The sequence below is a fragment of the Triticum aestivum genome, chromosome 7A (assembly GCF_018294505.1).
Source record: "Triticum aestivum cultivar Chinese Spring chromosome 7A, IWGSC CS RefSeq v2.1, whole genome shotgun sequence".
Classification (NCBI taxonomy): domain Eukaryota; kingdom Viridiplantae; phylum Streptophyta; class Magnoliopsida; order Poales; family Poaceae; genus Triticum; species Triticum aestivum.
In genome coordinates, this window is record NC_057812.1 from 200,098,927 (window position 1) to 200,171,015 (window position 72,089).

Consider the following 72,089-nt stretch of genomic DNA (forward strand, 5'->3'; position numbering starts at 1 on the left):
AGGAACAGGTAGCACAGTTAAGAGCAGCACGATAAGGATATAGCTGATCAACCTAGGAATGGCTTGAAGGATTATTTAAACTCGTAAGCAACGAAAATTATTTAGGGTTATTGAATCGGAGTGCGGACTCGAGTCACTATTCGGTGTTCTCGGTTGACGACAACCCAGAACCTAGGAACAATTGGATCCGCTGAGTAATAATAGTTGATGAAGAACCCATAAGAAGTTATGATGTCCCTTGATATCTCGAGATACCATGGGGTAATACTCGACGACAGACCAAAGTGGAGGTTCGACTGGGGTATTGCTCTGCAGAAGACAAATGCTTAAACTTGCACGAGTAATGGTATTTAAAGGAAAACATGGTCGAAACCACATCCACAGATACAATGTGAACTTATAATAAGGGAATAATTATTTTAAAAGAAGCTTCCATGATAAGGTATACATCGTGTCCATGGGAATGAACACAGGGTTCAAGGTCGACTCCCACTTCTCCAATGCATAACCTTTCATTCACTTCTCTTTTTCGAAGAAGTTGTAGTGTTGAATTACCTGGCAAAATACTAGACGAGTATGACTCGTGAAAACTCTCGAGTTCACACATAATATGGAAGGCATAGGTTCAACCCATCGAGGCATCTTAGGAGCATATACCACAATTTCAGGAATAAATAACACAAGCTCGATAGTAGAGCATGCTGGAGAAAGCATAGGATACAATTTTACCAAAGGCATTATGTATCCGAGGAAAGGCTCACAAGCTTATAGAATATGAAGGACACTATCGGATAAGATCCAACAAAGGATCTGGTGGTCCACAAGGGGTCTGATGTGAGCATCGGTACTCAACCAGAGGAAGAAGGAATGCAAGGACAACAGTTTACGGAAACAACTGACTAACTCAAAGCTCCAATGCAAAGGAATTATGAATTCCAAGACAAGGGATCAGAAGCAATGCTCTAATTAGGGATGGATAAGCTGAATAGCCTTAGGGGTACAATCGATGGCAATTTGATTGGTCGAGATCCAGCTCATGTCCGGAATGACGTCTGAATTGGAAGGATAAATTCCAGGGAACAACTGATGATTGTGTGCATTCACACACATGTTGAATCAAGAGGATCAGAATGACAATCACAAAGGTTTTTTTAAGTAAATAGCTAGACAAATGGAATTAACCGGAATGCAAGTATGCAAGAATTCCAAGAACAACAGGCTGTTGAGGATTTTCGAAAGACTAAATAGTATTTCGAAGTCCTTTGCAGAACACAAGAATAACTGGGGAGAAACAAATCCTCGGTATGTGTGAGGATTAAGTTGTAGGTGTATTTAGGTGACAAGGAACTGCAAGGAAGCATGCACAAGGATTCTCGGAACAACGACGAGTACTTCGGGGTATCTTGTACTAACAAGAGCAACTGGGGACTAGTGTAAGAATGGCAAGTGCATGTAGTTATCTATAGGGGGTGACAGTGGAAGGAAATTGCAAATGCAATGAGCAAAAGTTCTCGGGATAACATCGGAGAGTATCTTCGGAATCCTTCGGTGCACCATGCAATCATCTGGAGTGAGGGGCTCTTCAGGAGGAAGTAATTACGAGAACCTAGAGTCAGAGTTCGTAAAATCATTTAACCCGAATAGAAGAGAGATTAGAGTCCTAGAGCATAGACGAGAAATAAAAGATCCTAATACCACCCAAATGGCGACGTGGGCCCGTAAGGCACACAGCCATGTTAGTAAAAAGTTTTGTAATGTCTAGACTCGACTTCGGCCAAGGAGTTGGAAAGGGGAATTCCTACAGGCAGTCGGCTCTGATACGAACTTGTGATGCCCCCGATTTGACCGTACACAAATCATGCACGCAAATGTGTACGACCAAGATCAGGAACTCACGGGAAGATATCACAACACAACTCTAGACACAAATTAAAATAATACAAGCTTTATATTTACAAGCCAGGGGCCTCGAAGGCTCGAATAAAAATGCTCAAAGGCACAAGAGTCAATGGAAGCAACAATATCTGAGTACAGACATAAGTTAAACAAGTCTGCCTTAAGAAGGCTAGCACAAAAGTAGGAACGATTGAAAAGGCGAGGCCTCCTGCCTGGGACCTCCTAACTACTCCTCGAAGTCGAACTCCATGTAGAATCATCCTCGGGATCCTCTGGCTCCTGGACTCCATCATCTGGTCGCAACAACCGGGTATAGAAAGGGGGAAAAGGGGGAGCAAAGCAACCGCGAGTAGTCATCCAAAGTACTCGCAAGCAAGGAGCTACACTACATATGTATGCATTGGTATCAAATGGAAAAGGGGTATCATATGTGGACTGAACTGCAGAAAGCCGGAGTAAGAGGGGGATAGCTAGTCCTATCGAAGACTACGCTTCTGGTAACCTCCATCTTGCAGCAGGAGAAGAGAGTAGATGGTAAGTTCACCAAGTAGCATCGTGTAGCATAATCCTAACTGATGATCCTCCCTTCGTCGCCCTGTGAGAGAGCGATCACCAGTTGTATCTGGCACTTGGAAGGGTGTGTTTTATTAAGTTTCCGGTTCTAGTTATCATAAGGTCAAGGTACAACTCCGGGTCATCCTTTTACCGAGGGACACGGCTATTCGAATAGATCAACTTCCCTGCAGGGGTGCATCACATAACCCAACACACTCGATCCCATTTGGCCGGACACACTTTCCTGGGTCATGCCCAGCCTCGGAAGATCAACACGCCACAGCCCTACCTAGGCACAACAGAGAGGTCAGCACGCCGGTCTAAATCCTATGGCGCAAGGGTCTGGGCCCATCGCCCTTTGCACACCTGCATGTTGCAAACACGGTCGGAAGCAGACCTAGCCTAGCAGGCGTTCCAGTCCAATCCGGTGCGCGCTGCTCAGTCGCTAACATCACGAAGGCTTCGGCTGATACCATGACATCGAGTGCCCATAATTGTCCCCGAGTAGATGGTTAGTGCCTATAGGCTAGTAGCCAGACTCAGATCAAATACCAAGATCTCGTTAAACGTGTTATCTTGAAATAACCGCGAACACCGACCAGGGCCAGGCCCACCTCTCTCCTAGGTGGTCTCAACCTGCCCTGTCGCTTCGCCACAAAGATCCACTCAGAGGGCTGTCGGGAAAGTATGTCCTTCCAGCCCCCAATTCTGAATCAACCGCGGGTACTCCTCGAGCCAACCCGACTTTAGTCATCACATGTATCATGTATAAAGTATATAGTATATACCCATGATCACCTCCCGAGTGATCATGGCCCGATAGTATAGAAAGGCAGACGGACAAGAATGTATGGCCACTAATGATAAACTAGCATCCTATACTAAGCATTAGGATTGCAGGTAAAGGTAATAACAGTAGTAGCAAGGACATGCTATGCATCAGGATAGGATTAACGGAAAGCAGTAACATGCTACATTACTCTAATGAAAGCAGTATAGAGAAGAGTAGGCGATATCTGGTGATCAAGGGGGGGGGGCTTGCCTGGTTGCTCAGACAAGGAGGGGTCGTCGTTGACGTAGTCGGATGGGGCACCAGCAGCGGCATCGGTCTCGTAGTCTACCGAAGAGAAGAGGGGGAAGAAACAATAAATACAATGCAAACAGATGCATAATGATGCATGGCAAAGCAAACAACGGTGTTGGGTGTGCCCTAACGCGGTACGAGGTGGTACCGGTGAAGGGGGAAAACATCCGGGAAAGTATTCCCGGTGTTTTGCGTTTTCGGACAGATGAACCGGAGGGGGAAAGTTGCATGTTTGCTATGCTAGGGATGCGTGCCGGACGAACGGGCTGCGTATTCGGATTTGTCTCGTCGTTCTGAGAAACTTTCATGTACAAAGTTTTTCCATCCGAGCTACGGTTTATTTTATATTAATTTTAAAAGGATTTTATAATTTTCTAGAATTAACAAAATTAATTTAATCCTAAAGTGCATTTATGACGTCAACATGATGTCAGCAGTCAAACGTGAACTTTGACTAGTCAACAGACCTCTGTGTCCCACATGTCATTTACAGAGGTTAACTAAACCGGGTTAATTAGACTAACTAAGTGATTAGGCTAATTTATTTTAATTAGATTAGTTAAACATGATTAATTAACTTAATTAATTCATTTGTTAATTAATTAATTTTATTAATTCATTTTTATTTTTTATTTAAAATCGTTCTGGGGGTGGGCCCCGTTTGTCATTGGCCCTGGGTGCCAACCGCGGCGGGTGCGGTTTAACGGGCCGCGGGCGCGGCCGTAATGGGCGACGGGCGCCCGTAGCCTGCTCGGGGCGGGGCGCAGCCACCGCGGGGGTTGCCGCAGCGGGGCACGAGGGCCACGGTGGGCGGAGGCGGGGCGAGGGGAGCAGGGCGGTGTGGTGGCCGTGGCCCGGGGAGAGGCGGCCGTGGGCGCGGGAAACGGCGTGCAGCGGCAGGCAACGAGCGCTATGGGAGGAAGCAGGCGCAGCGGCGAGCCTGTGCACGGGAGGCCCGACTGGCGAGTGCGGCAGTAGGAGGCGCGGGCGCGTGCGGCGGACGGGGGGGTGCGGGGCAGGCGACGCAGCGGGGGCAGCGAGCGAAGGCAGCAGGACGGTGCGAGGCGGCGGCGGCCACGAGCGAGCGCTGGAGCGCATGCGGCGAGGAGCGCGGGTGCGCGGGTCGCGGCCACGACGACGCGGTGCGCGGGTGGGGAGGGAGCCGCGGCCACACGACAGTAGGGCAGCGCGGCCGTGGGCGCATGCGGAGGCGCGGCGGGCGAGGCGAGGATGCGGTGAGCGCGGCCAGCGCGCGTACGAGGCGGTGGTCCGAGGCGTGCGCCGGCGCGGTGAGCACGTTCGGGGCCCAGTCGGCGAGTGTGCACGGCGACAGAGGGGAAGAGGAGGAGGGAAGGCGGAGGCCGATGGCCTCACCGGCGTTGCAGGGGCACAGGGCGGCGAGGCTTGGTGATGCGAGTCGGGGAGGAAGACGAGGAAGGCGGCGATGAGGTGGAGGCAATCCAGCGAGGTCCTCCGACGGCGGAGTCATTCCGGGCGGCGAGGGCGCAGTCGGGGATGGCGCCTGCGTCGGGATCGGGCGCGACCCCGATCTAGATCGGGACGAGGGGGAGAGAGACGTGGGGGGAGGAGTGGGGATCGTGCGGGAGCAGTGGGGGTGGACCGGGCTAGGGTTTCCATCGGTGGGGGTTATGGAGGGGGTTAGGTGGGCCGGCCCGGCTAGATGGCCAGCTGGGCTGAGGCCCAGCGTGGGGGGGAGGGGTCTTTCTTCCTTTTCTTTTCTTTTTGTTGTTTTGTTTTTGTTTAGACCTTTTCTTTTTATTTATTTTCTTTTCTGTTTTATTTCTAGTTTCTTTTAATCTTTAGTTTTTACAAAAATCATCACTAGTACCTAAAGTAGTATTTATAAACAAGCTGCTGTCACATCAATTCTTAACCCATAATAAAATATTTTTAATATTTTATAAAATTCAATAGGTATTTGTTTAATTGTTCTCACTACTGTTTTAATTAGTTTAGAGCCCTTAGACGTTTTATCAAGGTTTGGTTTCTCCATCGTATTTACACATGATTTATCGGACCCACCTTGAACATTTTGGTTTCATTGTTTGAAATCTTTTATTTTTTGCCTTTAATTGAATTTGAATTTGAATCGGTTTCGAACTAACACGAGATTAGCGATAGTAATCGAAGTGACGTGGTATCATTAGCAGAGAATTACTGTAGCTTAATTATCCGGGCGTCACAACCATCACTATCTCATCTGGAAGATTAACTCCCACTCGATTCAAGCGATTGTAGTACTCAGACAATCTGAGCACATGCTCAACGATTGAGTTTTTCTCCCTTAGTTTGCAGGCTTAAGAAACTTGTCAGAGCTCTCATACCTCTTGACGTGGGCACTAGTCTAAAATTCCAATTTCAGTCTTTGGAACATCTCATATGTTCTGCGATGTTTCAAAAACGTCTTTGGTGCCACAATTCTAAACCGTTAGTATTACATACTGAACTATCACATAGTCATCAAAACGTGTATGTCAGATGTTTCCCAACATCTACAGACGATGCTCGAGGTTCAACACACTGAGCGGTGCATTAAGGACATAACCCTTCTGTGCAGCAATGAGGACAATCCTCGGTTCACGGACCTAGTCTGCATAATTGCTACTGTCAACTCTCAACTAAATTTTCTCTAGGAACATATCTAAAATAGTAGAACCAAAGCATGAGCTACGACATAATTTGCAAAGACCTTTTGACTATGTTCATGATAATTAAGTTCATCTAATCAAATTATTCAATGAACTCCCACTTAGATAGACATCCCTCTAGTCATCTAAGTGATACATGATCCGAGTCAACTAGGCCGTGTTCGATCATCACGTGAGACAGACTAGTCATCATCGGTGAATATCTTCATGTTGATCGTATCCACTATACGACTCATGTTCGACCTTTCGGTCTTCCGAGGCCATGTCTGTACATGCTAGGCTCGTCAAGTTAACCTAAGCGTATTGCGTGTGTAAATCTGGCTTACACCCGTTGTATGCGAACGTTAGAACCTATCACACCCGATCATCACGTGGTGCTTCGGAACAACGGATCTTAGCAACGGTGCACAGTTAGGGGGAACACTTTCTTGAAATTATTGCGAGGGATCATCGTATTTATGCTACCGTCGTTCTAAGCAAATAAGATGTAAACATGACAAACATTGCATGCAAATCATAAAGTGACATGATATGGCCAATATCATCTTGCGCCTTTGATCTCCATCTTCGAGGCATGGCATGAACACCATAGTCACCGGCATGACACCATGATTTCCATCATCATGATCTCCATCATCGTGTCTTCATGAAGTTGCCTCGCCAACTATTACTTCTACTACTATGGCTAACGGTTAGCAATAAAGTAAAGTAATTACATGGTGTTTTCATTGACACGCAGGTCATAAATAAATTAAGACAACTCCTATGGCTCCTGCAGGTTGTCATACTCATCGACATGCAAGTCATCATTCCTATTATAAGAACATGATCAATCTCATACATCACATATATCATTCATCACATCCTTTTGACCATATCACATCACATAGCATACCCTGCAAAAAACAAGTTAGACGTCCTCTAATTGTTGTTGCATGTTTTACATGGCTGCTATGGATTTCTAGCAAGAACGTTTCTTACCTACGCAAAACCACAACGGTGATATGCCAATTGCTATTTACCCTTCATAAGGACCCTTTTCATCGAATCCGATCTGACTAAAGTGGGAGAGACAGACACCTGCCAGCCACCTTATGCATCAAGTGCATGTCAGTCGGTGGAACCTGTCTCACGTAAGTGTACGTGTAAGGTCGGTCCGGGCCGCTTCATCCCACAATGCCACCGAATCAAGATAATACTAGTAACGGCAAGCAAATTGAACAAATTATCGCCCGCAACTACTTTGTGTTCTACTCGTGCATAGAATCTACGCATAGACCTAGCTCATGATGCCACTGTTGGGGATCGTAGCAGAAATTTAAAATTTTCTACGCATCACCAAGATCAATCTATGGAGTAATCTAGCAACGAGGGGAAGGGGAGTGCATCTACATACCCTTGTAGATCTCTAAGCGGAAGCGCTACTAGAACGCGGATGAGGTAGTCATACTCGTAGCGATTCAGATCGCGGTCGATTCCGATCTAAGTGCCGAACAACGGCGCCTCCGCGTTCAACACACGTGCAGCCCGGTGACGTCTCCCATGCCTTGATCCAGCAAGGAGAGAGGGAGAGGTTGGGGAAGACTCCATCCAGTAGCAGCACGACGGCGTGGTGGTGGTGGAGGAGCGCGGTACTCCAGCAGGGATTCGCCAAGCACTACGAGAGACGAGGAGGGAGAGAGGTAGGGCTGCGCCTTGGGAGAGAGAGACTCGTGCATTGTGCAGCCCCAAAACCTCCACTATATATAGGGGCAAGGGCAAGGGGAGGCGCCCTAGGGTTTCCCCTAGGGGGGGCCAGAGCAGATGGGATCTCCCCCTTGGGTGACTTGGCCCCCAAGCCAGGAGGTGGGAACCCTAGATGGGGCGCCCCAAACCCCCTGGTCATGTGGGAATAGGTGTTGGGGGCGCACAGCCCCTTAGTGGGCTGGTTTGCCCCCTTCCCTTGGCCCATGAAGCCCCCCAACACTTGTCGGGGCTCCCGAAACACCTTTCGGTCATGCTGGTCATCACCCGGTACCTCCGGAACACTTCCGGACTCCAAAACCCTTCGTCCAATATATCAATCTTCACCTTCGGACCATTCCGGAACTCCTCGTGACGTCCGGGATCTCATCCGGGACTCCGAACAACATTCGGTAACCGCGTACATACTTTCCCTATAACCCTAGCGTCATCAAACCTTAAGTGTGTAGACCCTACGGGCTCGGGAATAATGCAGACATGACTGAGACATCTCTCTGATCAATAACCAACAGCGGGATCTGGATACCCATGTTGGCTCCCACATGTTCCACAATGATCTCATCAGATGAACCACGATGTCAAGGATTTAGTCAATCCCATATACCGGCAAGTCTCTTTACTCGTTCCGTAACACATCATCCCATGATCAACTCCTTGGTCACATTGTGCACATTATGATGATGTCCTATCGAGTGGGCCCAGAGATACCTCTCCGTTTATACGGAGTGACAAATCCCAGTCTTGATTCATGCCAACCCAACAGACACTTTCGGAGATACCCGTAGTGCACCTTTATAGCCACCCAGTTACGTTGTGGTGTTTGGTACACCCAAAGCATTCCTACGGTATCCGGGAGTTGCACAATCTCATGGTCTAAGGAAATGATACTTGACATTAGAAAAGCTTTAGCAGACGAACTATACGATCTTGTGCTAGGCTTAGGATTGGGTCTTGTCCATCACATCATTCTCCTAATGATGTGATCCCATTATCAATGACATCCAATGTCCATGGTCAGGAAACCATTACCATCTATTGATCAACGAGCTAGTCAACTAGAGGCTTACTAGGGACATGTTGTGGTCTATGTATTCACACATGTATTACGGTTTCCGGTTAATACAATTATAGCATGAACAATAGACAATTATCATGAACAAGGAAATACAATAATAACCATTCTATTATTGCATCTAGGGCATATTTCCAACAGTCTTGACCATATCACATCACAACATGCCCTGCAAAAACAAGTTAGACGTCCTCTACTTTGTTGTTGCAAGTTTTACGTGGCTGCTACGGGCTTAGCAAGAACCGTTCTTACCTACGCATCAAAACCACAACAATAGTTTGTCAAGTTGGTGTTGTTTTAACCTTCGCAAGGACCGGGCCACACTCGATTCGACTAAAGTTAGAGAAACTGACACCCGCCAGCCACCTGTGTGTAAAGCACGTCAGTAGAACCAGTCTCGCGTAAGCGTACGCGTAATGTCGGTCCGGGCTGCTTCATCCAACAATACCGTTGAACCAAAGTATGACATGCTGGTAAGCAGTATGACTTATATCGCCCACAACTCACTTGGCTCGGATGCCACTGTTAGGGAACATAGTAATTTCAAAAAAAATCCTACGCACACGCAAGATCATGGTGATGCATAGCAACGAGAGGGGAGAGTGTTGTCTACGTACCCTCGTAGACCGGCAACGGAAGCGTTGACACAACGTAGAGGAAGTAGTCGTACGTCTTCCCGATCCGACCGATCCAAGTACCGAACGTACGGCACCTCCGAGTTCTGCACACGTTCAACTCGGTGATGTCCCTCGAGCTCCGATCCAGCCGAGTGTTGAGGGAGAGTTTCGTCAGCATGACGGTGTGATGACGGTGATGATGTTCTACCAACGCAGGGCTTCGCCTAAGCACCGCTACAATATGACTGAGGTGGAATATGGTGGAAGGGGGCACCGCACATGGCAAAGGAACAATCACGAAGATCAACTTGTGTGTCATGGGGTGCCCCCTTGCCCCCGTATATAAAGGAGGGAGGGGGAGGTGCAGCCGGCCCCTAGGGGTGCGCCTGGAGGAGTCCTACTCCCACCGGGAGTAGGACTCCCCCCTCTTGCCTTGTTGGAGAAGGAAAGGGGAAGGGGGGAAGAGGAAAGGGCCCCCCCTTCCTTGTCCTATTCGGACTAGGGGGGAGGGGGCGCGCGGCCTGCCCTGGCCGGCCCTCCTCTTCTCCCTTAGGGCCCATGTAGGCCCATTAACCCCCGGGGGGTTCCGGTAACCCCCCGGTACTCCGGTAAAATCCCAATTTCACCCGGAATGATTCCGATATCCAAATATAGGCTTCCAATATATCAATCTTTATGTCTCAACCATTTCGAGACTCCTCGTCATGTCCGTGATCACATCGGGACTCCGAACAACCTTCGGTACATCAAAACACAAAAACCCTAATTACGATCGTCACTGAACTTGAAGCGTGTGGACCCTACGGGTTCGAGAACTATGTAGACATGACCAAGACACGTCTCCGGTCAATAACCAATAGCGGAACCTGGATGCTCATATTGTCTCCTACATATTCTACGAAGAGCTTTATCGGTCAGACTGCATAACAACATACGTTGTTCCCTTTGTCATCCGTATGTTACTTGCCCGAGATTCGATCGTCGGTATCTCAATACCTAGTTCAATCTCGTTACCGGCAAGTCTCTTTACTCGTTCTGTAATACATCATCTCGCAACTAACTCATTAGTTGCAATGCTTGCAAGTCTTATAGTGATGTGCATTACCGAGTGGGCCCAGAGATACCTCTCCGACAATCGGAGTGACAAATCCTAATCTCAAAATACGCTAACCCAACAAGTACCTTCAGAGACACCTGTAGAGCACCTTTATAATCACCCAGTTACATTGTGATGTTTGGTAGCACACAAAGTGTTCCTCCGGTAAACGGGAGTTGCATAATCTCATAGTCATGGGAACATGTATAAGTTATGAAGAAAGCAATAGCAACAAACTAAATGATCAAGTGCTAAGCTAACGGAATGGGTCAAGTCAGTCACATCAATCTCCTAATGATGTGATCCCATTAATCAAATGACAACTCATGTCTATGGCTAGGAAACATAACCATCTTTGCTCAACGAGCTAGTCAAGTAGAGGCATACTAGTGACACGCTGTTTGTCTATGTATTCACACATGTATTATGTTTCCGGTTAATACAATTCTAGCATGAATAATAAACATTTATCATGATATAAGGAAATAAATAATAACTTTATTATTGCCTCTAGGGCATATTTCCTTCAGTATCGTGCAAGAAAACGGAGTCCGGAGAGCACACGAGGTGCCCACGAGGCAGGGGGCGTGCCCAGGGGAGTAGGGAGCGCCCTCCACCCTCGTGGAAGCCTCGTGTCCTTTCCGGTCTGCTTCTTATTTTCCTATTTTCTTAAACATTCCAAAACGGAGAAAATTTTCCATTAGAACTGTTTTGGAGTCGGTTTACTTACCGTACCACATACCTATTTCTTTTCAGAGTCTGAAACATTCTGGAAAGTGTCCCTTATGTATTCCTCCGGGGTTACGGTTTCAATAACATTAGTTTCAACATTTATAGGATTACCTGAGATATAATGTTTGATTCTTTGACCGTTCACCACCCTCGGATTTGTGCCTTCGAAGTTGTTGATTTTTATGGCACCGGAACGGTAGACCTCCTCAATGACATAAGGACCTTCCCATTTAGAGAGGAGTTTTCCTGCAAAAAATCTTAAACGAGAGTTGTATAACAATACATAATCACCTACATTAAACTCACGTTTTTGTATCCTTTTATCATGCCATATTTTAACTTTTTCTTTCAATAGTTTGGCATTCTCATAAGCCTGGGTTCTCCATTCATCAAGTGAGCTAATGTCAAAAAGCCTCTTCTCACCGGCAAGTTTAAAGTCATAGTTGATCTCTTTAATAGCCCAATATGCCTTATGTTCTAATTCAAGAGGTAAGTGACATGCTTTACCATAAACCATTTTATATGGAGACATACCCATAGGATTTTTATATGCAGTTCTATAAGCCCATAATGCATGATCAAGTTTCTTGGACCAATTCTTTCTAGATCTATTAACAGTCTTTTGCAAAATTAATTTAAGCTCTCTATTGCTAAGTTCTACTTGACCACTAGATTGTGTATGATATGGAGATGCAATTCTATTATTAACATCATACTTAGCAAGCATTTTACGAAAAGCACCATGAATAAAATGTGAACCACCATCAGTCATTAAGTATCTAGGGACTCCAAACCTCGGAAAAATAACTTCTTTAAGCATCTTAATAGAGGTGTTATGGTCAGCACTACTAGTTGGAATAGCTTCTACCCACTTAGTAAAATAATCAACAGCAACTAAAATATGAGTATACCCATTAGAGGAAGGAAAAGGTCCCATATAATAAAAGCCCCAAACATCAAATGGTTCAATAACAAGTGAATAGTTCATAGGCATTTCTTGACGTCTGCTAATATTACCAATTCTTTGACATTCATCACAAGACAAGACAAACTTACGGGCATCCTTGAAGAGAGTAGGCCAATAAAAACCGGATTGCAATACCTTATGTGCAGTTCTATCTCCAGCATGGTGTCCTCCATAAGCCTTGGAGTGGCACTTGCGTAGGATCTGTTCCTATTCATGCTCAGGTACACAACGTCTAATAACACCATCTACTCCTTCTTTATAAAGATGTGGGTCATCCCAGAAGTAGTGTCTTAAATCATAGAAGAAATTTTTGTTTTGCTGGTATGTGAAACTAGGTGGTATAAATTTAGCAACAATATAATTAGCATAATCAGCATACCATGGTGCAGTACGAGAAGCATTTATGACAGCTAATTGTTCATTAGGAAAGCTATCATCAATAGGTAGTGGGTCATCAAGAACATTCTCTAACCTAGACAAGTTGTCTGCAACGGGGTTCTCAGCTCCCTTTCTATCAACAATATGCAAATCAAATTCTTGTAGCAAGAGAACCCATCTAATAAGTCTAGGTTTAGCATCTTTCTTTTCCATAAGATATTTAATAGCAGCATGATTAGTGTGAACAGTTACTTTAGAATCAACAATATAAGGTCTGAACTTATCACAAGCAAATACAACTGCTAAAAATTCTTTTTCAGTAGTAGCATAATTTCTTTGGGCACTGTCTAGAGTTTTACTAGAATATTGAATAGCATTTAATTTCTTATCAACTCTTTGTCTTAGAACAGCCCCTACAACATAATCACTAGCATCACACATAATTTCAAAGGGTAAATTCCAATCAGGAGGTTGAACAATAGGTACAGAAACCAAAGCTTTCTTAAGTATTTCAAATGCTTCTACACAATCATCATCAAAGACAAAAGGAACATCTTTTTGTAAGAGATTAGTCAGAGGCCGAGAAATTTTAGAGAAGTCCTTAATGAACCTCCTATAAAAACCGGCATGACCAAGGAAACTTCTTATACCTTTAATGTCCTTGGGACACGACATCTTTCAATAGCATCAACCTTAGCTTTATCAACTTCAATACCTCTTTCAGAAATTTTATGCCCCTAGACAGTACCTTCATTAACCATAAAGTGGCACTTCTCCCAATTCAAGACAAGATTAGTTTTTCACATCTCTGCAAAACTCGATCAAGGTTGCTTAAGCAATCATCAAAAGAAGTCCCATAAACGGAGAAACCATCCATGAATACCTCAACAATCTTTTCACAAAAGTCAGAGAATATAGCAGTCATACATCTTTGAAAGGTAGCAGGTGCATTACATAAACCAAAAGGCATACGTCTATAAGCAAAGGTACCGAAAGGGCAAGTAAAAGTTGTCTTTTCTTGATCCTCTTTTGACACAGGTATTTGAGAGAAACCAGAATAACCATCTAGAAAGCAAAAATGTGTATGCTTGGATAATCTTTCTAGCATTTGATCAATAAAAGATAAAGGGTAATGCTCCTTTTTAGTATCTTTATTTAATTTGCGGAAATCAATTGCCATTCTATAACCTGTAACAATTCTTTGTGGGATCAATTCATCTTTATCATTAGGAACAACAGTAATACCTTCCTTCTTAGGGACACAATGGACAGGACTTACCTACTGACTATCAGCAACGCGATAAATTATACCTGCCTCCAGAAGCTTTAGTATTTCTTTTCTTACCACTTCTTTCATCTTAGGATTTAACCGTCGTTGGTGATCAACAACTGGTTTAGCGTCTTTCTCCAGTTTTATTTTGTGCTGGCATAGAGTGGGACTAATGCCCTTAAGATCATCAAGAGTATATCCAATAGCAGCGCGGTGCTTCTTCAGAGTTTTCAATAATTTCTTTTCCTCATGCTTTGAAAGGTTAGCACTAATAATAACATGATATATCTCTTTCTCCTCAAGATAAGCGTATTTGAGAGTATCAGGTAAAGGTTTAAGCTCAAACACGGGATCACCCTTGGGTGGAGGAGGATCCCCTAGAATTTCAACAGGCAAGTTGTGTTTCAAAATAGGACCCTGTTTAAAGAATACTTCATCTATTTTCCTTCTTTCATTCATAAACATATCATTTTCATGGTCTAGCAAATATTGTTCTAAAGGATGAGTAGGAGGCACGACAATAGAACCAAGACCAATAATTTCATCTTTACTAGGCAATTCTTTATCATGGGGTTTTCTATGAAATTTAGCAAAATTAAACTCATGAGACATATCCCCTAAACCAACAGAAACAATATCCTTATTGCAGTCTATCTTAGCATTAACAGTATTCAAGAAGGGTCTACCAAATATAATGGGACAAAAGTCATCTTGTGGGGAACCAAGAACAAGAAAATCAGCAGGATATTTAACTTTTCCACACAAGACTTCAACATCTCTAACAATCCCAACTGGTGAAATAGTATCTCTATTGGCAAGCTTAATTGTAACATATATCTCTTCTATCTCAGCAGGTGCAATATCATGCATAATTTCTTTGTATAAGGAATGAGGTATTGCACTAGCACTAGCACCCATATCACATAAGCCATGATAGCAATGATCTCCTATTTTAACAAAAATAACAGGCATGCCTACAATATGTCTATGTTTATTTTTAGTATCAGGTCTAGCAATTCTAGTAGATTCATTGCAGAAGTAAACAACATGCCCATCAATATTATCGGCCAAGAGATCTTTAACCATAGCAACACTAGGTTCAACTTTAATTTGCTCAGGGGGTTTGGGTGTCTTAATATTACTTTTGTTAACCACAGTTGAAGCTTTAGCATGATTGTTTATTCTAACAGGGAAAGGTGGTTTCTCAATATAAGAAGTAGGAACAACATGATCATTATAAGTGATAGTCTTTTCTTCAACTTTAATATGTGCAACTACTTTTACTTCAATGGGAGTATTATATTTAAACCACTTCTCCTTAGGGAGATCAACATGAGTAGCAAAGGATTCACAGAAAGAAGCTACTATATTAGAGTCAAGTCCATATTTAGTGCTAAATTCACGTAAAGCATCGGTATCCATAAAAGATTTAACACAATCAAACTTAGGTGTTATACCTGACTCCTTACCTTCGTCGAGGTCCCAATCTTCAGAGTTGCGTTTAATTCTTTCCAATAATGCCCATTTGAATTCAATAGTCTTCATCATAAAAGATCCAGTACAAGAAGTATCGAGCATGGAGCGATTACTGAGAGAATGCCGAGCATAAAATTTTTGAATAATCATTTCTTTTGAGAGCTCATGATTGGGGCATGAATATAACATTGACTTAAGCCTGCAGACTAAGGCGTAGCCTAGTGGTGGGAAGGGGCTGATGCCTTCCCACCCACCCAGGTTCAAGGCATGGTACTTGTAATATGGGTTTGTTGCACCAATTATACTGTAGGGGGTTCCCTTATAGTCTTTCTATCAAAAAAACATTGACTTAAGCCTCCCCCAAGCTTGAGCGATGCTTTCTCCTTCGCGAGGCCAAAAATTATATATATAATTACGATCACGATGAACAAGATGCATAGGATAAAACTTCTGATGAAATTCCAATTTCAGTCGCTTGTAGTTCCATGATTCCATATCATCACATAGCCTAAACCATGTCAATGCCTACCCCTTCAATGATAAAGGGGAGACCTTCTTATTGATAACATCCTCGGGCATACCTGCAAGCTTAAATAATCCACAAACTTCATCCACATAGATTAGGTGCAAATCGGGATGTAATGTTCCATCACCTGTGAAAGGATTAGCTAGCAGTTTCTCTATCATACCCGAAGGAATTTCAAAGTAAACATTTTCAGTAGGTTCAGTAGGTTGAGGAGCAACTCTTTGATCTACTAGTCAGGGTGAAGATACCCCGAACAAGCCCCTCAAAGGATTATGTTCCATAGTAACAAGTGATAGTAAATTTTAGCACACTATATAAATCTTTCCTTACCAAATTCCACCTACCAAAGGCGCTTCACTCCCCGGCAATGGCACCAGAAGAGAGTCTTGATGACCCAAAAGTGTAGGGGATTTATCATAGCTTTTCGATAAGTAAGAGTGTCGAACCCAAGGAGGAGCAGAAGGAAATGATAAGCGGTTTTCAGCAAGGTATTTTCTGCAAGCACTGAAATTATCGGTAACAGATAGTTTTGTGACAAGGTAATTGGTAACGGGTAACAAATAGTAAAAGTAAATAAGGTGCATCAATATGGCCCAATCCTTTTTGTAGCAAAGGACAAGCCTGGACAAACTCTTATATAAAGTAAAGCACTCCCGAGGACACATGGGATTTATCGTCAAGCTAGTTTTCATCATGTTCATATGATTCGCGTTCGATACTTTGATAATTTGATATGTGGGTGGACTGGTGCTTGGGTACTGTCCTTACTTGGACAAGCATCCCACTTATGAATAACCCCTATTGCAAGCATCCGCAACTACAACAGAAGTATTAAGATAAACCTAACCATAGCATGAAACATATGGATCCAAATCAACCCCTTACGAAGCAACACATAAACTAGGGTTTAAGCTTCTGTCACTCTAGCAACCCATCATCTACTTATTACTTCCCAATGCCTTCCTCTAGGCCCAAACAATGGTGAAGTGTCATGTAGTCGACGTTCACATGACACCACAAGAGGAAAGACAACATACATCTCATCAAAATATCGAACGAATACCAAATTCACAAGACTACTTATAGCAAGACTTCTCCCATGTCCTCAGGAACAAACGTAACTACTCACAAATCATATTCATGTTCATAATCAGAGGGGTATTAATATGCATAATGGATCTGAACATATGATCTTCCACCAAGTAAACCAACTAGCATCAACTACAAGGAGTAATCAACACTACTAGCAACCCACAGGTACCAATCTGAGGTTTGGATACAAGAGATGAACTAGGGTTTGAGATGAGATCGTGCTGGTGAAGATGTTGATGGAGATTGACCCCCTCCCGATGAGAGGATCGTTGGTGATGACGATGGTGATGATTTCCCCCTCCCGGAGGGAAGTTTCCCCGGCAGAACAGCTCCACCGGAGCCCTAGATTGGTTCCGCCAAGGTTCCACCTCGTGGCGGCGGAGTTTCATCCCGTGAGCTTTCTTATGATTTTTTCCTCGAGAAAGACTCCATATAGCCAAAGATGGGCATCAGAGGGCCACCAGGGGGCCCACGAGGCAGGGGGCGCGCCCAGGGGTAGGGCGCGCCCCCACCCTCGTGGACGATGGGTGGCCCCCCTCTGGTACTTCTTTCTCCCAATATTTTTTATATATTCTGAAAATAATTCCCGTGGAGTTTCAGGACTTCTGGAGATGTGTAGAATAGGTCTCTAATATTTGCTCCTTTTCCAGCCCAGAATTCCAGCTGCCGGCATTCCCCCTTTTCATGTAAACCTTGTTAAATAAGAGAGAATAGGCATAAGTATTGTGACATAATGTGTAATGACAACCCATCATGTAATAAATATCGATATAAAAGCATGATGCAAAATGGACGTACTAGGGAGTCATGAAAATATATTTGTGGAATTCTTTCATGAATATTCAGAATAGTTCCGAGAGGACCCGGAAGCGTTTCGGGGTCACTAGAAGGGTTTCAGAGACTATCGGGTAATACTAATACCGGATATTACCAATAAATTATATATAGGTGGAAAATATTTCTGGAGATGTTAAAAAATATATATAATGGTCTAGAGGCATTTAGAATATTTTATATTTAATTTAAATATCAATTGGCCTAAAAAGGCCAAGAGGTGGAAGGCAACTTGGGCCACAAAGGCCCAAGTAGGGAAGGCGCCCCCCCTTTCCTTATGTGGGGCCGATTGGACTTTCCCCCCTTGGTGACTGCCCTCTCCTCCTCCTCCAACCTATATATATTAGGGATTTTTGCTCTTTTGAACACACAGTTTTGGGAGCCTCCTCTAGTTCTTCTAATTAATGTTTTAGTTGGTCCTAATTGACTAACTAGAGCTTAGCTAATCCTCTTGTCCTCATAATTAGAAGCCCAGTGTGGTTCTAATCTCCTCTCTCTAATTTCTCCGGCGATGATTAGCTCTGGACGGCAAAGCGCTGCCGGATCCTGAAGGCTGCATGATTGCAACCAAGTAGAGAGGTTGTGCTTTCGGTCTTCGGTTCGAGGGACTGTTCGTGGGTGGTACGAGGGATCGTTCATCGGCTATTTGAGGGACCCCAAGTACGATCTACACCGACATGTTTTTCTTCAGGTGCAACTCGGTGACGGTAACGATCGTGATCTCAAGCCGTTATGGATCTTCATATTGATCTTGGGTGATTGTAGGTACGATTTTGTTGTTTTTCTACTATGTTTCCCAACAGAACGAGATCATCTTGTTTATGAGGTGCATGTAAATAAATGCACAAGTCCATCGCTCAATTCAAAAACTCATACTAGATACTTGATCACATTGAGTACTATTATATCTTCACTTATTAAGACGATTATAAAGGCTTCCACACCTATGCTACTTTATCGGTTAGCAAACATATCATAGCTCTATGCAATAATTCACCGATCTTCCAGTCGAGCAAGTAGCAACGGGCTATCTTTTTTATTTTATATCTTTACAATGCCAAGTTTTATTCCTCTTTTTCTTTGAGTGGCTGACTTACGTGCCCACGTCACATTCATCCGTTTATGTGTGACATGAAGGTTAAGCATGCTTCCTGTAGTGAGATCGGAATTTTTGAAAGGCCTAAATTTATTTAGATAGTTTCCCCTTGCTGCTACTTGCTCATTTTACTCTCAGGCGATCGGATTGTCGTCACATACCGGTCTTTTAGTTCTTCTACAATTTTTTTGAAGATTTCATCTGAAACAAGTAATCTATTCCATCCAGTTGTCACCTTTCCTAGTCGATCGACACAGGACATGTGGAAGACTTATACTCATCATGAAGTGAAAATATTAGCACACATATCTAACGATGCATCTAATATAATATCTGGAACAATGCAATCAACCATTCATCAAAGCTACTAGAGGCTAACGCGCGCTTCGCCGCGCCGTTCTTCACTTGTGATATTAACTTTTTATATCTATAGATTATTGTGATCAGTTGTTTTGTTTTGATTTTATCTGTGTTGGCTATGCGTTTTTAATTTTTATTGGTGTTTGGAGTATTTTTTTCAAGAGAGGGAGGAGTTATTTGATGTGCGGTTGCGAAGTCTTTGCACATTTTCGCCTTGGTGTCATCCTGATGGTGATTGTTTGAGCCTCTTGGAAGTTCTTATTTCACGCTAAACCCATGGAATTGCTACCTCAGAAAAACTCGCATATCTATTTTTATTTGAAAAGGCTAGTTAAGTTAAATGGTGTTTAAGGAACTTTAATTTTTAAAAACCATGAACTTTTAGAAACATTCATGAATTTTAAAAATATTTATGGTTTCAAAAATGTTCGCAAAATAAAAAATTTCAAATTAAAAAAATGTTTACAACCGCTAAATGACCGCGAACTTTAAAAATATCCACCAATTTAATCAATATTAACGATTTTGAAGAATTTTAAAATATGTTTATGTTTTTTAAAGTAGACAAATTTTAATAAGTGCTCATTACTTAAAACATGAAAAAAAAACTAAACAACACACACTTACGCGTGGAGCCCTAGTGACCCCCACAACCCTCGAAGCACGAGATCGCTTCAATTCAAGACAAATTAATCAATATAAACGAATTTGGAGAATTTTAAAATATATATATATATATATATATATATATATATATATATGTTTTTTAAGGTACACAAATTTTAATAAGTGCTCATGAATTAGAACATGAAAAATTAGAAGAGGAAATAAAACTAAACAACACACTTACGCGTGGGGCCCTAATGACCCCCACAACCCTCGAAGCACCACAGCGCTTCAATTTGAGGGAGCTTAGTATCTCTATAGATATGATACTCACCGGATAAAAGAGTCTTCCCTCAATCAAAAGATATAGACAGTACACTTTATTTTAACTAAAACGAACTAAGACTTAAACTGAAAATAACTAAGTAGAAAAACAAAGGAAGATACAAGGGTTTGAAAATCTCCCCAAGCTTAACATTCTAAGCATACGAGATTCATCCCCCCCTTTTTTGTCGGTACCAGGATTTCTTCGCGGGTAAATTGGGCATGGATGAGGATCGTGGATGTAGTTTGGGTCCACAAGGACCTTCTTCCTCGGAGGCCCAATGGTGATGCGGGCCTGGATGGAGGGATTCCATTAAGCCTTGGGTTTCCCCTCTTTGTGCTCCCTTCAACAACTCATGGATAGTGCAGCCATGAAAGCCACAACTAGCTATAGTTGTTGGGGTAATCTTGACAAAGTCAAGACAATCAGCGGTACTAATAAGCTTTACCGATTTGATGGGGATCGCCTCGAGCTTCTAGTTATTTAACAATAGGCCTCTTGTTTGGTGAGCCAACCGGCTTCACCCGTGGATGAAGGTAGTAGAACAAAGAGCGCATCTTTTGTTGGCCGGAGAGGAATCATGGTCCATCTTATTAAGGCCGAACATTTAGTCGCGTTCCCGATAACAACATGGAACATATGGTCTTTTAGGTTTATCTTTCAAAGACTTTATGTTTCTTGCAATTATGTGAACTTTGCATGCATCATTTGCTCCATTTCTTGGAACTTATCATGCAATCTAAGCCACTAGAACTCAGTAGGATTTCTATCAAATCAAGCAGTCTCAGGGGTGGAAGCCAACCCCACTACTCGATCTAATCACTCTAACGATCAAGATCCAACAAGGTAGAATTGAAGAACTAAGGAAAGAAGCAATGTAATTAGTGCAAGACAAATGTAGAATGAAAGAATGACCTAAACCCTAAAAAGGTGTGTTTCTCTGTGTGGGAGGGGGGGGGGGCATACAGAAACCGTCTCAGTTAAATTGGCATTTGAAAATACTTCCTGCTCTTTCCCCATTTCTTTCATTTGTTCTATTCCTTCTGCTTTCTTTTCCAATTAAGTTGCTCATAAACTAGATCTGTAAAACTCATTCAGCTATTGTCTTCTTTCTATAATTCGTCTTTAAGTCCGAGTCATACATAAAGTATAATCCTCTTCCCAGCTCTGCCACCTCCTTTGTAACGAGTATGCTCTACTTGAAAGAACATAATTTCAATAAATAAGTACACCCTCGGTTCCAAAATAAGTGACGTAGTTTAACTAAAACCATGACACTTATTTTAGAACGAGAGGGTGGTACATTACTATATTCACAGCTACTCCCTTTTTAAAGAAATATAAGAGCATCTCTAGTAAATCCGCTAAAATCTCGGCCCATAATCTTTTTGCAGCTCGCCTTATATTGAATTTGCAGAATTTGCAGTACCACGCGGTGTCTTCTGGAACAAATGCAGCAAACCCCTACCACAAATTTTTACGGTACGGGTTTGCGGCATCTATTCCACCAGACGCCGCGCGGTACTGCAAATCCGTACAGTAAATCATCATTTTAGGCACATATAACTCAAATAAAACAACAATAAATATTAAACTTAAATGTTTTTAACATAAAAAAGACAATAATTATCTCAAATACAACAAATGTTGAAATCCGAATAACAAATTGTTTGGAATTATTACAATAATAAATTGTTCAGAATTAAAACAATTGTTCACCTCACACATGAAAAGAATAGATCAAATTAATAAAATTGGAGTCTATTGACCATACAATTGCCATTGATGCTCAATGAGATAATTGCGGAGCTGCTGATGTTTGTCACGGTCTTCTGTCTATGGGTAGGTTTTAAGAAATGCATTGATCTCATCTGAGTTTCTAGTAGGCTTGACACGGCTATCAATATTGTCATAGAAAAGCTCTAAGTTTAAATCCCTCTCATCATCGATGATCATATTGTGTAGAATTACACATGCATTTGAGCGTGGTATCTTCTTCGATGCAAAGATACTCATCGGTGTAATCGACCAGAATGCCATATGCTATCACTCATATTGCCACCGATATTTTTTGGTATGCATTAAATCCTAGCAGACCGGCTTCTTTGGTGAGTGAAGAACCGACAATTTTGTTTGCAAGCTTCCACAATGCGAACAAAAAGAGACATACACATTCGATAACGCCAAAGGAAGAGATGATCCGGGTAGGTTGGTACCTTAGCAAAGTAGTCTCTCATGAGCAACTTGTGACCGAGAGCTTGGTTGCGTGGAATGCAAAGCCGGCTGACCGTCGAAGCGCGATGCCTCTTCTTCTTGCTGGCTTCAAATTTGTCAACAAGGTGCACCAAAAAAGGATGCTCGAGATCGTCGTAAAAAATCATCTCTTCTATGTCAGAATCATCCGACTCAGATGACGAGGACGAGCTCCAAATATCATCCATCTGCGGAAAAAAATCGAAACTACATCAAAATTCGACCGCCAGCCGATTTGGACCTAAAAACCGGTGCAAAGGAGCAAATCTTACCTTTCACCATCGGAAAACGCAGCCGCCGAAGCCTCCTTCTCCCCACCACCGGTTGAAAGCACAGCAGCCGAAGCCTTTCCTTCTACACTGCAGTCGCTGCCTCCTATATTTCCCCTCGCCTAGCTTGGGCCCGCGCAGACAGCGACTGCTCAATCTTGCACGGAGCAGCCGGATCCGTCCCCAACGCGGCACCAATCGAAGCTTCCACTCGGATCCATGGCGACAGCAGTTGCAGCCTACCGACGGCAAACATGGCGGCCTCCACGCTCGAATCTTAGTGGAGAATATGCGGGCAAGGATGGTCGAAGCTATCCACGGCGCGGCCGGGATGGCTGGAGGAAGCAAGAATCGCTGGAGAATTGGGGAACGGGTGGAGGCGGTACGGCGGGCGGGCGTGGAAAGTTTCCTCCCGCCAAGACACAAGATTTGGATAGGGGAAACCGCAATGGAGGAAAGGATAACAAAAGATTTGATGGCTGGGGACAATTTTTACAACTCGCCCTAAAAAGTTCGCGGGCCGACCGAATATAAGGTACATATTCTGGCTGGTTTTCAGTCCTGTACTGTATATCGGTGGTTATTTTACGACTGGGCGATTATAGCGGCTTTGCTAGAGATGCTATAAGACTTTTTTTTAGAAAAGAAGGATTACCCCGTTTTCTGCATCAGAATGATGCACGCAGCTTCAGATACTCTAAGACTTATTAGATCACTACTTTAATGATCTTAAAAGTCTTAATTTTTTTACAGAGAGAGTATAAACTAAGCCTAATTTCCAATGTCATATGTATCACTTTGACATCGTGGAGCTCGCTATCGACCGAACGAGAACGCTCGCGAGCTCAGAGCGTGATCATGTAGGCCTTGTCGTCTTCAATGGAGACGACGAGAAGGGCGAGAAGGATGTAGCGCCATTGTTGGAGATTGGGATTGCGACGTCAGCAGCAATTCGTGCAGGTCGCGGTGGATATGGCCGCCCGTAGCTGCTCTCCTGAGCCGCCGTTACCCGTACCGACTTCCCGGGGATTTAGGAACGAGGAGGTGGGAGCGACATCGACCGTCCACGGAAGCAAGATCGACGGCCTCCAGGACATCCGAGCAAGACCACAGATGGAGAACGTGCCCGAAGGAACAGGTCGAGCAGGCGGGGAATTCCATCCGAACAAGTCCATTTCGCACGTTCCCTGGAGCGCCGCGATTCACGGCCGGCCGCCGCCCGCCGACCGCCGCGAGGCAAGAAAAGGAAAGAATTTCCCCGGAAGAGATGGTGTACGCGCCGCCGCCCGACGGCATGGGCCTGGAGATCGACCTCGACCTGGACCCGGAGGACCTCCACCCGACGGTGCCCCTGAAGAAGGTCCCCGCGGGGGACCTCTTCGAGGCGGCGCGCGCCGGCGACTGCGACCGCCTCGCCCTCCTCCTCGAGGCCGGCGCCAACGTCAACGCGCGCGACCGCTGGGACTCCGTCGCGCTCTACTACGCCTGCCTCGCCGGCCACGCCGACGCCGCGCGGATGCTGCTCGAGGCCGGGGCCGTCTGCGCCGAGCGCACCTTCGACGGCGACCGCTGCCACTACGCCGCGCTCAACCTCGACCTCCGGAGGCTTCTCAAGTCGTTCGAGGCGCGGCCGCCCCCGCTCGCGCCGCTGCCCGCCGCGCTCCGGGCCACCTTCCTCGCGTGCCCCGCCAACCGCGCCGCGTACCTCGAGATGTTGCTCCAGGAGGGCGCCACCGCAGAAGCCGCTGCGCTAGCTGAGGCCGAAGGTCAGCAACTTCTTGGCTTGCTTGCCGCCTGGATTGCAAATGCAACTGGATTTGTGGATGCCAATCAGATTGGATGTTATATGCAAGGATTGACAATACTAGATGGTTGGATTTGGGGGTGAAAAAAAATAGTTGATTTCTGTAAACAAATATAAGAGCGTTTAGATTACTAAAGTAGTTATCTAAACGCTCTTATATTTCTTATATTGTATGTCACTGGAAAGATTGCACATTCGAAATGCACTGTAGGTGGAAAAAAATTATATGAGACCAGGTCTCATATAAACCAGGTGAGACCCGTCCTGATGGATGACATGTGGCATTCACAAATCACAAAGCATCTAATCTCTCCCCCCCTGATTTCAGGTGGGGGGTGGGGTAGATGCTTTGTGATTTGCAAATGCCACGTGTCATCCATCAAGATGGGTCTCACCTGCTAAACCGTGAGACCTGGTCTCATAGAATTTTTTTCCATTGTAGGTAACCAATTCATCTAGTTATATATCAATTCAGTACAAATATATGTCTGCCTGAATTACTCGAGCCAGCACAATGTGCACTGTATTTCTCAAGAACAACAGTGGTTCAGTGCATATGTAAGATATTGTTGAGATGTGTTCCTTTGATTTTCTTTTCTGTAGTATAAAAATTTCCCATTCTGTGTAAGTGGAAAATAACAGCTTTATATTTTCACTTATTTTGTGGAAGATTACGCGACTGATAAGTTTTGTGTTAACAACTTTTGTGCAGGATTTGGGCCAACAGATGGTGCATCAACTGGCAGTCTCTTCCCCCCAGATATTACATTTTACGTGGATGGAAAACCTATTGAAGCTCATCGGATCATCCTTTGTGCTCGATCACCCTTCTTTGAACAGAAATTCGAGACAGACTGGAAAAACAGGAAGGAAGTGAGATTTTCTAATAAAAAATTATCTTTTGGTGCCTTGTACAACCTTATCCATTTCTTCTATGCCGATAGACTCGAGGCTCCAGTAGATGAAATGGAAAGTTTGTCACGCACTTGCAAAGTTTGCAAGTGTGAGGAGTTGCGTAAGTTAGTTGAGAAAGAAATTCTGCATCTTAGGTTTGCACTGTATAAGTCAACAAGTAAGTTGGGTTTGGAAAATGCACAGAGTCCGAGACGGTTCATTTTACTCGGGCAGTCATTGCCACGGGAAGATCGCCTTCCATCAGCATTGCGGCGTGTTCTTCAGAAATGTCTGGCTAATTCAAGAGAAGAAAATTTCAAAAAAACTGTAGCAAATGAGATGTGCAGAAACTGGAAGGATGATGATCTTGCTGATCTCACTGTAAAAGTAGATGATAGAGTCTTCCGTTGCCATCAGGTGATTTTGGCCTCAAGGTCGGAGTATTTTAAAACCAGACTATCTCGAACAGTGGATTTTCTTGAAGGTAACAATCGAGTGCATGCATCTCTGGGTCTCCCATTTCTTGAGGAGCATGACCTGAGTACAGAAGCATTTGAAAAGATGCTTGAATACATGTAAGATCCCTTTGCACTTTTTCTTGCTTGACCATTATTGTTATTGTTACTGCTCTTGTCTGGTTTATTCCCTGCTTGTGTTAATTTTAGGTATACTGACAATCTGGAGCATATGGATCCAGCCCAGGTAAGATATACTACAAAACATGATTCAGTTACCTATTCTTACAAAATACTGAAGTCGCTTCAGTTTGTTGCGAAACTAAACTGAAGTAAACATATCCCAGGCTGAAGAACTATTTGATGTCGCATCGAGATACCTGCTGTTTCCCCTTAGGCGCGCTGTAGCTGATTTACTGTTACCAAATCTGGAACATGTTTCACCTGCAGAGCTGTGCCATTGGTTGATCTTGTCAGACATGTATGTGCTCGTCATGCTTGATATCTTTCTGTCATCGTATTATCTGATTTGTAGCTGAGGTCAATGTTTTCTCCAAATGCAGTTATGGCGTTATGAAAATAAGGGAGTACTGCCTGGATATCATTGCCTACAATTTCGAGATGTTTGCGGACATAAGAGAGTTTAGGGCTTTGCTCTTGACACTCCCGCCGCCATCTGCAAATGATGCACTACGAACGACTCGTCCCAGCCACCCCGGGGCTGCAGGGCACACTGACCAAGGCAATATTCTCGACGACTTGCGTGAGAAATGGTTGGAAGCGGAGGCTGCTGAGCTGGACGAGAGAGATCAGAGCGCAGCGCTGTTTGACCAGCGACTGGAGATGCTCATGCTCGTTGCGGAGCGGGAAGCCTGTGATGATGACAACGCTGCCCTCCACTGAGAGCTGGAACTCTATACCTTTCTTGTGTAGCTCTTCCTTTTGTAGTCTTCGCTGGAAGGGACTGATGTGGTGTTTCTGAATTACATGTCTCCCCTTTGTTTTACAATGGATGCTTCTTACACTGGAATGAAACCTTTTTGGAGCTTCAGCATGTTTCTGACTTGTTGCACAGTATCTCAATGGTAGTAGCTGATTTATTGTTTTAGCAAAAGTAATGGCCGATGTTTAAAACAAACAGTGCTTTTTTCTGCTTTACTGATGCCATCTGGCTGTACGGGCCATCATACGGTGATGCTCTGTTACAAGATTACTTCTGTATGGAACTTGAATTACACCAGTTTTTCTATCAGATCTGATGGCTCGTCTTGATGAATCGTTCTCCTTAAGCAGAGAAGTTTACTTTTTTTTTTGTTATTAATCTGTGCATGCAAGCCAGTTGGGAAACCTGAAAAAAATCGTGTGCCCAACTCGCATCAAATATCGACAAGGACCTCTTTGAATTGTAGGGATTTCAGAGCCCCTGGGAAAGGGCCTAAAAATGTGTGCGCATTCTTATGAGCCCACTCCTAGAGAAAATCTTGCATGAGCTTAAAACTCATCTTATTCTACTTTGAGGATGAATCTTCTATGTGCCTCCACTATATCTCATCATTTCAAAGTACCCAGGGGCACCACTAAAAAACAATTATGTGTTTTAGCATCCTGACATCTCATTATTTTCTTCTTCAATTCCTATGTTATCTAATTCTTGCCCGAGAAATACTTACTACTTCAATTTCTTTTCCATCTTGCATAATATGGTTAACCACCATGTTAGAAAATCCACTACAGAATAAAAACGGGAACAAAACAAACATAAAGGAATCTTGGAATACACAATTGACAATTCATCCTTACAACATTCGACCGATTGTTAGCAACCAACAACTTTAAGTTGGTAAACAGCTCAAGTGACCGACCTTTTGTATTGTAAGAGCAAGAGAAAAATTCAGTGAACAAATATAACCTATATTCAGCATAATCCTATACACTGGATTGTTCTATGTGCACTTAGTAAGAAAACTATACAAATACAAATACAAATAACAAATTTGCTCAGATCTATTCTGTGCGCGAGACAGGCAAGCAAAAAATGATGGGAGGGAAAGTACTATTCTAAATCATCATTCTGTAGTCACGATCTCACATCGTCCCGGTGTCTGAAATATTGTCAATTGTGGTTAAGTTGGAGTTGGACTATCAGGCAAAAACCTCAAGCAGGAGCCTCTGAAGTACTAGTATCATCAGCAGGAGCCTCTGAAGTACTAGTATCATCAGTTGGCATGTTGGATGCTCTATCAGGCAATGAATTCACCTCTTCTCCTTCTGAAGGTGCTATTATCGAAGCGGAATCCTCTGAGGCGATATCGGAAGCAGCATCTGAAGCCGCATAAGATGATTCTGATTGTTCGGATGTTTCAGGCTGCTGTGGCTTCTGCAGACTCCAGTACATGATGCTAGCAGTCAATGTTAGGATCATTTTCTGATTCACCTGTACGAGAATTAGTTTAACATCATAAGATAAAGATAATTATGTATTTGACCTTTAGCAATATATAGCATGTTGTTTATTTCATAGCAATGGCCCATTACATCAATGATGTCTTCTGGTAACAGAAAAACAGAGCACCCGAGCTTCCGTGCGACACTGATGATGTAGGTTGCATTTAACTTCTTCTCATCATCTGCAACAGTAAAAGGGTATGCGCGAATGAGAACGAAGGAATTGCAAAAGATATACGGGGCATGATTTCATTCGGTTCTCATGATGCGCCAAAATAAAGCACATATAACTTTTTATTTTCTTTTTTTGCGGCAGAGACCACATATAACTTAAGTTAAAAGGTCAGCAGGTAAAAGGAAAATCAATCCATTTGTGGACGAAGAACGCACCATTTACACCCTTCGATACAACCTTCCAGTTCACAACCCTTGGCTCTACAGCACTGAGAAGCTCAAGGAAAAAAATTCCACTCGATAGGTTCTTGTCCTGAAGCAAAGAGAGAATTATGAGGGTTTGCTGGACAGATATGACAACTGAAAAGGCAGGGGCAGAGCTTTCATTGTTTAGGCAGGGGCTGAACATAGACACAAAATATATTTGTCAAATATTCTATTACACTTATTGGTCCCCTGTTAATTTTTCTGCAAGCTCAACTGCTGCTGAAAGGCAATGTGCAATCATAAAAGATCACCTTAAAACTTTCTATTCGAGAATTTCTCCCGGAAACCTTCACTTTGTTATTCGCCCAACTCAAGATATCAGCATCCGTTATTTCTTTTCCTTGGGACCCTTGAGAGTGGAATCTCAGTTTGTTTAACAGCTGGAGGATATTGAATCTCATCAATTGCCATAGAAGTGCTGAAATAAGACGTGAGATGATACTTAATATGGCAACTCCATCTAGAACAGAAAATAGAAGAAGGGAGGATGGATCATTATCAATGTCCATCTGCTACTTTTTATGACAGTTAAATAGTCATCTACCACGATGCACATTTTGGTAAAATTAACTCACCAACAATCAACTTCTTGTTTCCCTGAACAATATCATTTCCAGCTAGATTCACCATGGAAAACTTCAGATCCTTTGCAATATTTATAACTTGATTACAGTTCTCCAGTTTTCTAAATGGCATTTTTATCGGAGGTTTTGTCGCTAGCTTCCAGTTGACATATCCGGGACAGACTTTGTCGAGCACTTCTAGTAGGACCCACCTGCATAGACATTTACATCACTCATCTGTTCCAGATAAGCATGACATGCCTCCGTCAAAAGCTTACCCATTTCGAACATCTTCAAACACATTGTTCACGTATGTCGCAATTCCAAGGCTGTTGATCCACATTCGGAAGGCTCTCTCTTCTCGGGACAATATAACCTCATCTCGCGATGAGGTTTGTGTGAGTGCAACCTGTCTGGAGTCAGTACTCAAACCGTTTCTGCATGTAAAAAATCATTCTACTTTGGTGAACATGAAATGGCATCACAGAACCACCAAGGATATGAGAACGCGTTCAGTATGCAGACCATAATAAAAAGACAGGCTTGATAACTAAGGTTCCTACAAAGAGTAGACAAATAATTCTCACCTATGTTGGAATATTTGTGCAACAAATGCAAGGTTGAGATTTGGGGAGCCTTCAGTAATATCCTTTGGGCTCAAGTATCTTTTGCAGCCCAACTTCTCTGCTTGGTCAAGTACCACTTTCGCTCTTACGGCAGGATCCTTAGTGTCAAATGCAAGTATAGAGGAATGCTCTGGAGCGAGAGATTTGATAAGATAGGCGTAGGCTTCAGCATCCTGTACAAGCCTACCTTGTAAGATAATTGCTTGTTGAGCATCTAATAGACTAATGGAGCAGTAAATGAAGATATGTTTTTGTTGGCACCACACATGAAAAATACGTTTCTATCATGCATGAGGTATTACTGAATTTGTACAAGGAATCTAGAAGGATTGCACCATTTGCATATTACAGATTGCAGCAGACAAAGTATTCAGACTTTGCTTCCGCAACATAGTGTTTAATGACGCGTCAAAAAATAGTGTTTAATGCATGCAACACTAAGTAGTAATACATATTTGTTTCTCAGGTGGTTCCCTTGAAAGTAAGAGGACCAAACATGCAGTTACACATAAATTCTGGAAGAGACAAGCCTATTTGTTGCGTGAACCTTGATATCTGAGGAGAAGTTGGTAACAATTTTCTTGTAGCCAGCTTTCTTGAGATGATAATTCATCCATTGAAGTAGTAACTTTTCAGGTGACAAGCTCAGCACTTCATCTATATCCTGTACAATAATAAGTACAATAAAATGTTATATGTCCAACACAAATATATTATGTCAATAAGCGACATTACATAATGACAAGACTAATACCTTGCTGTCATCAAAAATTTCCACCAGCTGTGGCGTCCTCTTAAGATTTAGATCAGCCAAAAGTTGTATCTATCTTACATGAAAATATATATTAAATAGTGTAATAGGACAGTTATACACATCTTTATGTAGCCTGTCTGCATCATAGTAGCATACATTGGGGATTTCAGGATTCACCTTTATAATTTGAGATATCAACCCGAGAACTAGATGAGTCTGCAATATTAAGCATAGGGTTAGTCATTACTACCCTTCTTTTAATTAGTGTACTATTTTGCACTGAAAATGATATTGATGATTATACATAAGGGGGATGCAGGTATCTATAACGTATATGTACATCCTGGTTAAATAACTAAAGACATTACAAAATGAATTCCTGGAGATGTCCATCGAAAAAAAAAGAATTCCTGGAGATGTATTCGACACCAACTTAAACTTTTGGAGACACGAGAAGAAAAAGAACATGTGCAGCACAACTAACAGCAGAGTGAACAAGAAAAATAACACTGAGATAAATGTACTCCCTCCGGTCCTTTTTACTCCGTGTATTAGATTTATATCAAGTCAAACTTTGCAAAGTTCAACCAAATTTATATTTAAAAAATATCAACATCTACAATGCCAATTATATATATAACGAAACTACATTTCATAATGAATCTAAGAATATTGATTTGTCATTGTGAATGTTGATATTTTTTCCTATAAGTTTGGCCAAAGTAGAGATACTTTGACTCCGGTATAAGCAAACCCAAAGTCATTGGTAACCGAGCATAATGCACTTTGAGACAAGATAACAATATCGGTGACAGCATATCTATATCCACACATATCATAAAAGGAAAATACTGATACCGGTTAAATCTGGTTAAGAGATCAATAGCTACAATAAAAATGTACCGCCACAGATAAGAGATGAAGGCATACCCTTCCTTCCACCAAGTCTTGAGCTCCAAGATTCACAACAGTACATCCAATAGCCTTTGCAGAGTTGAGGCACAGTGTGTGGTTCTCATTTCTCTCCCATGGGTTAAGGATCCTTTTCTTGTTGATGGCTCTCTCATCAATAGTCCCAGGTACCGCTACATTGATCAATTTACTGACCGTTTTATCCAGTGACCAATAAATAAACAAGCATTAGACAAGACTGTCAAAACAACAGTGCATCATTTATATGTTGCCATATCTGTAAAAACCAACAGAATGCAGGTGGGAAACCCCAGCATCAGCATCTCACCAGAGCACGACCCCGTCTCTGACGAGGTCGAACAAATCGTTGCCCGCGGGGTCAATCGGCAGATACTTCTTCAGGAAAGGATCGTTGCCGAGGTACGCGTTGATGTGCGCGACGTAGGACGACTTCTCTGCCTGGTTGGGGCTGTGGTGGATCAGCGTGGTGGTGCTCGACTTGAGGAACGACCACGAGTTCTTGCTCCCGCTCGCGCCCGCCTTGGAGCTCACCCTCTCCTGCAGGTTCAGGTACTCCTGCATGCAGCGCAACATATCCCCCGGTTTGTTTCACCCGCGGCGTCAAAATCAAGCGCTCCTAAGTTACCACTTGAAGGAACCTTGAGTGATTCTCGGGAACGATCGATGTACCTGAAGGAATTGCTCGAACTCAATCTCTTGGTCGCTGTCGGGGCAGACCTCCGACAAGAACGCAGCAATCTCCTCCTCGGAGACAACCTCATTGAGCCCCTTCAGCTTCTTCATCAGACCCGGCAGGTTGTTGGTGGTGACATGGCCGGACTCCCTCTTCAGAGTCACATACTGCAATCACACCACACGACAGGATTGCATTTCGGAATTCGGAGCGGAACCGCAATGGGCATAATCAATTGGGAATTTGGGAGCGGGAAATGTAGCGGATTCGGGCGTGACCTTGGCCTTGAGCGATCGGAGCTCGACCTGCGTGAAGTGGCCCTGCAAGGAGGGGTCGGAGACGACGACCCCCACGAACCCGGACATCTATCTATCTGTCTCCGGCGGGGAGCCCAATTCTTGGAGCGCCCTAGCGAACGCCGCTGCGGGACGCGCGGGCCTCAGATCAAAATAGGAAATGCGGGGATCGATCGTCTCGTTCGCGCGCGCATTGGGGGATCGAATTGCCGAGGAAGGAGGGATCGCCGGACGAGCGCGTAATCGATCGACGGGAGGATGCGGGGCGGTGGCGGTGGCGCCTTTGGCACACGGTCGAATTGTGGGAGATGTTCTTGCTTGCTTTGCGCCAAATCTTTTTCTCGTTAGCTTACGACGATGGCTTTTGTTGCGTTCCGGATTTTGTGGGGGCCGGGGACGGGAGACGGTCGGGACAAGGAATGCTCTTCGTTTTTTTTAGTGCCTTTTTTATCAATTCTTTGAATATTTGGGAAATCTCATGTCTAGAGCTTTTTTATAAGACTAGTAATAATGTACGTGTAATGCACGTTTATATTAGATAGTATATTAGTTGCACTTTGGTATTTAGTAAGATATCAATTACTTTTTCACGGCAATAATAGGATATTAATTACATGGTAGATTTAAAGGAATAACGTTGACTCAAAACATGGTGGGTAACCATAGCATTATAAATGTGTTTGGTGCTAAACATTGGAACGATTTGAATTGCTATATAACATGATTTGACGATTGAGATGGTTTGGATCTGCCCATTTGGGTCTTTTTATATTGGTACATAGATGCTACTCTTTTTTTTTTTGAAAAGGAACTGACCTATTATAAAAATTCACCTCAAGTACAAAGCATCTCAAACATTATAAAAATTGTTTTTGATGTAACCTCGTCAAGAGGGTGTTCCAACAATTTATGTAGATTGAAAAAACTAAGAAAAATACAGAGTAATCCAGTTTATTAGGAAAACTATGTCAAAAGCCACACACAAAAAAAGATTACAACAACCATAACACCGACGTCGACCTAGAAGCATCCCACCATCACCAAACACGATCACCCCGAGTGATTGAGAACGACACCTTCTGAAACATCTTCAAGAAGGAAAACGACGCATGTGGGCACCGACGTCGACAACATCGACCCTCATCGACCAAAAGCTTCAGCCCACACCTGCAGACAACCAGGCCACCGAAACTTGGTAAATGATCCTGCCAAACCAACAACCACTACCATCGATCCCATGTGACCTAATGTTTGAGAAAGTACTCTTCGACAATGCATCCATGGAGGAGAAAAATGCCCTTGAGTGTCATCATCATCGACAATGACCCTCGTCGAATCAAAGCTTTTCGCTCAGATCCTTGTTCCGCGCCACCTCCACAAGCCCCGGGTAGGGGGGCACTAGGCCACAACTCCATTTGTATTCATCAATGGCGAACTGCACCAACTGAAGCAGATGGCCATCACGACCACACATCGCCATTGAGGACCGCTTGAGTAGCTGCTAGCACCACTAACTACCTTAATGTATGAAATATGCCCTAGAGGCAATCATAAATGTATTATTATATTTCCATGTTCATAATTCAGTTTATATTTTATGCTATAGTTGCATTGGTTCTTGAGTACGAGATTCGAAGGAAAACTCAATTGCATGTGTGAAACCATAAACATGTAGACAAGCAACCAGAAAGAAATATACATCTATAGATCAAACAAGATGGCATGCATATATATGAACATAAACAAATAATTCACCACATGATCAACAACATCGCTACAAATACATCAGATTAACCATAATCATGCAGGACAACTCATATGACTATTGTATTGAACATCTAAACACGTCAAGATGGAGAGATTACAACTTTGACTACTACCATGAACCTGTAGTCAAAGTTGATTGAGGTTGGTGATGATGAAGATGGCTCCCCCTCTGACAGAGTTTCGGATCAGAGATGAAAACAAAAATCGCCTCGGAAATGCGATTTGACGTCGGAGGAAAAATTATTGATAATTAGAGTAGAGGTTTCGCTGGATATATATAGGTCATCGGGCACCGATGCCACCTGAGGGGGTACCCACATGCCACATGCGTCCCTATAAGGTGCGAACCTACACCCTATGAGGCCCACCAGATGTAGGGTCTACCTCACTGGTCCTCTCCTGGCACGAAACTTTCATAACCATTGTTTTGTTTTTTCCTCATACCTTTTATGTGGTGTTTTTCTGAATACTAAGAACACCAAAAACAGGAGCTGACACTGGTCACAAGATTAATACATTAGTCCAATAGAAATCAATAAGAAGTATGCCCAAAGTGTATGTAATTGATACAATGTAGCATGAATCTTACAAAAATAGATACGCTAGAGAGGTCAAACGGCTTTGAACCGAATTTCCAGCGAAGTACCGCCATAGGTTGTTGGAAGTTTCGTCTCAGATTACAAAGTGCTGGTGGTGAAAAATTGCACGATATATAGCTAGGGCACAACCCATGCATGTGTGCCCTATGCCCCCTTGGTCCACCCTTTGGCATGCTTCATCCTCTGGTGAAATATTGACGCTTGATTTTTTTCTTAGATTGTTTGGAGTCCGGGAAGGTTCATATACCCACACCCGTTAAAACATGGGAACTGCCTTCTCGATAACAATTATTAGGTTAGTCTAAAATATAAAATAATGCAAAAATGACATGAAATAAGCATGATATCCCACTAAAGTATTCAATGGCTTGTCAGAGACAACATGTAATGAACCACCTCGGCAAGCATAGCTTCTCTATAAGAGCCATTGATGGTCAGCCATGTGCCTATTTGTGGCTACCAAATCTCCACCTCTCCTTTGCCTCCACCATGTTCTTTCACAAGTAGGAGGACCGAAGATCCTCCTGACCAAGAACTGTGCAAAGCTCGTTTGAGGAATTATCGACGATGCTCTTACGACTGCCTCTAGCTTCAAGCTAGCACAAACCAGAAAGATGACCATCACTAGCCACCAGTCATTGCTTGGACACGACAGTGGCGTGCTCCACCCCAACATAGCGCCAAACACCTATAAGGCAAGATTGACCTCAACCTAGCATGCACATCACTTCTCCGTGCTTCTCTTCTCACATGTCTCTACTCCGTCTGACCTCACTGCCGGAGAATGTTGGCTCTTCGCCACCTGGAGTTGTAGGTGGTTCCAAGGGTTGGGTTGTTTAGCCATTAATGTGTTACACGAGTTGGGTTCAGAATATCGTGAGACAGTTCGATAATACTGTGGATTGGGCCAGGCCCGTGTTCTCACAAGCGGCTAACACCAATAATGATCTCTTCGTCTACCTACAATTTTGTCGGTTGCGTGTTGCTCTGTGGTCAACTTAATTGATAGTACCCCCTCCATTATTTTTACTCCATTCGTGAAAAGGTCAAGGATGGAGACATAGAAATTTGCAAAATACATACGGATCTGAATGTAGCAGACCCGTTGACTGATGGAAATATGCCCTAGAGGCAATAATATTTTTTTATCATTATATTTCATATTCATGATAAATGTTTATTATTCATGCTAGAATTGTATTGATCGGAAACTTAAACACATGTGTGGATACATAAAAAAATACCATGTCCCTAGTGAGCCTCTACTAGGTTAGCTCGTTGATCAAAGATGGTTAAGGTTTCCTAACCATGGACATGTGTTGTCACTTGATAACAGGATCACATCATTAGGAGAATGATGTGATGGACAAGACCCACTTCGATAGCTTAGCATATGATCGTTTAGTTTATTGCTACTACTTTCTTAATGTCAAATACATATTCCTTTGACCATGAGATCATGCAACTCCCGGACACCGAAGGAATGCCTTGTGTTCTATCAAACGTCACAATGTAACTGGGTGATCATAAAGATGCTCTACAGGTATCTCTGAAGGTGTCTGTTGAGTTGGCATGGATCGAGATTGGGATTTGTCACTCCGTGTATCAGAGAGGTATCTCTAGGCCCTCTCAGTAATACACATCACAAGAAGCTTGCAGGCAAAGTGACTAAGGAGTTAGTTACAATATGATTTATTACGGAAAGAGTAAAGAGACTTGCCGGTAACGAGATTGAACTAGGTATGAAGATACCGATGATCGAATCTCGGGCAAGTAACATACCGACAGACAAAGGGAATTACATATGTTGTTATAAGGTTCGACCGATAAAGATCTTCGTAGAATATGTAGGAACCAATATGGGAATCCAGGTTCCGCTATTGGTTATTGACCAGAGAGGCGTCTCGGTCATGTCTACATCATTCTCGAACCTATAGGGTCCACACGCATAACGTTCGTTGATGATATAGTATTATATGAGTTATGTGATTTGGTGACTGAATGTTGTTCAGAGTCCCAGATGAGATCACGGACATGACGAGGAGCTCTAGAATGGTCCGAAGGTAAAGATTGATATATAGGATGATACGTCTCCTATGTATTTATACTTTTTTATTGTTCCATGCTATTATATTATCAACCTTGGATGTTTTATATGCATTTATATGCTATTTTATATGATTTTTGTTACTAACCTATTAACCTAGAGCCCAGTGCCAGTTTTTTCCTTGTTTTTGAGTTTTACAGAAAAGGAAAATCAAACGGAGTCCAATTGACCTGAAACTTCACGGAACTTATTTTTGGACCAAAAGAAGACCCCGGAGTAAAAGAGTTGGGCCAGAAGAGTCCCGGGCCGTCCACGAGGGTGGCCCCCCCAGGCGTGTGGGCCTGCCTCGTGGAAGACTCGGGCACCTTCTTGACGTGAGACCGATGCCAAAAATTCCTATAAATATAGAAACCTCCAGAAAATAACCTAGATCGGGAGTTTCGCCGCCAGAAGCCTTCGTAGCCACCGAAAACCAATCTAGACCCGTTCCGGCACCCTGTCGGAGGAGGGAATCCCTCTCCGATGGCCATCTTCATCATCCCGGCGCTCTCCGTGATGAGGAGTCAGTAGTTCACCATCGGGGCTGAGGGTATGTGCCAGTAGCTATGTGTTTGATCTCTCTCTCGTGTTCTTGAGTCGACACGATCTTGATGTATCGCGAGCTTTGCTATTATATTTGGATCTTATGATGTTTCTCCCCCTCTACTCTCTTGTGATGAATTGATTTTTCCCTTTGAAGTTATCTTATCGAATTGAGTCTTTAAGGATTTGAGAACACTTGATGTATGTCTTGTATGTGCTTATCTGTGGTTACAATGGGATATCACGTGATCTACTTGATGTATGTTTTGGTGATCAACTTGCGGGTTCCGTGACCTCGTGAACTTATGCATAGGGGTTGGCACACGTTTTTGTCTTGACTCTCTGGTAGAAACTTTGGGGCACTCTTTGAAGTTCTTTGTGTTGGTTGAATAGATGAATATGAGATTGTGTGATGCATATCGTATAATCATACCCACAGATACTTGAGGTCACATTGGAGTATCTAGGTGACATTAGGGTTTTGGTTGATTTGTGATGATGAATAGGTAGCCTAACATACATTTGTGTATACCTCCGACTATGTGAACAATTTATAGTATTCGAGTCTCTTATGATACTCCCACTATTCCGAATGAGAAATTTTTTGCTTATGAGGAGAGTAATAAAAATTCTATGCTTGTAGATCATGAAAAGAATGCTCTATGTGATGGTTATATTGTTGAATTCATTCATGATGCTACTGAAAATTATTATGAGGGAGGAACATATGCTTGTAGGAATTGCAATAATATCAAGTTTCCTCTCTATGTGCTTAAATTTTTGAAGTTATGCTTGTTTTACTTTCCTATGCAAGTTGATTCTTGTTCCCACAAGTTGTTTGCTCACAAAATCCCTATGCATAGGAAGTGGGTTAGATTTAAATATGCTTGTCATATGCTTCATGATGCTCCCATTATGTTTCAATTCTTATCTTTTATGTGAGCATCATTGAAATCATCATGTCTAGCTAGGGGCGTTAAACGATAGCGCTTGTCGAGAGGCAACCCAATTTTATTTTTGTTCCTTGCTTTTTGTTCCTGTTTAATAATAAATATTTCATCTAGACTCTGTTATGGTTGTGTTTTTTGTGTTTAATTAGTGTTTGTGCCAAGTAGAACCTTTGAGAAGACTTGGGTGAAGTATTTGCGATCTTGCTGTAAAAAAACAGAAACTTTTGCGCTCACGAGATTAGCTGCCATTTTTTAATGGAGAGTGCGATTAGGTTGATTCTTTTTGCAGATGATTAATAGACAAATTCAAAACGTACACCAATTTATTTCAGAACTTTGGGGTTCCAAAAGTATTCGAAACCTACAGATTACTACAGACTGTTCTGTTTTTGACAGCTTCTGTTTTCTATGTGTTGTTTGCTTATTTTGATGAATCTATGACTAGTATCGGAGGGTATGAACCATAGAGAATTTGGAATACAGTAGGCTTAACACCAATATAAATTTAGAATTAGTTTACAACAGTACCTAAGTGGTGATTTATTTTCTTATACTAACCGAGCTTACGAGTTTTCTGTTAAGTTTTGTGTTGTGAAGTTTTCAAGTTTTGGGTAAAGATTAGATGGACTATGGAATAAGGAGTGGCAAGAGCCTAAGCTTGGGGATGCCCAAGGAATCCCAAGGTAATATTCAAGGACAATCGAGAGCCTAAGCTTGGGGATACCCCGGATGGCATCCCCTCTTTCGTCTTCGTTTATCGGTAACTTTACTTGGAGCTATATTTTTATTCACCACATGATATGTGTTTTGCTTGGAGCGTCATTTTATTTTCTTTTGTTTTGCTTGCTGTTTGAATAAAAATACCAAGATCTGAAATTCTTAAATGTTAGAGAGTCTTCACATAGTTGCATAATTATTCGACTACTCATTGATCTTCACTTATATCTTTCGGAGTAGTTTGTCGTTTGCTCTAGTGCTTCACTTATATATTTTTAGAGCACGGCGGTGGTTTTATTTTGAAGAAATAGATGAACTCTCATGCTTCACTTATATTATTTTTAGAGTCTTTTAGAACAGCATGGCAATTTGCTTTGGTTATGAAATTAGTCCTAATATGATAGGCATCCATGATGGGTATAATAAAAACTTTCATATAAAGTGCATTGAATACTATGAGAAGTTTGATACTTGATGATTGTTTTGAGATATGAAGATGGTGATATTAGAGTCATGCTAGTTGAGTAGTTGTGAATTTGAGAGATACTTGTGTTAAAGTTTGTGATTCCCGTAGCATGCACGTATGGTGAACCGTTATGTGATGAAGTCGAAGCATGATTTATTTATTGATTGTCTTCCTTATGAGTGGCGGTCAGGGACGAGCGATGATCTTTTGCTACCAATCTATCCCCCTAGGAGCATGCGCGTAGTACTTCGTTTCGATAACTAATAGATTTTTGCAATAAGTATGTGAGTTCTTTATGACTAATGTTGAGTCCATGGATTATACGCACTCTCACCCTTCCACCATTGCTAGCCTCTCTAATACCGCGCACCTTTCGCTGGTATCATACACCCACCATATACCTTCCTCAAAACAGCCACCATACTACCTATTATGGCATTTCCATAGCCATTCCGAGATATATTGCCATGCAACTTTCCACCATTCTGTTTATTATGACACGCTCCATCACTGTCATATTGCTTTGCATGATCATGTAGTTGACATCGTATTTGCGGCAAAGTGATGACCCACAAATATAGGGGATCTATCATAGTCCTTTCGATAAGTAAGAGTGTCGAACCCAACGAGGAGCAGAAGGAAATGATAAGCAGTTTTCAGCAAGGTATTCTCTGCAAGTACTGAAATAAGTGGTAACGGATAGTTTTGTGATAAGATAATTTTAACGAGCAACAAGTAACAAAAGTAAATAAAGTGCAGCAAGGTGGCCCAATCCTTTTTGTAGCAAAGGACAAGCCTGGACAAACTCTTATATAAGGAAAAGCGCTCCCGAGGACACATGGGAATATCGTCAAGCTAGTTTTCATCACGTTCATATGATTCGCATTCGGTACTTTGATAATTTGACATGTGGGTGGATCGGTGCTTGGGTGATGTTCTTACTTGAACAAGCATCCCACTTATGATTAACCTCTATTGCAAGCATCCGCAACTACAACAAAAGTATTAAGGTAAACCTAACCATAGCATGAAACATATGGATCCAAATCAGCCCCTTACGAAGCAACGCATAAACTAGGGTTTAAGCTTCTGTCACTCTAGCAATCCATCATCTACTTATTACTTCCTAATGCCTTCCTCTAGGCCCAAATAATGGTGAAGTGTTATGTAGTCGACGTTCACATAACACCACTAGAGGCTAGACAACATACATCTCATCAAAATATCGAACGAATACCAAATTCACATGACTACTAATAGCAAGACTTCTCCCTTGTCCTCAGGAACAAACGTAACTACTCACAAAGCATATTCATGTTCATAATCAGAGAGGTAATAATATGCATAAAGGATCTAAACATATGATCTTCCACCAATTAAACCAACTAGCATCAACTACAAGGAGTAATTAACACTACTAGCAACCTACTAGCACCAATCCCGGACTTGGAGACAAGAATTGGATACAAGAGATGAACTAGGGTTTTTAGATGAGATGGTGCTGATGAAGATGTTGATGGAGATTGCCCTCTCCTGATGACAGGAGCATTGGTGATGACGATGGCGATGATTTCCCCCTCCGAGAGGGAAGTTTCCCCGGCAGAACAGCTCTGCCGGAGCTCTAGATTGGATCCGCCAAGGTTCCGCCTCGTGGCGGCGGAGTTTCGTCCCCAAAGGTTTGTTCCTATTTTTTTCTCGATGAAAGACTTCATATAGGAGAAGATGGTCATCGGAGAGCCACTAGGGGGCCCACGAGGTAGGGATGCGCGCCCTAGGGGGGGGCGCCCCCACCCTCGTGGGAAGGGTGTGGGCCCCTTGGTCTTCATCTTTGGCGAGGATTTTTGGAGTTTCAGGAGTTTCATATAAGGTATTCCGTGGAGTTTCAGGACTTTTGGAGTTGTGCAGAATAGGTCTCTAATATTTGCTCCTTTTCCAGCCCAGAATTCCAGCTGCCGGCATTCTCCCTCCTTATGTAAACCTTGTAAAATAAGAGAGAATAGCCATAAGTATTGTGACATAATGTGAAATAACAACCCATAATGCAATAAATATCGATATAAAAGCATGATGAAAAATGGACGTATCAACTCCCCCAAGCTTAGACCTCGCTTGTCCTCAAGCGAAAGCCGGTAACAATAAATATGTCCCCATGTTTAGAGGTAGAGGATTCGATAAAAAATAAAATACAGACATGAGGGCATCATGATTATTCTCATAACAGCAACATACATAGATATTGTCATATGATTACTTATGTTCAAGTGATGATCTATTCACAATGCAAAAGTATGAATCAAAAACCTTATTGAGAACCAACAAACTATAACCTCAGTCATTGAAGCAATTGCAATTTATCATAACATCAGAAAGAGTCTATGTCAGAGCTAAAAAGCAAGTCCACATACTCAACTATCATCTAGTCCTTCATAATTGCTAACACTCGCGCAATACTTGTGGTTACGGAGTTTTAATCAGACACAGAGAAAGATAGGGGCTTATAGTTTCGCCCCACAACCTTTTACCTCGAGGGTAATATAAACAATAATAACTCATGCCCCCCTATATATGGGCCTTTTTTTGGTCTTTATCTTTTTGGGGGGACAATGATCTATTAATGATGATCATCACACTTATATTTATTTACAACTCAATGGTTACAACTTGATACTAGAACAAAGTATGACTCTATATGAATGCCTCCGACGGTGTACCGGGAAGGGCAATGAGTCAAGAGTGACATGTATGAAAAATTATGAATGGTGGCTTTGCCACAAGTACGATGTCAACTACATGATCATGCAAGGAAATATGACAATGATGATGTGTGTCATGATAAACGGAACAGTGGAAAGTTGCATGGCAATATATCTCGGAATGGCTATGGAAATGCCATAATAGGTAGGTATGGTGGCTGTTTTGAGGAAGATATAAGGAGGTTTATGTGTGACAGAGCGTGTCATATCACGGGGTTTGGATGCACCGGCGAAGTTTGCACCAACTCTCAAGGTGAGAAAGGGCAATGCACGGTACCGAAGAGGCTAGCAATGATGGAAGGGTGAGAGTGCGTATAATCCATGGACTCAACATTAGTCATAAAGAACTCACATACTTATTGCAAAAATCTACAAGTCATCAAAAACCAAGCATTACGCGCATTCTCCCAGGGGGATAGATTGGTAGGAAAAGACCATCGCTCGTCCCCGATCGCCACTCATAAGGAATACAATCAAATAACACCTCATGTTTCAAATTTGTTACACAACGGTCACCATACGTGCATGCTACGGGACTTGCAAACTTCAACACAAGCATTTCTCAAATTCACAACTACTCAACTAGCACACTCTAATATTACCACCTTTATATCTCAAAACAATTATCAAGTATCAAACTTCTCCTAGTACTCAATGCACTTTTTATGAAAGTTTTTATTATACCGATTTTGGATGCCTATCATATTAGGACTAAATTCATAACTAAAGAAAATCATCATGCTGTTCTAAAGGACTCTCAAAATAATATAAGTGAAGCATGAGAGATCAATAATTTCTATAAAATAAAACCACCATCGTGCTCTAAAAGATATGAGCGAAGCACTAGAGCAAAATTATCTAGCTCAAAAGGTATAAGTGAAGCACATAGAGTATTCTAATAAATTCTGATTCATGTGTGTCTCTCCCAAAGGTGTGTACAGCAAGGATGATTGTGGTAAACTAAAAATCAAAGACTCAAATCATACAGGACGCTCCAAGCAAAACACATATCATGTGGTGAATAAAAATATAGCTCCAAGTAAAGTTACCGATGGACGAAGACGAAAGAGGGGATGCCTTTCGGGGCATCCCCAAGCTTACATTTTTGGTTGTCCTTAGATTTTACCTTGGGGTTCCTTGGGCATACCCAAGCTTAGGATGTTGCCACTCCTTGTTCTATAATCCATCAAATCTTTACCCAAAACTTGAAAACTTCACAAAACAAAACTTAAAAGAAAATCTCGCGAGCTCCGTTAGTAAAAGAAAACAAACCACCACTTCAAGGTACTGTAATGAACTCATTCTTTATTTATATTGGTGTTAAACCTACTGTATACCAAATTTTCTATAGTTCATAAACTCTGTTACTAGCCATAGATTCATCAAAATAAGCAAACAACACACGAAAAACAGAATCTGTCAAAAACAAAACAGTCTGTAGTCATTTGTAGGTTTTGAATACTTATGGAACCCAAAAAATTCTAAAATAAATTGCTGTAAGTGAGGAATTTATCTATTAATCATCTTCAAAAATAATTAACTAAATATCACTCTCTAGTAAAAAATGGCAGCAAATCTCGTGAGCGCTAAAGTTTCTGTTTTTTACAGCAAGATCACAAAGACTTTCCCCAAGTCTTCCCAAAGGTTCTACTTGGAACAAACACTAATTAAAAGCATAAAACGACATCTAAACAGAGGCTAGATGAATTATTTATTACTAAACAGAACCAAAAAGCAAAGAACAAAAATAAAATTGGGTTGCCTCCCAACAAGCGCTATCGTTTAATGCCCCTAGCTAGGCATAAAAGTAAGGATAGATCTAGGTATTATGATCTTTGGTATGCAATTATTCAATAGAACACTTATAACCCTTAGGAGTTTCCTTATTTCTATTAATGATTAAACTTTTAGTCAAGAAATCAAGAAAATCATTTGTAGCAAAAGGTTCCTTAATGATGGCGAGAAAGTTGGGGTGAACACTTATGGATTTGAGATCCGCATTTTCCTTACTAGAAGTTTCACCCTTATTTTTAGGAACGTACATTAGTTTAGCAACTTTGGTAGGAGGATTTGAAGTATTTCTTATGGCAGAAAAAGCAGACCCCAAGTTGGTAATAATACCCTCAAGTTTATCAATTCTAGTGGAATCTTGGTCTATTCTTTCATTAACTATGGGTTCTTTTTCTTTAAAAAAATTCAGAGTAACTCCTACCTTAGATCCATATTGGGTAATTTGGTTGTGGATCTTTTTATCCAAATTCTCAATCAATTCCACAGTGGCAACTTTATTTTCAATAATATTGAGCCTTTGCATAACATGTTCCAAAGTTAACATAGTTCCATTAACCAAGAGAGGTGGTGTGCCATACAAATCTATTATAGCATTATAAGAATCAAAAGTGTGGCTACCCAAGAAATTTCCTCCAGTAATGGTATCAAGAATATATCTATTCCAAGGAATGATGCCTAAATAAAAATTGTGAAGAAGAACGAGAGTAGATTGCTTCCTAGTAGATCTATTTTGCGCATTGCAAATTCTGTACCAAGCATCTTTTAGATTTTCTCCCTCCCTTTGTTTAAAATTAAGGACCTCATTCTCGGGAGACAAAGGAGTAGATAAAGAACTAGCCATAATGACGAAGCAAGTGAAAGAAAAAGCGAACGGAAAAAGAGGGCGAATAAAATGACAAGGGTGAAGCGGGGGAGAGGAAAACGAGAGGCAAATGGCAAATAATGTAATGCGAGGGATAAGAGTTTGTGATGGGTACTTGGTATGTATTGACTTGTGCGTAGACTCCCCGGCAATGGCGCCAGAAATCTTTCTTGCTACCTCTTGAGCACTGCATTGGTTTCCCCTTGAAGAGGAAAGGGTGATGCAGCAAAGTAGCATAAGTATTTCCCTCAGTTTTTGAGAACCAAGGTATCAATCCAGTAGGAGGTGTTGGGGAACCCAGTAATTTCAAAAAAAATCTACGCACACGCAAGATCATGGTGATGCATATCAATGTGAGGGGAGAGTATCGTCTATGTACCCTCGTAGACAGTAAGCGGAAGCGTTACGAGAACACGGTTGATGTAGTCGTACGTCTTCACGATCCGATCGATCCAAGTAACGAACGTACGGCACCTTCGAGTTCAACACACGTTCAGCTTGGTGACGTCCCATGAACTCCAATCTAGTAGAGCTTTGAGGGAGATTTCTGTCAGCACGATGGCGTGATGACGGTGATGATGATGCTACCGACGCAGGGCTTCGCCTAAGCACCGCTACGATATGACCGAGGTGGATTATGGTGGAAGGGGGCACCACACACGGCTAAAATATCAACTAATCAACTTGTGTGTCTCCATGGGGTGCCCCCTCCCCCATATATAAAGGAGTGGAGGAGGGGCCGACCCTCTGAAAGGATCGATATGGTTGACTAGAGGGGGGGGGGTGAATAGGCAACTACCAATTTTTACTTTCCTTTACCAAATTAAACTTTGCATCAAAGTAGGTTGTCTAGATGTGCAACTAGGTGAGCAACCTATATGATGCAATAACAACAAGCATACAAGCAAGCAAGAGAAGTAACACTAAAGAGCTTGCACAAGTAAAGGTAAGAGATAACCAAGAGTGGATCCGGTGAAGACGAGGATGTGTTACTGAAGTTCCTTCCTTTTGAGGGGAAGTACGTCTCCGTTAGAGCAGTGTGGAGGCACAATGCTCCCCAAGAAGCCACTAGGGCCACCGTATTCTCCTCACGCCCTCACACAATGCGAGATGCCGTGATTCCACTATTGGTGCCCTTGAAGGCGGCAACCGAACCTTTACAAACAAGGTTGGGGCAATCTCCACAACTTAATCGGAGGCTCCCAACAAAACCACGAAGCTTTACCACAATGGACTATGGCTCCATGGTGACCTCAACCGTCTAGGGTGCTCAAACACCCAAGAGTAACAAGATCCGCTAGGGATGAGTGGGGGAATCGAAAATCCCTTGGTGGAAGTGTAGATCGGGGCCTTCTCAACCACTCCCGAGCAAATCAACAAGTTTGATTGGCTAGAGAGATAGATCGGGCGAAAATGGAGCTTGGAGCATTTAATGGAGCTTGAGCAATAAATGGAGCTTGAGGGGGAAGAGGTGGGTCAAAGGGAAGAAGGAGACCCCTTTTTATAGTGGGGGCAACAATCCAACCGTTGCCCCTCACCAACCAGCCCCGCACAGGGCGGTACTACCGCTAGGAGGGGGCGGTACTACCGCTAGGAGGGGGCGGTACTACCGCTAGGTCAGCTGTACTGCCGCACCAGCCAGCGGCACTGCCGCGCAGAGGAGACTAGTAGGGAATAGGACCCAACGCGGTACTACTGCGGTGGTAGGGGCGGTACTACCGCTCTTGAAACGGTACTACCGCCTCTACAACCGCAACTAGTGCCGCAAAACCCGACACGAGAAAAAGACCCCTCGAGTCGAGGCGGTAGGAGCCAGACAGCCCAGTGGTACTACGGCAGCGGGGTCACGGGCGGTACTACCGCTATGGAGCGGAACTGCCGCTTGTGACCCTTCGGCCGTACTACCGCTGGTAGTGCGGTACTACCGCTGGGACACTGAAGAGAGAGAGAGAGAATCTCTACAAAGAGGCTGAGGACGAGGCGGTGGTGCCAAGCACCCCAACGGTACTACTGCTGTGGAGTCAGGGGCGGTACTACCGCTATGGAGCGGTACTGCCGCTTGTGGCTCCTCAGCGGTACTACGGCTGGGTTGCGCGGTACTACCACTGGGACCCAGACAAGACAAATAAAAGCGGAGAGATCTCTTCAATGGAATGGAAAAGCTCGGAGGGTGAGAAGCTGATGTGTACGTGTTGATTCCACCCATGCAATACCCCAGCGGACCCCCTCTTGATAGAACGGTGCCCTTTACGCAACTAGTCCACCGAGAGAGAAACGAAAGAGCTACACCGTCTTGAAAGACACTCCGAAGGGAAGAAAACGTCTCGTGCCAGGGGTGAATTTGTGAACTATTCAAAGCACATGATTAGTCCGCAAACATGTTGTCATCAATCACCAAAACTACCTTGAGAGAGATATGCCATAACAATCTCCCCCTTTTTGGTGGATTGATGACAACTAGGGATTTGTGCAAGGAAAAGAAATAAATGTAAGAAAACTAAGAACTACAAAATATAGATGGGCTCTCCCAGAATGTGTGCACCTAGTTAGAGGAGCATCCGGAAAGCAAGACACACACATCCGGATCAACACTCCCCCTATATTTTATAGTCCAACAATTCTAAGCACAATTCTAAGCACAAGATATATGAGATAAGAGTATAAAACAGGACAAGCATGCAACTCATAATAAACTACAGTACTGAATAGACATAAGTAATAAGGTAGCGATAGGGAGCATATGTCTCACACCATATGTCTAGAACTTAGGTCTCACAGGCACCAAACCAAACCAAACAAAGACACCAAGAGAACACACAAGAAAACACAAGACGACACACACACTCAGAGCTCGGAAACAACACAAATCCCTACACTCTCTCCCCCTTTGGCAGCGAGAAACCAAAAAGGGCAAAGAGTGACGCTACGACTCCAAGTGATGGGAAGATGAGGATCTCGAACATCACATCTCAGCGTGATCGGCTGCATCTTCATCGTGGGTCGAAAACTGCTCGGCGTCGGAGTCGGTCCAAGGGCAATGCTGATGAATCCATTCCTCCTCTTCAGTGATCAGACCCTCAGAACCACTAGCAACTGTCGCTCCCATCTGACGCATGAGCTCCTTGTGGCGCATCCTGGCATGCTTCTCCGCCACATGAGTCATGTACTGACCATGAGACTCCATGCAGAAAAGCTTCTTCATCTTGTGTTTAAGCTTCTCTGCCCATGACGGTTCTGTACTAGAGGGCCCAAAGTCCTCCTCGTGATCATCAGTGGCAGCCCCACCCTCGGTCCCCATGGTAGCAGCAGCAGCAGCAGACGGACCCCCTGTTTGAGGCGCCGGGGTGACCCAATTGTCCTTCCTCAGACGCTTGATCTCATGAGAAACCAAGTCTCCGGTTTCTAGCAACACTCTGGGATAGATCTGTGCCTAGGCCCTCTCAATGAGCCTCATGATGAATGGACCATATATCGGGCACTTGCGCTCAGACACGACAGAGAGAGGTTCAGACCACATGACATGAGAAATATCCAGGCTCTCTCCAGTGTTTGCTTCATTCTCATGCTGACAGAACAGAAGCATGTCCACGAGAAAAGAGTGGACCATATCCAGATTCCCGATGCGAGGAAAGAGAGTCTCACGGAAGATACGATGAAGAATGTCCAGATACGAGACAACTCATAGGTTTTCTTCTGAGTCACTAGGTGAACTTTCACAGTGCAGTAGGGCCAAAGGGCTTGCTTGTGGGTGGACGTATCATTGCAGTGAGGGCGGAATCCGACTGGAGTCTCAAGCCCGTGATCCACCACATCAAGTAACTCCATGAAAGCCTTCCACTTGACGGAAAGCAGCTTGCCATTGGTCATCCATGTCAGAGTTCTGTCGGCATCTGTCCCAAGATGAACGGTGGCAAAGAATTGAGCCACCAAATCTGCATCGAAATCCTTGTTGAATTGCATGATCCTGAGAATGTTCAGCTGAGTGCACATCTGAAGGGCTTCGCCAAAGTACTCCGGGTCCTTCTCCATAGCATCAGTGTCAATGGAGTGAACATCAACAAAGAGATTCTTCTTGGCCTTGATCACATCAAAATAGATGGCAAACTGAAATCGGTTCCAGAACGGGCGGTTGACCAAAGTGGGTTCTTGGTCCACCTCATAGGGATTGCGGCGACGCTTTTCCCAAAACTCCTTGTTGGTCATCTCAGTCACAGTCTTCCCCTTTGGCTTGTTGGCGGATCTCTTCGATAGCTGAGGAGGTGGAGGAACACTTGCGGATGCACTTGCTGGAGGCGGTTGGGTGCTCGAGGAACCACCGGTTGGCTTAGAGGTGCGGTAGCGTTTTGATGTTGCACGCCCGGGGTTGATACGGCGAGCTTGATGCTCAGAATGGTCATCACCTGGAGCAAACACAAGAACACGCAAAACAACTAGAAAGAACAAGCATAAGCCAACAAACACAAAAAAGGATCAAGGTAAGGCAGGAATATGAAGGAATTTGGCATGCAGCGGTAGTACCGTGACATGCCCGCGGTAGTACCGCTCCAATGAGAGCGGTAGTACTGCTCGAGGAGGAGAAACAGCAGTTTCCTACAACACGAGGCGGAGAAACAGCGGTTTCCTACTACCGTGGTCAGATCCGGCACTACCGGCCTGCCAAATTCAAAAATATTCCTACCAAACTCTAATCGAGATAGTCTAGTTGCCTTCTCCAACCAACTCAAGCCTAGATTTAGCCAAAAATCTAGAGATGCTACCACCATTGCCCCTAAGAAACAAGATCTGAAAACGAGACAAAAGGAGAGAAGGAATGGGGGCAATACCGGCATCCATGGCAAGAGGACGGGGTGGGGATCGACTCCACCAAAGGAAATGGAGAGGGACGCCCCGGAGACGGAGATCCGCTGGAGCCCTCCCGCGGCGAGTTGAGGCTGGAGAGAGGAAGAGGAAAGATGGGGCGAAGCGAATGGGTATGGGGGAGAAGAAACCTCCCCCTGCCCCGATATAACCCCCTGGTCCCGTCCCTCAGCAGTAGTACCATGCTGGGAGCGGTAGTACCGCCCATCACACTGCGGCAACCAAACAACATGGCTTTTGCTCGAAGGAAAGACAAGAACGGCAAGAAAAGAGAGCACACCAGCAAACGACCAAGACACACCTCTTCAAAAGAGGGTGGTGGCCGAGGCCACCTATGTTTGAGTCAAGAGGTATGGCGCCGTGAAGATTTTAACCTTGGGCCCATGACCAAAACTCGTCTTTGAAACACAAGTACCATCAACAATGGCTAAAGTGAAAGACTTGATCAATTTATGCATAATGGGGGGAGGGAGAGTTCATTGAGAGAACAACACTCCCCCTATGTCCATGCCTACACCTAAACTAGACAACAAATTGAGCATGGTGGGGTGTGCAAGGGTTCAAGCCACATTGCTCGAATCAATGATATTTAGCTCATGCCTTAACTCGCAAAATCTTGCTTCATCCAAGGGCTTCGTGAAAATATCTGCAAGGTTGTCATGAGTGTTGACATAGTTGAGCTCGATCTCTCCTCGCCTAATGTGATCCCGGATGGAGTGATACCGAATCTCAATATGCTTCGTCTTGAAGTGTTGCACCGGGTTGAGAGAGATCTTGATGGCACTTTCATTGGCACACCAAAGAGACACTTTGTCACAAGTGACACCATAATCCTTTAAAGTTTGCCTCATCCATAGGAGTTGTGCACAACAACTACTGGCGGCAACATACTCCGCCTCAGTGGACGAGAGAGACACACAACTTTGCTTTTTGGAAGACCAACTTACCAAAGAGCAACCAAGGAATTGGCACCCTCCGGAAGTGGACTTCCTATCCACTTTGTCTCCCGCCCAATCGGAATCCGAGTACCCTACAAGCTTGAAGTTTGATCCTCTTGGGTACCATAAGCCAAAGTTTGGGGTATGAGCCAAATATCGAAAGATTCGTTTGACCGCCACATAGTGACTTTCCTTAGGTGCGGCTTGAAACCGTGCACAAATTCCCACACTCAACATGATGTCCGGTCTAGATGCACAAAGGTAAAGCAAGGATCCAATCATGGAACGATATACCTTTTGATCCACCACTTTACCATTGGGATCTAAGTCAAGTTGGCACTTGGTGGGCATTGGAGTGGAAGCCGGCTTGACGTCACTTAGCTTGAATCTCTTGAGCATGTCTTGAGTGTATTTGGATTGATTGATGAAGGTTCCTTCTCTTCTTTGCTTCACTTTGAACCCTATAAAGAACTTCAACTCTCCCATGGAGGACATCTCGAACTTTGAGGTCATGAGAGCGGCAAATTCCACATTGAAAGCTTTGTTAGGAGAACCAAAGATAATATCATAAACGTATAATTGGCACACAAGCAACTCCCCTTTGACCTTCTTAGTAAAAAGAGTGGGGTCGATTAGCCCAACTTCAAAACCACGGTCTTGTAACAACTCGGTAAGGTGGTCATACCACGCACGTGGGGCTTGTTTAAGGCCAGAGTGCCTTATCGAGTTGATACACATGATCGAGAAAGTAGGTATCCTCGAACCCGGGGGTTGCTTGACGTAAACCAACTCATTAATAGGACCATTAAGAAAAGCACTCTTCACATCCATTTGTTGCAACTTAAAGTTATGATGAGAAGCATATGCAATCAACATGCGAATGGATTCAAGACGAGCAACGGGAGCAAAGGTTTCACCGTAGTCGATACCCTCGACTTGGGAGTAGCCTTGTGCTACCAAACGAGCCTTGTTGCGAATGATAATCCCATGGGCATCTTGCTTGTTCTTAAATATCCACTTGGTTCCTATGACATTGTGATTCCCGGTCGGTCTTGGCACCAATCTCCACACTTTGTTGCGCTCGAAGTTGTTGAGTTCTTCATGCATGGCATTGAGCCAATCCGGATCTTCTAGCGCTTCATAGACCTTGTGGGGTTCCACACAAGAGACAAACGCGTGATGCTCACAATAATTTGCTAATTGTCTACGAGTGCTTACCCCCTTTCTTAAGCTTCCAAGCACATTCGTCATGAGATGATCCTTGGTGGAGAGCTTGGAAGCAACCTTGGCGGCACGACGCTCTAATTCCTCCTCGGGGGTGAGACGAGGAGTGGTCACTTGATCATCTTGAGCGTCGTCTTGGGCTTGTTCTTGTTCTTGAACTTGCTCGGAGGAGAGAACTTGACCTTGGGCATCACTTGATGTGTCAACACCGTCTTGAGCGTGATCTTGCCCTTGGTCATGTTCTTGAGGATGAGGGCCTTCATGTTGTTCTTCGGAAGCGTGTGGGCCTTGGGTTGGTGATGGCTCCACTTGAGTGGAGCTTTGTCCTTCTCCTTCGGCCACAAGGGGTTCCTCAATGGGTAGGATAAAGCCAACACCCATTCTTCTTATGGCTTGGGGAGGAATTTCATCACCTACATCACAAGTGCCACTTTGCTCCACTTGGGAGCCGTTATTCTCATCAAACTCCACGTTACACGTCTCCTCAATAAGTCCCGTGGATTTATTGAGGACACGGTAAGCATGAGAGTTTGTAGCATAACCAACAAATATGCCCTCATAAGCTCTAGCCTCAAATTTAGACAACCGAACACCTTTCTTGAGAATGAAACACTTACACCCGAATACCCGGAAGTACTTGAGATTGGGCTTGTTACCGGTGAGTATCTCATATGGAGTCTTGTTCAAGCCCTTGCGGAGGTAGAGCCGATTGGATGCATGACACGCGGTGTTGATGGCTTCGGCCCAAAAGTTGTACGGAGACTTGAACTCCGCCATCATGGTCCTTGCCGCATCCATCAACGTCCGGTTCTTCCTCTCTGCAACACCGTTTTGTTGAGGGGTGTAGGTGCGGAATATTGATGCTTGATTCCCTCATCACTAAGAAATTCATCCAAGGTGTAGTTCTTGAACTCGGTGCCGTTGTCACTTCTTATTGTCAAGATCTTTGCATTGTGTTGACGTTGTGCTTCATTTGCAAAGTCAATGACGGTTTGTTGGGTCTCGCTCTTCCTCTTGAAGAAATACACCCACGTGTACCTTGAGTAGTCATCCACAATCACCAAGCAATACTTCCTACCTCCAAGACTATCGAAGGATGGAGGCCCAAAGAGATCCATGTGAAGGAGCTCCAAAGGCCTCTTTGAATAAATGATAGTCGTGGGAGGGTGAGCCTTCTCATGTAGCTTTCCTTCGATACAGGCACTGCAAGCACGATCTTTAGCAAAACTAACATTCGTTAGTCCACGGACATGGTCCCCCTTGAGGAGACTTTGCAAAGATCTCATATTGACATGGGCTAAACGGCGATGCCAAAGCCATCCCACATCAACTTTAGCCATTAGGCACGTCGCGGTCTTAGTGGGTCACTCCGAAAAGTTAATCACGTATAGACCGTTCTCGACATGCCCGACAAAAGCTACTTTAAGAGTCTTGCTCCACAAGAGGGCCACGGTATAAAGTGGCAAAGCCCATGATTGCAAGTTGATGAACCGAAAGTAAATTGTATGCAAGGGACTCAACAAGCATGACCTTCTCGATCGTGAGATCATGAGAGATGACCACCTTGCCAAGTCCCAATACCTTAGAAGATGAGGCGTCACCCCACTCGACATTGGTGGGCATAGATGGAACCTTGTGCACGTCCACCACCAAGTCCTTGCTTCCGGTCATATGATTTGTAGCTCCGCTATCGAGCAACCATGATCCACCACCGGAAGCAAACACCTACAAGAGATCAATGCTTGGTTTTAGGTACCCATTTTGTAATGGGTCCTTTGATGTTAGTAACAAGGGTCTTTGGAACCCAAATAGACCATTCAATGTACTCATGAAGAGAACCAACAAATTTGGCATAAACATGCCCATCACTAGCACGACATAACACATAAGAAGGGTTAAAATCGCCGACTTTGTTGGGAGGGGTGGCATTGCCCTTCTTGACATTGCCGCCATTTGCAGTGTTCTTTTTCTTCTCCTCGGAGGCACTCTCTCCCTCCTTCACAAAGGTTTGCATGAGAGGAGGAGGTCTTTTGGTCTTGTCATTCTTCTTCTTGTTCTTGGAGTCGGGCACGTACCCAACCCCTTCCTTGGCCACAACTCCCCTTTGGTTGATCAAGAGATCATTGAGGTTCTTCTTGCCTTGTATGCAAGTCGCAAGACCTCTCTCAAGTTGCTCCTTCAACTTAGCATTTTCCTCAACAAGATGTATATGATCACAACATGGGTTAGTAGCATTTGCATTGTCAATTAAAACCATATGAGGAAAAGTCGCTTTCTCCTTAGTTAGCTTCACTTGGAGTTGATCATGAGACTCCTTGAGACTAGCGTGAATACCCTTCAAGGCCTTGTGGGCCTTGTCAAGTATATCAAACTCCTCTTTGAGTCTAGCAAGATCAACCCCAAGTTTGGCCTTCTCAGAATTTAGCACACGAGAAACAATGAGGACATGATCATAATCTTTCTTTAACTTAGCATGATCAATGTTGTGTGACTCCTCAAGAGCCAAACAAAGACCACGCTCTTCCTCAAGAGCGTTGGAAAGATCCGAAATCTCATCGGTATAGTCACGACTATGCCCTTCCATCTTAGTGATGGTGTTTTCGTGAGCCTCGATCATGTCATTGGCTTCACCAAGTTTTTCCAAGAGAGCAACAAAGCGCTTCTTGGATTTTCCCTTGAGTTTGCCCATAAAGGCCTCAAACTCATTAGCCTCCACATTATCTTCATCAAGTTCATTAATGCTATCCGCCGGAGAAGGATGATTAATGATGATAGTTTTGATGTTGGAGGTTACCTTGTTGGTGGCTTTAGCCATGAGGCACTTGGCGGTGATGCTCTCATTGGGTGAATCAAAGAGATACCCGTGGAGTCGTCGCAATGGCAACGGAGGCCATGGCAACCGACTCATCACTTTCATCATCATCATCATCCTCATTGTACTCTTCTTGTACCACCAATGCCTTGGGAGGAGTCTTCTTGGTGAAGTTGCTCTTGTTGGGGAACGACTTGGCCTTGTCCTTTCGGATGAGCTTGCCACCATTGTCTTCCCTCTTCTCATATGGGCACTCCGCAACAAAATGACTCACGTTGCCGCAATTGTAGCAAGTCCTTACACGTTGCTTGCTCTTCGTGCCACTTGAGTTGTTTTTGTTAAAGTTTGGCCTCGAGTTTTTCTTGCTCCAAAATTGCCTTGAAGCAAGTGCCATGTGTTCATGATATGCATACTTCGTATCTTCGGGGTTGCTCTCCTCTTCTTCCTCTTCTTCTTCTTCAACGGTGAGCTTGGCCTTCAATGCAAGGTTAGGCCTCTTTGCCCTTTGAGAACGAAGCACCGCATTGTCAGCGGTCTTGTCCAAAATGTTCATGGCCACAAACTCATCCAACACTTCGCTTGAGGTCAAAGTGTGGAAGTCCGGTCTTTGACGAATGATGGAGGACATGGCCTTGTGATAGGGCATCATTGCCTTGAGGAATTTTCGCTTGATCCAATTGTCATCCGTGTCCTTGCTCTCGTGATCTCGTAGTGAGACCGCGAGTTTGGTTACTCTTCGGTAAAGCTCACTAGGTTTTTCATCTTCTTTCATTGCAAACTCATCGGCCTCATCTTGTACCACTTCATAGTTGGAGCGTTGAATGCTTGCGCTTCCCCGGTAGAGAGAGACAACACAATGCCATGCATCTTTGGCCAAGGCGAAGGGACGAAGATGAGGTAGGTCTTCGGGTGGAATTGCATCTTGAATGATGAAGAGAGCATTCTCATTGAATTGATTGTCCGTGGCTTCTCGAGGAGTGAAGTTGCTTGGATCATGTGGATAGAAACCTTCTTCAATGATTCTCCAAAGGTTAGTGTTCACATGATTTAAATGATGTTTAAAGCAGTAAACCCAAGAATTAAAGTCCTCATTTTTCACAATCTTAGGGGGAGGACCGACATGATTCAAATGAGTGGAAGGAACCGGTCCACCATAAAGAAGTGGTGGTTCCACATGGGCAAAGATGCCGGTGCCATTCTTACCACTAGAAGAAGGAGCCTTCTCACTATTAGCTTCCCCCTTGTCGGGGATAGCATCCGTCACCTTGTTGGCGGGGTCACCCACTTTCAACGGTGCGGTGGAAAGTTTAAGCCCCTCAAGAAATTTAGTAAACATGCTTTCAACTTCGGTTGTCATGGAGGTTTTCAATGTCTCCAAGGCCACATTGAACTCCTTACGAGAGACCGAGGTTCCCCCATCACTCGTAGACGAGATCGGATTCACACCGGAGTGTTCCTCCACACCATCTACGGTATCAACCATACTCTTTGGACGGTAAAGTCCTTAATAAAGAGACGAGGCTCTGATACCAATTGAAAGGATCGATATGGTTGACTAGAGGGGGGTGAATAGGCAACTACCAATTTTTACTTTTCTTTACCAAATTAAACTTTGCATCAAAGTAGGTTGTCTAGATGTGCAACTAGGTGAGCAACCTATATGATGCAATAACAACAAGCATACAAGCAAGCAAGAGAAGTAACACTAAAGAGCTTGCACAAGTAAAGGTAAGAGATAACCAAGAGTGGATCCGGTGAAGACGAGGATGTGTTACCGAAGTTCCTTCCATTGAGCGGAAGTACGTCTCCGTTAGAGCGGTGTGGAGGCACAATGCTCCCCAAAAAGCCACTAGGGCCACTGTATTCTCCTCACGCCCTCACACAATGCGAGATGCCGTGATTCCACTATTGGTGCCCTTGAAGGCGGCAACCGAACCTTTACAAACAAGGTTGGGGCAATCTCCACAACTTAATCGGAGGCTCCCAACAAAACCACGAAGCTTCACCACAATGGACTATGGCTCCGTGGTGACCTCAACCGTCTAGGGTGCTCAAACACCCAAGAGTAACAAGATCCGCTAGGGATGAGTGGGGGAATCGAAAATCCCTTGGTGGAAGTGTAGATCGGGGCCTTCTCAACCACTCCCGAGCAAATCAACAAGTTTGATTGGCTAGAGAGATAGATCGGGCGAAAATGGAGCTTGGAGCATTTAATGGAGCTTGAGCAATAAATGGAGCTTGAGGGGGAAGAGGTAGGTCAAAGGGAAGAAGGGGACCCCTTTTATAGTGGGGGCAACAATCCAACCGTTGCCCCTCACCAACCAGCCCCACAGGCGGTACTACCTAAGGGGGCGGTACTACCGCTAGGTCAGCGGTACTGCCGCACCAGCCAGCGGCACTGCCGCGCAGAGGAGACTAGTAGGGAATAGGACCCAACGCGGTACTACCGCGGTGGTAGGGGCGGTACTACCGCTCTTGAAACGGTACTACCGCCTCTACAACCGCAACTAGTGCCGCAAAACCCGACATGAGAAAAAGACCCCTCAAGTCGAGGCGGTAGGAGCCAGACAGCCCAGCGGTATTATGGCAGCGGGGTCACGGGCGGTACTACCGCTGTGGAGCGGAACTGCCGCTTGTGACCCTTCGACCGTACTACCGCTGGTAGTGCGGTCCTACCGCTGGGACACTAAAGAGAGAGAGAGAATCTCTCCAAAGAGGCTGAGGACGAGGCGGTGGTGCCAGGCATCCTAGCGGTACTACTGCTGTGGAGTCACGGGCGGTACTACCGCTGGGGAGCGGTACTGCCGCTTGTGGCTCCTCAGCGGTACTACGGCTGGGTTGCGCGGTACTACCGCTGGGACCCAGACAGGACAAAGAAAAGCGGAGAGATCTCTTCAATGGAATGGAAAATCTTGGAGGGTGAGAAGCTGATGTGTACGTGTTGATTCCACCCATGCAATACCCCAGCGGACCCCCTCTTGATAGAACGTTGCCCTCTACGCAACTAGTCCACCGAGAGAGAAACGAAAGAGCTACACCGTCTTGAAAGACACTTCGAAGGGAAGAAAACGTCTCGTGCCAGGGGTGAATCTGTGAACTATTCAAAGCACATGATTAGTCCGCAAACATGTTGTCATCAATCACCAAAACTACCTTGAGAGAGATATGCCGTAACACCCTCTACTATGGCGCGCCCTGGGGAGTCCTACTCCCACCGGGAGTAGGATTCCCCCCTTCCATGTAGTAGGAGTAGAAGAGAAGGAAAGGGAAAAGAGAAGAGAAGGAAGGAGGGGGCGCCGCCCCTCCCCCTAGTCCAATTCGGACTAGGCCTGGGGGGGGGGCACAACCTCCCCTCTCTCTTTCCCCTAAAGCCCAATAATTCCCATATACTCCCCGGCGAATTCCCGTAACTCTCCGGTACTCCGATAAATACCCGAACCACTCAGAACCTTTCCGATGTCCAAATATAGCCTTCCAATATATCGATCTTTACGTCTCGAACATTTCGAGACTCCTCGTCATGTCCCTGATCTCATCCGGGACTCCGAACAACCTTAGGTACATCAAAACACATAAACTCATAATACCGATCGTCACCGAACGTTAAGCGTGCGTACCCTACGGGTTTGAGAACTATGTAGACATGACCGAGACTCATCTCCGGTCAATAACCAATAGCGTAACCTGGATGCTCATATGGCTCCTACATATTCTACGAAGATCTTTATCGGTCAAACCGCATAACGGTATACGTTGTTCCCTTTGTCATCGTATGTTACTTGCCTGAGATTCGATCGTCGGTATCTCAATACCTAGTTCAATCTCGTTACCGGCAAGTCTCTTTACTCGTTTCGTAATGCATCATCCCGCAACTAACTCATTAGTCACATTGCTTGCAAGGCTTATAGTGATGTGCATTACCGAGAGGGCCCGGAGATACCTCTCCGACAATCGGAGTGACAAATCCTAATCTCGAAATACGCCAACCCAACAAGTACCTTCGGAGACACCTGTAGAGCACCTTTATAATCACCCAGTTACGTTGTGATGTTTGGTAGCACACAAAGTGTTCCTCCGGTAAACGGGAGTTGCATAATCCCATAGTCATAGGAACATGTATAAGTCATGAAGAAAGCAATAGCAACAAACTAAACGATCATCGTGCTAAGCTAACGGAATGGGTCAAGTCAATCACATCATTCTCTAATGACTATGGCTAGGAAACTTAACCATCTTTGATTCAACGAGCTAGTCAAGTAGAGGCATACTAATGACACTCTATTTGTCTATGTATTCACACATGTACTAAGTTTCCGGTTAATACAATTTTAGCATGAATAATAAACATTTATCATGATATAAGGAAATAAATAATAACTTTATTATTGGCTCTAGGACATATTTCCTTCAGTCTCCCACTTGCACTAGATACAATAATCTAGTTCACGTCTTTATGTGATTAGTTCACATCTCCATGTGACTAATACCCAAAGGGTTTACTAGAGTCAATAATCTAGTTCACATCGCTATGTGATTAACACCCAAAGAGTGATAATGTTTTGCTTGTGAGAGAAGTTTAGCCTATGGGTCTGCAACATTCAGATCCGTATGTATTTCGCAAATTTCTATGTCTACAATGCTCTGCACGGAGCTACTCTAGCTAATTGCTCCCACTTTCAATATGTATCCAGATCGAGACTTAGAGTCATCTAGATCGATGTAAAAAGCTTGCATCGACGTAACTCTTTACAACGAACTCTTTTATCACCTCCATAACTGAGAAATATTTCCTTAGTCCTTTAAGGATAATTTTGACCAATGTCCAGTGATCTACTCCTAGATCACTATTGTACTCCCTTGCCAAAAAGATGCTAATGTATGCAATAGGACTGGTAAACAGCATAGCATACTTTATAGAACCTAGGACTGAGGCATAGGGAATGACTTTTCATTCTCTTTCTATTTTCTTCTGTGGTCGGGTTTTGAGTCTTTACTCAACTTCACACCTTGCAACACAGGCAAGAACCCCTTCTTTGACTGTTCCATTTTGAACTACTTCAAAATCTTGTCAAGGTATGTACTCATTGAAAAAACTTATCAAGTGTCTTGATCTATCTCTATAGATCTTGATGCTCAATGTGTAAGCAACTTCATCAAGGTCTTTCTTTGAAAAACTTTTTTCAAACACTCCTTTATGCTTTCCAAAAAATTCTACATTATTTCCGATCAACAATATGTCATTCACATATACTTATCAGAAATGCTGTAGTGCTCCCACTCACTTTCTTGTAAATACAGGCTTCACCGCAAGTCTGTATAAAACTATATGCTTTGATCACTTATCAAAGCGTATATTCCAACTCCGAGATGCTTGCACCAGTCCATAGATGGATCGCTGGAGCTTGCATCATTTTGTTAGCACCTTTAGGATCGACAAAACCTTCTGGTTGCATCATATACAACTCTTCTTTAAGAAATCCATTAAGGAATGCAGTTTTGTTATCCATTTGCCAGATTTCATAAAATGCGGCAATTGCTAACATGATTCGGACAAACTTAAGCATAGATACGAGTGAGAAACTCTCATCGTAGTCAACACCTTGAACTTGTCGAAAACCTTTTTGCGACAATTCTAGCTTTGTAGATAGTAACACTACTATCAGCTGTCGTCTTCCTCTTGAAGATCCATTTATTCTCAATGGCTTGCCGATCATCGGGCAAGTCAATCAAAGTCCATACTTTGTTCTCATACATGGATCCCATCTCAGATTTCATGGCCTCAAGCCATTTTGCGGAATCTGGGCTCATCATCGCTTCCTCATAGTTCGTAGGTTCGTCATGGTCAAGTAACATGACCTCCAGAACAGGATTACCGTACCACTCTGGTGCGGATCTCACTCTGGTTACCTACGAGGTTCGGTAGTAACTTGATCTGAAGTTACATGATCATCATCATTAGCTTCCTCACTAATTGGTGTAGGAGTCACAGGAACAGATTTCTGTGATGAACTACTTTCCAATAAGGGAGAAGGTACAATTACCTCATCAAGTTCTACTTTCCTCCCACTCACTTCTTTCGAGAGAAACTCCTTCTCTAGAAAGGATCCATTCTTAGCAACGAATGTCTTGCCTTCGGATCTGTGATAGAAGGTGTACCCAACTGTCTCTTTGGGTATCCTATGAAGACACATTTCTCTGATTTGGGTTTGAGCTTATGAGGATGAAACTTTTTCACATAAGCATTGCAACCTCAAACTTTAAGAAATGACAACTTTGGTTTCTTGCCAAACCACAGTTCATATGGCTTCGTCTCAACGAATTTAGATCGTGCCCTATTTAATGTGAATGCAACTGTCTCTAATACATAACCCCAAAATGATAGTGGTAAATCGGTAAGAGACATCATAGATTGCATCATATCTAATAAAGTACAGTTACGATGTTCGGACACACCATTATGCTGTGGTGTTCCAGGTGGCGTGAGTTGCGAAACTATTTCGCATTGTTTCAAATGAAGACCAAACTCGTAACTCAAATATTCTCCTCCATGATCAGATCATAGAAACTTTATTTTCTTGTTACGATGATTTTCCACTTCCCTATGAAATTATTTGAACTTTTCAAATGTTTCAGATTTATGTTTCATCAAGAAGATATACCCATATCTTACTCAAATCATCTGTGAAGGTCAGAAAATAATGATACCTGCTGCGAGCCTCAACACTCATTGGACTGCATACATCAGTATGTATTATTTCCAACAAGTCTGTTGCTCGCTCCATTGTTCCGGAGAACGGAGTCTTAGTCATCTTGCCCATGAGGCATGGTTAGCAAGCATCAACTGATTCATAATCAAGTGATTCCAAAATCCCATCAGCATGGATTTTCTTCTTGCGCTTTAAACCAATATGGCCTAAACGGTAGTGCCACAAATAAGTTGCACTATCATTATTAACTTTGCATCTTTTGGCTTCAATGTTATGAATATGTGTATCACTACGATCGAGATTCAATAAACCATTCACCTTAGGTGTATGACCATTGAAGGTTTTATTCATGTAAATAGAACAACAATTATTCTCTGACTTTAAATGAATAACCATATTGCAATAAACATGATCAAATCATATTCATGCTTAACGCAAACACCAAATAACATTTTTTTAGGTTCAACACTAATCCCGAAAGTATAGGGAGTGTGCGATGATGATCATATCAATCTTGGAACCACTTCCAACACACATCGTCACTTCTCCCTTAACTAGTCTCTGTTCATTCTGCAACTCCCGTTTCGAGTTACTAATCTCAGCAACTGAACTAGTATCAAATACTGAGGGGTTGCTATAAACACTAGTAAAGTACACATCAATAACATGTATATCAAATATACCTTTGTTCACTCTACCATCCTTCTTATCCGCCAAATACTTGGGGCAGTTCTGCTTCCAGTGACCAGTCCCTTTGCAGTAGAAGCACTTAGTCTCAGGCTTAGGTCTAGACTTGGGCCTCTTCACTTGAGCAACTTGCTTGCCGTTCTTCTTGAAGTTCCCCTTCTTCCCTTTGCCATTTTCTTGAAACTACTGGTCTTGTCAACTATCAACACTTGATGCTTTTCTTGATTTCTACCTTCGTCGATTTCAGCATCACGAAGAGCTTGGGAATCATTTCCGTTATCCCTTGCATATCATAGTTCATCACGAAGTTCACTAACTTGGTGATGGTGACTAGAGAATTCTGTCAATCACTATCTTATCTGGAAGATTAACTCCCACTTGATTCAAGTGATTGTAGTACTCAGACAATCTGAGCATATGCTCACTAGTTGAGCGATTCTCCTCCATCTTTTAGCTATAAAACTTGTTGGAGACTTCATATCTCCCAACTCGGGTATTTGCTTGAAATATTAACTTCAACTCCTGGAACATCTCATATGCTCCATGACATTCAAAACATCTTTGAAGTCCCGATTCTAAGCCATTAAGCATGGTGCACTAAACTATCAAGTAGTCATCATATTGAGCTAGCCAAACGTTCATAACGTCTGCATCTGCTCCTGCAATAGGTCCGTCACCTAGCGGTGCATCAAGGACATAATTCTTCTGTGCAGCAATGAGGATAAACCTCAGATCACGGATCCAATCCGCATCATTGCTACTAACATCTTTAACACAATTTTCTCTAGGAACATATCAAAATAAACGGGGAGCTACATCGCGAGCTATTGATCTACAACATAGTTATGCAAATACTATCAGGACTAAGTTCATGATAAATTAAAGTTAATTAATCATATTACTTAAGAACTCCCAATTAGATAGACATCCCTCTAGTCATCTAAATGATCACGTGATCCAAATCAACTAAACCAAGTCCGATCATCACGTGAGATGGAGTAGTTTTCAATGGTGAACATCACTATGTTGATCATATCTACTATATGATTCACGCTCAACCTTCCGGTCTCTAGTGTTCCGAGGCCATATCTGCATATGCTAGGCTCGTCAAGTTTAACCCGAGTATTCCGCTGATATGTCTCCGTCATATCTATAATTTTTGATTGTTCCATGCCAATATTATTCAACTTTCATATACTTTTTGGCAACTTTTTATATTATTTTTGGGACTAACATATTGATCCAATGCCCAGTGCCAGTTCCTATCTGTTGTATGTTTTTGGTTTCGCAGAATACCCATATCAAACGGAGTCCAAACGGGATAAAAACGGATGGAGCTTATTTTTGGAAAATATGGAAAATTCGGAAGGAAAATCAACGCGAACCAGTGCCCGAGGTGGTCACGAGGCAGGGGGGCACGCCCCTACCCTCGTGAGCCCACCGTAAGGCGGTTGACGCTCTTCTTTTGCCGCAAGAAAGCTAATATTCGGAAAAAAAATCACGGTGAAGGTTTCAGGCCAATCGGAGTTACGGATCTCCATATATATATGAAACGGTGAAACAGAGCCAGAAAACACAGAACCAGAGAGAAACAGAGAGATAGATCCAATCTCGGAGGGGCTCTCGCCCCTCCCATGCCATGGGAGCCAAGGACCAGAGGGGAAACCCTTCTCCCATCTAGGGAGGAGGTCAAGGAAGAAGAAGAAGAAGGGGGCCCTCTCCCCCTTGCTTCCGGTGGCACCGGAGTGCCACCGGGGGCCATCATCATCACTGCCATCTTCACCAACTCTTCCCCCCTCTATGCAGCAGTGTAACCTCTCTCTTACCCACTATAATCTCTACTTAAATGTGGTTCTCAACGCTATATATTATTTCCCAATGATGTATGGCTATCCTATGATGTTTGAGTAGATCTGTTTTGTCCTAATGGCTATTTGATGATCAAGATTGGTTTGAGTTGTATGTTTTATTATTGGTGCTGTCCTATGGTGCTCTCCGTGTCGCGCAAGCATGAGGGATTCCCACTGTAGGGTTTGCAATATGTTCATGATTTGCTTATGGTGTGTGGTGTGAGTGACAGAAGCACAGACCCGAGTAAGTAGGTTGTTTGCATATGGGATAAAGGGGACTTGATACTTTAATGCTATGGTTGGGTTTTACCTTAATGAATCTTTAGTAGTTGCGGATGCTTGCTAGAGTTCCAATCATAAGTGCATATGATCCAAGTAGAGAAAGTATGTTAGCTTATGCCTCTCCCTCAAATAAAATTGCAATAATGATTACCGGTCTAGTTATCGATTGCCTAGGGACAAATAACTTTCTTGTTGACAAAAGCTCTCTACTAAAACTAATTTAGTTGTGTCTTTATCTAAACAGCCCCTAGATTTTATTTTCGTGTTCTTTACTTTCTTGCAAACCTATCCAACAACACCTACAAAGTACTTCTAGTTTCATACTTGTTCTAGGTAAAGCGAACATCAAGCGTGCATAGAGTTGTATCGGTGGTCGATAGAACTTGAGGGAATATTTGTTCTGCCTTTAGCTCCTCGTTGGGTTCGACACTCTTACTTATCGAAAGAGGCTACAATTGATCCCCTATACTTGTGGGTTATCAAGACCTTTTTCTGGCGCCGTTGCTGGGGAGCAATAGCGTGGGGTGAATATTCTCGTGTGTGCTTGTTTGCTTTATCACTAAGTAATTTTTATTTGCTGTTCTTAGTTGTTTTCTATCTTTAGTTATGGGTAGGAAACGCAAAATACCAAAAAAATTAGTTGTACCTACTAAACCAATGGTTGAAGAACCACTCAAAATCTATCACACTGCTGAAGCTTATTACTTGGATCATCTTCGATCCCTATGTGCTCGTGCTGAAACCCCAACTAGCTTAGTTGAGGGAAAATCTTTAGATGAGCATGCTTGTTATGCGCAACACCGTATATCTGAAAGAGGGAAACGTTTATTGGATCAAATTCATCGTTTGCAATGCTATGCTTGGAATTTATGTTATATATAGTTTTACTTGTTGTTCTGAAAACCCTAAGAAACACCTTCCCTACCAATGTGAGTTTATTGATAATGGAATCGTATCTTCGTATGCTAAGGGTGTTTATAGTTACTATGATGTTCAACAAATTGAAGAATTTGTTGCTTTTAAGGGTGCTTATGAAATTGCTTCTTTGATTGAAAAGTATGATGCTACTCTTTACCAATCTGAAAATTCTGCCATACTTAAATATTGCATTGATAATTGTGCTTATAATGCTTATGTTAAACCATATCTTGAGGAATACTCCGCTGTCCAAGAAGAGACTAATATTTTGCAGGAGTCTATGGAAGAAGAAATTGATGAAACTGTGAGCTCATTAGATGAAAAAGATGAGGAAGAGAGCGAAGAACAAAGGGAGGAAGAGCAGATTGATCACCCGTGCCCACCTTCTAATGAGAGTAACTCTTCAACTCATACATTGTTTAATTCCCCATCGTGCTTACCGAAGGATGATTGCTATGATGATTGTTATTGATCCCATTGATTCTCTTGAAATATCCCTTTTTGATGATTCTTGCTATGCTTGTGGCCAAGATGCCAATATGAATTATGCTTATGGAGATGAACTTGCTATATTTCCTTATGTTAAACATGAAATTGTTGCTGTTGCACCCACACATGATAGTCCTATTATCTTTTTGAATTCTCCCGACTACACTATATCGGAGAAGTTTGCTCTTATTAAGGATTATATTGATGGGTTGCCTTCTACCGTTGCACATGATGATTTTGATGAATAAAATATGCATGTGCTTGCTGCTCCTACTTGCAATTATTATGAGAGAGGAACTGTATCTCCACCTCTCTATGTTTCCAATACGATAAAATTGCAAGAAACTATTTATACTATGCATTGGCCTTTATTTTGTGTGCATGAATTGTTCTTTTATGACATGCGGATGCATAGGAAGAGAGTTAGACTTTGTCATTACATGATATATGTTACCTTGTGCTCACTACTAAATTATAAATCATTGTTAATTAAAATTGGCTTTGATATACCTTGGGATCCGGGTGGATTCATTACTTGAGCACTATATGCATAGCTTAATGGCTTTAAAGAAAGCGCTGCCAGGGAGACAACCCGGAATTTTTAGAGAGTCATTTATTTCTGTTGTGTGCTTTTATAAAGTTTATAAATAAAAATAATGTGCCAAGGTTTGCCTTTAGGATGTTTACATTTGCTTGAGGGTTTGTACGGTGCAGGACAGAAACTTTGGCTGTAGTGCACGATTTTACATTTTTAGCTGGAACGTCAAATGGTTCTGATTCTTTTTGCACTGTCTTCCTATACAATTTTTTTTTCATAATTTTGGTAGAATTTTTCAAGTATAAGAAGTATGGTGAATGTTCAGATTACTAAAGACTGTTCTGTTTTAGACAGATTCTGTTTTTGATGCATAGTTTGCTTGTTTTGATGAAACTATCAATTTATATCAGTGGATTAAGCCATGAAAAATTTATATTACAGTAGACACAATGAAAAAACAAAATATGAATTGGTTTGCAACAATACTTAGAGTAGTGATTTGCTTTATTATACTAACGGATCTTACCGAGTTTTCTGTTGCAGTTTTGTGTGGATGAAGTGTTCGATGATTGAGAAGGTCTCGATGTGAGAAGAAGGAAGAGAGGCAAGAGCTCAAGCTTGGGGATGCCCGAGGCACCCCAAGTAAATATTCAAGGAGACTCAAGTGTCTAAGCTTGGGGATGCTAGGGAGGCATCCCCTCTTTCTTCAACAAATATCGGTATGTTTTCGGATTCGTTTCGTTCATGCGATATGTGCAAGTCTTGGAGCATATTTTGCATTTAGGTTTTTATTTTTCTTTTTATGCACCATTCTGGTATGAGATAGTCCTTGATTGATTTATAGAATGCTCTTTGCACTTCACTTACATTTTTTGAGTATGGCTTTATAGAATGCTTCATGTGCTTCACTTATATCATTTGAAGTTTGGATTGCCTGTTTCTCTTTACTTAGACAACCGCCATTTGCAGAATGCTCTTTTGCTTCACTTATATTTGTTAGAGCACGGGCATATCTTTTGTAGAAAGAACTAAACTCTCTTGCTTCACTTATATCTATTTATAGAGATGACAGGAACTGGTCATTCACATGGTTAGTCATAAAATCCTACATAAACTTATAGATCACTGAATATGATATGTTTGATTCTTTGCAATAGTTTTGCGATATAAAAATGGTGATACTAGAGTCGTGCGAGTCGAGTAATTGTGAAATTGAGAAATACTTGTGTTGAGGTTTGCAAGTCCCGTAGCATGCACGTATGGTGAACCGTTATGTAAAGAACTTGGAGCATGAGGTGTTTATTGATTGTCTTCCTTATGAGTGGCGGTCGGGGACGAGCGATGGTCTTTTCCTACCGATCTATCCCCCTAGGAGCATGCGCGTAGTACTTTGTTTCGATGACTAATAGATTTTTGCAATAAGTATGTGAGTTCTTTATGACTAATGTTGAGTCCATGGATTATACGCACTCTCACCCTTCCATCATTGCTAGCCTCTTCGGTACCATGCATTGCCCTTTCTCACCTCAAGAGTTGGTGCAAACTTCGCCGGTGCATCCAAACCCCGTGATACGATACGCTCTATCACACACAAACCTCCTTATATCTTCCTCAAAACAGCCACCATACCTACCTATTATGGCATTTCCATAGCCATTCCGAGATATATTGCCATGCAACTTCCATCATCATCATATACATGACTTGAGCATTTATTGTCATATTGATTTGCATGATCGTAAGATAGCTAGCATGATGTTTTCATGGCTTGTCCATTTTTTTTGATGTCATTGCTACACTAGATCATTGCACATCCCGGCACACCGCCGGAGGCATTCATATAGAGTCATATCTTTGTTCTAGTATCCAGTTGTAATATTGAGTTGTAAGTAAATAAAAGTGTGATGATCATCATTATTAGAGCATTGCCCAAAAAAAGAGAGGCCAAAGAAGCCTAAATAAAAAAAGGGGGCCAAAGAAGCCCGCAAAAAAAGAAAAAAAGGGGCAATGTTACTATCCTTTTACCACACTTGTGCTTCAAAGTAGCACCATATTCTTCTTATAGAGAGTCTCTTGAGTTATCACTTCCATATACTAGTGGGAATTTTCATTATAGAACTTGCCTTGTATATTCCAATGATGGGCTTCCTCAAATACCCTAGGTCTTCATGAACAAGCAAGTTGGATGCACACCCGCTTAGTTTTAGTTTGAGCTTTCATACACTTATAGCTCTAGTGCATCCGTTGCATGGCAATCCCTACTCCTCACATTGACATCAATTGATGGGCATCTCCATAGCCCGTTGATTAGCCGCATCGATGTGAGACTTTCTCCTTTTTTGTCTTCTCCACATAACCCCCACCATCATATTCTATTCCACCTATAGTGCTATGTCCATGGCTCGCGCTCATGTATTGCGTGAAAGTTGAAAAGGTTTGAAAACGTCAAAAGTATGAAACAATTGCTTGGCTTGTCATTGGGGTTGTGCATGATGTGAATGCTTTGTGTGGTGAAGATGGAGCATAGCCAGACGATATGATTTTGTAGGGATGAGCTTTCTTTGGCTATGTTATTTTAATAAGACATAATTGCTTGGTTGGTATGCTTGAAGTATTATTATTTTTATGTCAGAGGATAGATTATTGCTTTGAATCACTCATGTCTTAATATTCGTGCCATGATTAGACATATGATCAAGATTATGCTAGGTAGCATTCCACATCAAATTTTTTCATTTACCTACTCGAGGACGAGCAGGAATTAAGCTTGGGGATGCTGACACGTCTCCGTCGTATCTATAATTTTTGATTGTTCCATGCCAATATTATTCAAATTTCATATACTTTTTGGCAACTTTTTATATTATTTTTGGGACTAACATATTGATCCAGTGCCCAGTGCCAGTTCCTGTCTATTGCATGTTTTTGGTTTCGCAGAATACCCATATCAAACGGAGTCCAAACGGGATAAAAACGGACGGAGCTTATTTTTGGAAAATATGGAAAATTCGGAAGGAAAATCAACGCGAACCAGTGCCCGAGGTGGTCACGAGGCAGGGCCCCCCCCCTTAGGGCACGCCCCCTACCCTCGTGAGCCCACCGTAAGGCGGTTGACGGTCTTCTTTTGCCGCAAGAAAGCTAATATTCAGAAAAAAAATCACGACGAAGGTTTCAGGTCAATCGGAGTTACGGATCTCCATATATATACGAAACGGTGAAACAGAGCCAGAAAATGCAGAACTAGAGAGAAACAGAGAGATAGATCCAATCTCGAAGGGGCTCTCGCCCCTCCCATGCCATGGGAGGCAAGGACCAGAGGGGAAACCCTTCTCCCATCTAGGGAGGAGGTCAAGGAAGAAGAAGAAGAAGGAGGGCCCTCTCCCCCTTGCTTCCGGTGGTGCCGGAGTGCCACCGGAGGCCATCATCATCACTGCCATCTTCACCAACTCTTCCCCCCCTCTATGCAGCGATGTAACCTCTCTCTTACCCGCTGTAATCTCTACTTAAACATGGTGCTCAACGCTATATATTATTTCCTAATGATGTATGGCTATCCTATGATGTTTGAGTAGATCTGTTTTGTCCTAATGGCTATTTGATGATCAAGATTGGTTTGAGTTGTATGTTTTATTATTGGTGCTGTCCTATGGTGCTCTCCGTGTCACGCAAGCGTGAGGGATTCCCACTGTAGGGTTTGCAATATGTTCTTGATTTGCTTATGGTCGGTGGCGTGAGTGACAGAAGCACAGACCCGAGTAAGTAGGTTGTTTGCATATGGGATAAAGGGGACTTGATACTTTAATGCTATGGTTGGGTTTTACCTTAATGAATCTTTAGTAGTTGCGGATGCTTGCTAGAGTTCCAATCATAAGTGCATATGATCCAAGTAGAGAAAGTATGTTAGCTTATGCCTCTCCTTCAAATAAAATTGCAATAACGGTTACCGGTCTAGTTATCGATTGCCTAGGGACAAATAACTTTCTTGTTGACAAAAGCTCTCTACTAAAACTAATTTAGTTGTGTCTTTATCTAAACAGCCCCTAGCTTTTATTTTCGTGTTCTTTACTTTCTTGCAAACCTACCCAACAACACCTACAAAGTACTTCTAGTTTCATACTTGTTCTAGGTAAAGCGAACATCAAGCGTGCGTAGAGTTGTATCGGTGGTCGATAGAACTTGATGGAATATTTGTTCTGCCTTTAGCTCCTCGTTGGGTTCGACACTCTTACTTATCGAAAGAGGCTACAATTGATCCCCTATACTTGTGGGTTATCATCCGCGTGTGCAAACTGGCTTGCACCCGTTGTATGTGAACGTAGAGCTTATCACATCCGATCATCACGTGGTGTCTCGGCACGACGAACTGTCGCAACGGTGCATACTCAGGGAGAACACTTATACCTTGAAATTTAGTGAGAGATAATCTTATAATGCTACCGCTGAACTAAGCAAAATAAGATGCATAAAGGATAAACATCACATACAATCAAAATATGTGACATGATATGGCCACGATCATCTTGCACCTTTGATCTCCATCTCCAAAGTACTGTCATGATCTCTATCGTCACTGGCATGACACCATGATCTCCATCATCTTGATATCTATCAATATGTCGTCACATGGTCGTCTTGCCAACTATTGCTTTTGCAACTATTGCTATAGCATAGCGATAAAGTAAAGCAATTACATGGCACTTGCATCTTATGCAATAAAGAGACAACCATAAGGCTTCTGCCAGTTGCCGATAACTTTAACAAAACATGATCATCTCATACAACAATTTATATCTCATCACGTCTTGACCATATCACATCACAACATGCCCTGCAAAAACAAGTTAGACGTCCCTACTTTGTTGTTGCAAGTTTTACGTGGCTTCTATGGGCTGAGCAAGAACCGTTCTTACCTATGCATCAAAAACCACAATGCGGTATAGTGATTGCTTTTTGATCTTCAGAAAGAACCCTGTTCATTGAATCCGATTCAACTAAAGCTGGAGAAACAGACACCCACTAGCCACCTGTGTGCGAAGCACATCTGTAGAACCAGTCTCACGTAAACGTACGCGTAATGTCGGTCTGGGCCACTTCATCCAACAATGCCGCTGAATAAAGAATCAACTAGTGACGGCAAGCAATATGTATATACCCATGCCCACAACTCCTTTGTGTTCTACTCGTGCATATAACATCTACGCATAAACCTGGCTCAGATGCCACTGTTGGGGAACGCAGTAATTTCAAAAAAAATCTACGCACACGCAAGATCATGGTGATGCATAGCAACGAGAGGGGAGAGTATCGTCTACGTACCCTCGTAGACCATAAGCGGAAGCGTTATGAGAACGAGGTTGATATAGTCGTACGTCTTCACGATCCGACCGATCCAAGTACCGAACATACAACACCTTCGAGTTCAGCACACGTTTAGCTCGGTGACGTCCCACGAA

The 72,089-nt window shown here is 43.2% G+C and overlaps 2 protein-coding genes across 2 annotated transcripts; one reads left to right on the forward strand and one right to left on the reverse strand.

Moving 5' to 3' along the window:
• The first annotated feature begins 23,819 nt into the window (after positions 1 to 23,819).
• Positions 23,820 to 27,120, forward strand: LOC123150544 (BTB/POZ domain-containing protein At2g04740). The gene is made up of 5 exons (XM_044570384.1): positions 23,820 to 24,682; positions 25,433 to 26,189; positions 26,280 to 26,316; positions 26,417 to 26,550; positions 26,633 to 27,120. The coding sequence occupies exons 1-5, from the start codon at positions 24,184 to 24,186 to the stop codon at positions 26,970 to 26,972; spliced, it is 1,767 nt and encodes a 588-aa protein (XP_044426319.1). The 5' UTR covers positions 23,820 to 24,183; the 3' UTR covers positions 26,973 to 27,120.
• Positions 27,121 to 27,828: 708 nt separating this feature from the next.
• Positions 27,829 to 33,165, reverse strand: LOC123151058 (fimbrin-4). The gene is made up of 14 exons (XM_044570839.1): positions 32,783 to 33,165; positions 32,501 to 32,671; positions 32,139 to 32,386; positions 31,829 to 32,000; positions 31,076 to 31,114; positions 30,899 to 30,967; positions 30,692 to 30,808; positions 30,106 to 30,317; positions 29,797 to 29,955; positions 29,531 to 29,730; positions 29,207 to 29,373; positions 28,905 to 29,001; positions 28,605 to 28,696; positions 27,829 to 28,503 (listed from the first exon to the last, which is right to left on the reverse strand). Exons 1-14 carry the CDS (start codon positions 32,867 to 32,869, stop codon positions 28,225 to 28,227), a joined length of 2,109 nt encoding a protein of 702 aa, XP_044426774.1. The 5' UTR covers positions 32,870 to 33,165; the 3' UTR covers positions 27,829 to 28,224.
• Positions 33,166 to 72,089: the final 38,924 nt, after the last annotated feature.

Excerpts from the sequence above, each read along its gene's own strand:
- LOC123150544 (XM_044570384.1), top strand. The coding sequence starts at position 24,184 with ATGGTGTACGCGCCGCCGCCCGACGGCATGGGCCTGGAGATCGACCTC. Across the intron at positions 24,683-25,432 it reads TGCGCTAGCTGAGGCCGAAG|GATTTGGGCCAACAGATGGT; the intron begins GTCAGCAACTTC and ends ACTTTTGTGCAG. Across the intron at positions 26,551-26,632 it reads TGGTTGATCTTGTCAGACAT|TTATGGCGTTATGAAAATAA; the intron begins GTATGTGCTCGT and ends CTCCAAATGCAG.
- LOC123151058 (XM_044570839.1), bottom strand. The coding sequence starts at position 32,869 with ATGTCCGGGTTCGTGGGGGTCGTCGTCTCCGACCCCTCCTTGCAGGGC. Across the intron at positions 29,731-29,796 it reads TTTGAAGATGTTCGAAATGG|GTGGGTCCTACTAGAAGTGC; the intron begins GTAAGCTTTTGA and ends ATGTCTATGCAG. Across the intron at positions 29,002-29,206 it reads CTCGAATAGAAAGTTTTAAG|GACAAGAACCTATCGAGTGG; the intron begins GTGATCTTTTAT and ends TCTTTGCTTCAG.